Source organism: Antechinus flavipes, chromosome X (genome assembly GCF_016432865.1).
Source record: "Antechinus flavipes isolate AdamAnt ecotype Samford, QLD, Australia chromosome X, AdamAnt_v2, whole genome shotgun sequence".
NCBI classification, from domain to species: domain Eukaryota; kingdom Metazoa; phylum Chordata; class Mammalia; order Dasyuromorphia; family Dasyuridae; genus Antechinus; species Antechinus flavipes.
The window spans coordinates 54,245,411-54,317,499 of NC_067404.1; the positions used below are offsets into that span (position 1 = coordinate 54,245,411).

General features: G+C 39.8%; 2 protein-coding genes across 3 annotated transcripts; one reads left to right on the forward strand and one right to left on the reverse strand.

The window, feature by feature from the left end:
- Positions 1-951: 951 nt before the first annotated feature.
- Positions 952-10,558, reverse strand: UBE2A (ubiquitin conjugating enzyme E2 A). The gene is made up of 6 exons (XM_051969009.1): positions 10,163-10,558; positions 9,944-10,024; positions 9,518-9,543; positions 2,688-2,777; positions 1,658-1,746; positions 952-1,391 (listed from the first exon to the last, which is right to left on the reverse strand). The coding sequence occupies exons 1-6, from the start codon at positions 10,204-10,206 to the stop codon at positions 1,263-1,265; spliced, it is 459 nt and encodes a 152-aa protein (XP_051824969.1). The 5' UTR covers positions 10,207-10,558; the 3' UTR covers positions 952-1,262.
- A 13,486-nt stretch (positions 10,559-24,044) lies between these two features.
- STEEP1 (STING1 ER exit protein 1) lies at positions 24,045-40,073 on the forward strand. 2 transcript variants are annotated; one of them, XM_051969008.1, is made up of 8 exons: positions 24,150-24,233; positions 26,001-26,195; positions 32,992-33,109; positions 34,220-34,261; positions 34,854-34,992; positions 36,993-37,082; positions 38,456-38,548; positions 39,653-40,073. In XM_051969008.1, the coding sequence occupies exons 3-8, from the start codon at positions 33,015-33,017 to the stop codon at positions 39,713-39,715; spliced, it is 522 nt and encodes a 173-aa protein (XP_051824968.1). In that variant the 5' UTR covers positions 24,150-24,233; positions 26,001-26,195; positions 32,992-33,014; the 3' UTR covers positions 39,716-40,073. The 2 variants fall into 2 exon arrangements, with proteins under 2 accessions (XP_051824967.1, XP_051824968.1); XM_051969007.1 differs by lacking the exon at positions 26,001-26,195 and having other exon boundaries at positions 24,045-24,233.
- Positions 40,074-72,089: the final 32,016 nt, after the last annotated feature.

Below are 72,089 nucleotides of genomic sequence, written 5' to 3' on the forward strand. Positions count from 1 at the left end.
TTTGCTAACTTTCTCATCAGTAGTCCACTATTAAATCATATGAAGCTAAAAAAGTAGTAGTGGGAGAGCTTGCCTGTAAATTTAAGGTTCCTTTTTATTTACAATTTCTGGGAAAATGGACACTTTTTATATGGACTACTTGTATAACATTACTTGGAATAGACTGAGCTGCACATAAGATAAGAAAGGATGTAAACAGAACATTTATAAGCCGTGTCCCATACTGTCATAAAAAAGGTATCATTTATCAAAAAGTCCATACAGCCTTAACCTGGAGAGTATCTGGACTTTGGACCAAAAAGAGGGAGGCTCTCATGAATCTGAAGGGACTAAAGCATATGGACTGCTTGCTATGTGGCTCTGGGTTGGCAAAGTGTGAAGAAGCAAGATGCTTTTGGTCAAGAGGCACTTCCTTCCCTGGGGAATTTAAACTCAGAAGAATGAAAACTTAGGGACAGCTTCATTCCTCAAAACTCACCAATGGATCTCTCATTTCCACCAATGTAAATAAAAAATAGTGCATAGGTTCTTGACCTTCCTACCTTAAAACTGGTGGATTTTCCCTTCAGCATCATCCTTAGACCAGTGATCGCTCTCCTTAATACCCCTCCAAGTGTGAGTGGATGTGGTTTGTGTTTTTCTTTTTTTAAGCAGTGTTCCTACTTAATAACATTTTCCTTCATGTCATTAGCCTACCACCTCCCAGGAATAGCCCAGACTAACTTTATAAGTGGATTATTTGACATGAATCAAGTTTTTTCCATTCTAAGTGGGAAAATTCTGTAGGTAGAGTAAGTGCTCCAAATTCATAAGCTCCTAAAACCTGGACTCGTTTTCAATCAGTTTAATTGGTTTAGTTTTGTTTTAAATGTGTATGTGTGCATAGAAATATGTCATCAAGCTATACAAGTATGTACCCTTGTGTATAATAAACATCGTCATTTTAAAAGCTTAGTGGAAAGTACATTTAATGTACGATACCATCCTAAAATTGGAGATGAAGTACCACAGAAAAAGAATTCAGTATTAGTAATTCTTTTACAAGTAACCCGAGTACAATACATTTGACTTTGTAGTAGGTGTTCTCAAATGTCAGAAGGGGAGGGAGGAAAGAAAGCTTCAGCAAGGAAAGGTGGCAACAGCGTAATAGCTGTTTTGTTTTCAACAAAATATATGTAAAGATGCTAATGGGAAAAGAAGGTAGGGGACAGACAGAATTTTTTTTTCCTTATGACCAGACTGTTCGTTTGTATCGTCCTGGGTCAACAATCACGCCAGCTCTGTTCTACTATTGCCGAAACTCGTTTTTCATATTCTCGCTTGTTCTCCTGATATAGCTGAGCAGCCTGGCTGTTTGCTGGACTGTTGGGATTAGGCTCATCCAATAAAGACTAAAAAAAAAAATAATAAAGGTTCAACTTGCCAATATTAAAATTTTTTTTCAAAATAAAGCTAAATTATGAACCGGTGCAATTTTCTTAGTAACTGGACATGAAATGTGTCTAGTCTTTCTTAACAATTCTAGTAGCCTGCTCTTTTAATATAATTTACAAACATCAACACAATTCAGCAAGGAAAACTCAAATATAATTTCCCATTCCCTTCTAACATTACATTATTTCTACAAATAGACTTTAGTGAAACTAGGAAACTTCACCTGTATGGATGTCAAAATGGAGGAAACATCATAGGTTGGGCTCCAACGATTCTGAAGTATATCCAGGCATATACTACCATCTGCATAGACTAAAAGCATAACTGTATCATACATACTGTACCCGCTGCTATATGACTGACAGTGTGTACAAAGTGGAGGGTAGGTTTTTTTTTTTTTTTTTTTTTTTGGGGGGGGGTAGACCATGTTAACAGATATTGATGGTGTGACTATGGTCAACAAGTGCAACATTTTATCAGAGCTCGTCTATGCTGTGATTTTAGGAGGCCTCCTTCATGTGGGCTACTGGACTAAATTGTGTGATACTGGTCGGATAAAACATTTCACTTTTCTCTAGCTGAAAAGCAGACACTATCTACCTTATTCAAAAAAGGAAAAGGCCAGATGGTGCTAAAATATGCCAACTGATAATTATGATTAAAAAAAAAAGAATGGTCAGAACTAAGATCTTTTAAGATGTCCTTAAAAGATGACTAAAATATGAAAAAGATCTCTTAAAACCAAAAAGAAATGGCTACAGATCAAGCTGGCTGTGGGCTTCAGAGGTGCTCTGAAAAAGAAAGGTTGCTCTTAAGCCATTTCAGGCTTCTCCCTAGTTTAAATCCCCTCTCCCTATAACATGATCCCTCTGCTGTTGCCATAGCTACCGTCAAACTGCAGGGAACGTGACTCAGCTTATAGAAAATAAATATCGATCCCACCGTGCCTCAGAGGGAGCGTGCCCAACTACTAGGAAAGCCTCATCCAAGAGCCATTTAACTGCTCTTTGTGGACAACACCAAGAGGTGACTCAAATAGGCCCTTAAAGATTTTTTGGCTTGCAAACCTCAAGGCCTTTAAGAGAGAACTTAGGGTCTGAGACTGCTGGTTCAGGAAGTGATTTCATTCTCCCCCCCCCCATACACAAAATATTCAGCTTTTACCGAGATGGAAGCAAATCAAATTGGGATGTGTTGTACAGATAAGTGCCCTCCCACAAGAAAGACAGGTAAAAAACAATCAGCATACTTACCATTTGGGTGAAACATTTTAGAGACAAATCTTACTGTTGGTGGTTTGTTTGGATATTCTTCTGTGAATTCTATTGTAAGTTTAAAAGTGCCTGTAGATAGAAAAGTTTAAACCACCATATTTACAAGCATTTCAGCTTAATATTGATTCGCTTAATAATAACTTACATTTGTATTCGGCTTTAGGGGTTGCAAAGCTCTTTCCTCACAGCTGAATGCAGGTAGGGAGTAAAAAAGCCATTCTCATTTTACAGATGAGAAAATCAGAGAGGTGAAGAGAATTGCCCGTGATCACAGCTAATACAATTTGTATTAAACAAAATACATACATGTCGATGTATATTTGTGTGGCTGTGTATGTATATGCCCACACGGAGAAGGAAAAGACCAGGCAAGATGAGACCTCAAGAAACCACCCATTTAGTCATTCCCAAATGTCTAATTTTGCTACTTTGTGTGACAGTCCCCTTAATCCAGTTTTTGTTCTACTCCTCTAAATGCTGAAACTACTTAACCTGGTTTATGCAAACTTAAGAACAGTTTTTTATCCTGGGCACAGAATTGTTAACTTTGATATAACTAATAAAAGCAAACCTAAAATAAGACAAAACAATTCTCTGAAAGACTACTTACTATATAAAGGCCACTTTCCTCAGGCTGGCATTCAAGGCCCACCACAAAATGACTCTACCCTTCCTACTTCCTCCTCCTTCAACCCAGAGGAGTACTGTGTTCCAGCCATACCAGGTTTTCCATTCCTGTTCCTTCTCCCCCACATTGCCCATACTTTAGTTCCCCAGTTCTTATTCCCTATTCCTGTCATGCCTCCCCTCCCATCTCAACTTGCTGATCCAGCCACCCTCCTAGGCTGAGCTCAAATGTCCTTTGAATCGAAGCAATCTGATTCTATAGCATTTTATAATTCTCACGGATATTGTGTGTGTACGTGTACATAAACTATAATACACTAATAATGTAATACATATCTTCATTATTATCATCTTCAGGGCCAGGATGATATTTATATTTGCTTCTCTCTCCAATCCCTAGAATAGCATACTGTGCTCATTAAGTGATTACTGTTTCTCCTTTTTAAACCAAAAATAGGGAACAAAAACAATTGTGAAGTCCTTTAAAGCAGTGTGTCAAAATCAAATAGAAAATGGGGGGGGGGGGCAGGGGAGACTAAACTACATAAGGATCCCTGCAGGCTGATTTAGAAAATCCCATATTAATGTTATCTAGGTTTTCCTGTGTTAAAAATTTCCCAATTTCATTTTGATCTAGTGCTAGTTACACTTGGGAGTGTCATGGTCAACATGCTTTGATACCTTTGCTTTAAAGGAGACACAGCCAGACTTAGAGGTTCATTTCAAGTAATAATAGTTTTAAATTTTAGTTCTCCAATATGGAACATTAGTTAAACAGTGACTACTCGAAGTACAATTCCTGAAACACTTAAGATTCCAGAAAACAACATCCCATTTCCAGTCTGGGGGATGGTACACGTCCATGCATAAACACAGGAGGTCTAAATCACACACAAAAAAATTAACAGTCAGGCTGGAACAAAGAACTAACAAAAGACACAGACTACTCCTAGTACTTATGCTCTAAATTACATTTTTAAAAAATCCCAACTAATCAGAGAATTTTAACATAGCGCTAATTCCAACACAAGTACTTTTTGCAATTCTCTGTTCAAAACATGTAAACTGGAATGGCAGCATTATGTCCTAAAATTTTAGAGAAAAAAATATACTACCCAAGCAGTCAACATCAATTATTTAAATGGTATTCTCACACACTAATCATTTCTGTAAATAAAACCATTATAAATACCATTAATAGAAGATCTTAATTGAACATATCTGAAAACTACCTATTCCTTGTATGTTCCCTGCAAGTTTGTGTCACGTAGTACTTCGGGATATAAAATCCTCAGCATTCAAATCACTACTAAATAATTATCTTCATTATTCACACCAGTAAAGGGATAAGTGACAGAGGTCATCCAGAAAACATTCCTATTTGGTTTTGGAATGTCTGGGAAGACTCAAACAGATAGGTCTTCCTAATGACATTTTGTTTATATGAACTGGCATTTGGTGGGCATCTATGCACCATGGTAGGGGAGGCAAGTCTTAAATCGAGAGAAGTTTACCTGCCTTTGAAAAAATTGGGCATCAGTAATAGAATGACTGGGATCTATTTAGCAGGCAAAGATAAACCAGATATCACTCAAAAAGTTTGCGATTTATAAAAGTAGTTCTAATAACCATTCAAAAAATAAATTCACGAAGCTTATCTTGGACTGAAATTCCTCCTTTTTCCAAAGTTAGAGATTTTTAAGTTTCTCTGCCACCAACAAAAACCAATCCTTGGTTGTCCAACAGCTTTCAGTGGCTCCCAAATGCCTTGAATAAAATAAAAATTGTGCTGGCATTTAAAGCTTTATAGCCTGCCTCTAATCTACCTTCCAGACTCATTTTATATTATTCCTTCATTACTATTTTAATAATAGTCATCCAAATCCTCAACATGATCTTAGGCAATAGAGCGTTAAGTTCAAGCCCTGCACCAAACTGGATGGGCTTTGAGGATTCTATGATAGCCATGAATAGATGAATTTTTCTGCTGCAATCTCTTGATAGCCATTTCAATTACAGAAGAGTTCTAAACTGTCAAGTGAAAGAAAGAAGTGGAATACTCAAACTAATTACAGATATTTGAAGTATTTTTTGAGAAAAAAGAAATCACATGTCATGGAATAAACTAATATACTCTTCATTACCACCTGTTCACAAATCATCTTTTAGATCTTTCTACATCTAAAGGATGTAGACAAAAAGTTTAAGCTCAATTCTTTAGTAGCAGGGATGTCTTAAGTACATAGAACAGCATGAATGCTTGAAGCTTCAGAAAGTTCAGAGTTCCAATTTCAGAATCTAATAATTAGATTTCAATTTTCTAAGATCCTAAAGCAGGAATCTGACTATATCACATATGTATTGAAATACACATGAGTAACAATTCCAAAGGGCTTTGTGGATGAAATTTTGTCTTTTCCAGATCTACTGATTAGAAAAGGCTCTCAACACCAACTTCTGTAATGTTCTCATTTAAGAGGCTCCTTCTCTGGTGACACTAAAAATACAAACTTCTTTGCAAGGTGATGACTAGGTACTCACAAAATCATCTTGAACTGAGCTTCCTTCCCCAAACTCAGTACCACTAATTCAGCCAGCTGAGCAATGAACACCAGTGTGACAAACATCTTGTCACTGAAGCCAAGAGATTTCATAACGTCTTCAAAGACATGGGGCAAGGGCGTGTGGCAGAAAGCACACTCAACTTAGGAGTCAGGAGAGACCTGGGTTCAATTCTCATCTCTTAACACTTGCTAGCTGTGGAACCTTGGGCGGTCATTGTAACCTCTCTGAGGCTCAGTTTCCTGTAAAACCAGAACATCTTTAGTACCTAACAGCCAGAATTATTGCAACACCCAATTCAAGTCATATATGGAAAGCACTTTGCAAATGGAAAGTATTTGTTAACTTTTTTAATACCTCAAAAATTGAGTTTTTTAAATGTCAAGTAACTCTTTAAGAATTAAGTCTTAGTTTTATAGAATCTGAATTACACTTTCCAAGAAGGCCAAAATGTTAGAAAAGTCCCAAATAAGCCATCAGCAGAAAGGCTCTGCAACTTGTTTTAGAGAAACCTGGTGACTAAAAATTCACTTAGAAAAAGATCAATACTAAAAGTAATTCACTTCATAGAGATAGATTAAAAGTTCTATTAACTTGAGAACTCCCTCAGTACATTCAAAGTGGTTAAGTTTGGGAGGAAAAAAAGGTTTCTACATAGCTTCTTAGGAACACATCTCTAAAATAAGAAAGTATTTTCCCCTCCCTAGTGTCCATCAAGGCTGTGAGCTCTGCCAGGTCCTCCCTGAGCTGGAAAGAGAATGAATACAGGATGGCAGCCGGTCTGCATGCTGAAATGCAGCTCAGATTCTGAGAGGCTCACCACCAGTTTGATGGAAAAATGATTTCTTAAAACACTACAACTCTCAGCCAATCTCCTAAATCAGGGCTCAGTTACAATCTGCACAGGTGGAGGAAGCTCGAAGACATGGTATAATAAGAGGTCCTTCGTGTACTAAAGCTAATCCCTTAAAAGTGTAATGGAAAAGCTAATGGGTTAAGAGATAGAATGGTGTATTAGAATACTGAGGAACTTAGAGCCAGGAGTCCTAGGTTTGAATTATGCCTTAAGATGCTTAGCTGTGTGACCCTGGGCAAGTAACTTTACCTTTCAGCAGAGCCTCCGTTTCCCCATCTGTAAAATGGAGATAATATCCCTTATACTACGTCTTCTCACAGGATTATTGCGAGGAAAGCACTCTGTAACCTTAATGCACTATACAAATGTGAACTGTACTTATTGAGAGTTTCTTTAGATGATACTCCTATACAATCATTTAGAAATTCACGAGACTCCAGCTCTTAACACTGTTTGCTTTTGAATGTACCAGTTTTCAGCAGGTTAATGTATTGATGCAAGTGAGATTGGAGAGACTTCTCAGAAGCCTCTTGTATAAACCAATTGTGTGTGTGTGTGTGTGTGTGTGAGATCTAAGGTACTATCTAAACTCTGTATTCATTTCAATGAGACATCATCTTCCCCACAATTCCTACGTCAAAATAACTTCAACCATCTCTCTCTTTTGCTCAAAATACACTTCTCCTTTTGGAACTGGTCATTCCAGAACTTCCGAAGACTGATCAGTAAGACCCATAAACTTTAAGATTTGTCAGGGTAGATCCTCCATTAAGAACTGTTCCCGACCTTTTCTACTGCTTCTTATTTCCATAACACATTCGAAATGGCCAAAGGCAATAATGCAGTAGGCAGATCAGTCTTTTCTACTTAAGTCTTTTGTTGGATAAATGAGTATTCATAGACTGGTTTAAAAAAAAAAGGGGGTTACACAGAGAGATAGATAGCCACAGGTGGTTAGCATCCTAAATACCTGAGGACTACGATATCTGCATAAGGATACTGATTGTTAAGTAGAAAGAAATTAGAGATGTATTCAACATGGGCAGTGCCCTTCAGACTTAATAATGAGGTCAGTATGCATCTATCACCTAATCATAAACACTGCCATTATTAAGGGAAGGTCCAGGTAACTCAGAAATTCTTTTTTATTTCCCCCCCTCCCCGCCAAAAAAAAAAAAAAAATCAGACATGGTTGTGAAATAGCTAAATCGCCAACAACCACCCTGGTGCCTGCTGTACAATAAAGCTGTGCCCAGCAGAAAGCTTTCTGAGGAAAATGAGATGGGAAGCCAACCAAAACAAATGCTGTGAGAGCTCAGCTACTAAAACAAATACACACTGTTCATGTGCACATAGAGCTTAAGTTTAAAAACTAGATACAGATCTATTAGTGAAAAATTAAATCTAGGTACGGGTAAGAACTGTTGTTATTATACAAGAAATCATTCAACTGATTTTTCAGACCCGTAACTTTATGTATATAAAGGACTTTAGATGAAGAAAGTACTACTACCAATACTGATTTGCAACAGCCTGGGGTTAAGTGACTTGCCCAGGCTCACACAGCCTGGCCAGTCAGAGGCCAGAGTTGTACCCAGGTCATTCTGCCTCTGAAGCCATCTCTCTATTCACTTATCCTTGCCTCTGCAAACTACCTCCTTATGTTCTATCAGTTATTTTTATTTTAGTACTTTTATTTCACTTAACAACCAGCACCTGAAGAGGTAAGGGGGAAAGAAAGAAGAATCTCAAGATATTCAGGCAGCCATTGATATTGGCTCTAGACACTTTCATCACCAAAATGCAGGGATAAATGAAAACTAATTTAAGATCTGAAGAAGCCTCAAGATGGTGGATTCCACCAACTGGAAATTATTTTAAGGTTTAAGAAACAAAAGTTTTCATGATTAAATCTTTAATGGTTTAAAACTACCCTAGACTTTTGGGGTCACCTTGTATTTTACCTTAATTGGCCAGTTAAACTATGTTTAGTCTGGCAAAAAATGAAAAAAAAAATTCCCAGAATTTCAGAGTTGGAAGGCTCCTCAGATTTATCTAATCCAACCTATACCCTAACAAGAATCCCCGCCAGAGAGGCGGGAGGAAGCCTGCTAGTTCTAACTCCTGAGCCAGCCCATGACCCTGTAATTGTTAAGAAGTTTGCAACCTTTTCCACCTTGCAACCTTTCCCACCGATCCTAGCTCTTGTCTTCTGAGTTCAAACTGAACTAGTCTAGTCCTGTTTGTCCTGGACAATTCTTCAAATACTTGATAAAAGGTATCATCCCCCAGAATTACAATCTATGAGAAATGCTAATTATTCAAGTAAAGGGATAAAGAGAGGTAAAGAAGTTTTGTTTTTGTTTTTGTTTTCATTGGTTGAGAGCATAAATAGGGTCGATGACCTTTTGATCCCCAATATCTTTTAAGATTCTATGACTTCATTAACAACAGGTCGGGTGTGGAAATGAATTTGAAAGCCTAGGACAGGGGCCGGTTTCCTCAGAGCCAGTCATACAACACCCAAACTACAAAAATAAACAGTTGTGAACAGTGCTCTAGTGCCCCCTTCACAAGCCCCGATAAAAGGTACCAAACTGAGTCAGGTGGTCAGCAGCCTGAACAACCTGCCATACAAGGGCAGCTTACTCTCGCCTGCAGGAGGTAGAGAAGAAAGAGGGGGACGGGGCTGGCTGAATGGGGACCCACTCCTTCCCCAGCTCAACAGCCGGCTCTGAAAGGGAGGAAGGATAGCGCTTCTTACCATCTTCAAACGGGGTCCCCTCGGGCCTGTAAAAGAAGAGAAAGCAAAGCAAAGTCAGTGCTTGCTGTCTGCCTCCCGGGAGGGAGCCTGGCTGCCCTCACCTTGGGCCCCCGCCCGCCTGCCCCTTGGTCGGGAAGGCCCCCGTGGGCATCGCTGGGCGAGGGCCCTCCGCCCCAAGCAGCCGTCCTGCCTGCTTCCCAGCCCCACGAGCAGCGGCACTCCAGGTGGCAGCTACTCCAGGCCCCGGATCGGGACGGCCCTCAGGCCGGTCCCGGGCACCCAGGGCAGGCAGGTAGTCCCGTTCCGTCCCATCCCGTCCCGTCCCGCTCCAGTCAATTTCCCGGGCCCCCTCCTCCTCCCCCGCCTCCCGCTCGCCTGTGCGCGCGCGCCCGCCCTCCTGCCCCAGGGCTCCCCCGGCGGACTCACCCGAAAATGACCGCGTTCCACACCATAATGTTGTTCTCCGACGGGGCTCCACTGACCCCGGCAGGGGGGTCCTCTTGCAGCCTGCGGAGGCAACCCAAGGAGAGCTCAGCCCTGCCCAGCCCTGCCCGTCCACCCCGGCCCAGCCCGGCCCATGCCCCCCGACTGGGACCCCGCCCCGAGTCCCTCGCCCCTCGGCCAGCTCCAGCTGCCCTTCCTTACCTCTTGAAGTCCCGCATGAGGCGCCGCCGAGCCGGAGTGGACATGTCGCCGAGTACTGCGGGCTCAGGGGTGGGGCATAGACCAGCGGCCCGGCAGGAGGAGGTTGAGGCGGCGGCTGTAGAGGAGGAGGGGCAGGGGGAGAAAGAGCAGGAGGAAAAAGAGAAACAGAAGGACGAGGGGGAGGAGGCAGAAGAAGAAGAGGAGGAGGAGGAGGAGGAGGAATAGGTGGAGGTGGTAGTGGTAGTGGTAGTGGAGGAGGAGGAAAAGAAGGAGGATCAACTAGAGACGCAGCCGGCGCAGAGTCGGACTCCGACTAGAATGCTGGAACCCCTTGCCCGGAGAAGAGAGGGCCGATACCAACTTGAGTGGCCCCAGAGGGGAGACAGGGGAGGAAGAGGCTGCACCACTGCTGGGGCGCGGGGGAGGACGGGTGGAAGGCGGTGACAAGAGCTGCTCGAAGTCACCAGAAGGGGGGGGGGATGAGCAAGCTCACAAAAGCAATAATTAACCGTGTAACTCGAGAGAAAGGGAAGGAGGGGCAATACTGAGTTGCTTTTATGGGAGGACGTTTTTAGTCCTATACCAATTCCACCCACCCACCCACCATCTCTCCCCCCCTCCCCGCTGCCGCCAACCTCCTGCTCTAGGGCGCTCCCACAGAAACACTGGGGCTGTACCATTCAGGGAAAGTGTTCTCGGGGGGAACAAGCCACCCGGCCAGCCAAGCCTGGAGCGGGGCTGGGGAAGAGCAGAGCTCCAACTCTGCTTACACCCACGAGACCAGGCAGAGATATCCTGGAGGAGGCATGTACCATTGACATCAAAGGGGACTGAGGAAAAGGAGCGAACTCTGCGAGAGAGTTGTCAGTCTAGTGACCTCGTGGGGGAGCCCCGGGGGAGTGAAATATACCCTGCAGCCCTAAGTATCGGGAGTCTAGGTGGGCGACCCCCTGGGATGGAGCGGGAGGGGGGACGGAAACGGAGCCGGCGTCCACTCTGTCCCAGCCCTGGGACTCTGCGGCCACGTTTACAAACACCGGTAACCAGGAGAACCATCCTGGGTCCACGGACTCAGTAGTAGAGGAGACACTGTCTTGTCTAGGAACCAGAGGGGGTGCCTGGAGAGCAGCAGGCGGGGAGAGAATAGCAGTTCTGGGGAAAAATTGTTTACAAAATATCCCAAAGGAACTTCTTCCACCCCCTCCCCTTTAAAAATTATTGTTAAATATTAAATTATCAAAATAATTTTCAAATAACAATTTTTTTTTTACCCCATCAGGACATAAAAAGCTGGAAAAACAAATTTCTCAATAGATATCTACATAATCTAGCAAAAACAAATTCCCACATCGGCCATGTATGTTTCCCCTTCCTCTCCCCCCCCCAAAAAAAAAAAAATCTCTGCATTTCAAGTTCATCACCTCTCAGGAAATGAGTGCCTCATTTCAGCTTTCTATTTTTGGAGTCATGATTTATCATGACATTGATCAGAGTTCTAATGTCTTTCAAAGTTGTTTCTGTCTTTAATGCTATCCTTGTATAAATTAAACTATTCTAGTTCTTTTCTCAAACTGGCCATTTCTTAATTTCTCCTGACACGATAATATTCCATGACATACATATAGCACGATTTGTTTAGCCATTCTGCTGTAGTTTCCACTTTGGGGCTACCGCTTGAAGAGCTACTAAAAATACTTTTGTACATATAAACATCTTGCATTCTTGAATTTCTTGGGGATATAGGCCTAATAGCAGCATCTATGGGTCAAAGGGCGTGCACAATTTGGTAATTCTCTGGGCATACTTTCAAATTGTTTTCCAGAACGGCTATACCGATTTACAGTTTGACCCACTGTGTATTAGTGTAACCCGTTTTTCCCTCTGGCCTCTAGCATTTGTCATTTTCCTCTTTGGTCATCTTTGCACCGTGCAGCCTCAAAGTTGCCCTAATTTGTATATCTCTAATTATTACTGATTTGGAGCATTTTTTCATATGGCTTTTGATAGCTTAGATTTCTTCCTCTGAAAATTGCCACTTCAAATACTTTGACCATTTTTATCTATGGAGGAATGGCTCTTTATCGTAGAAATTTGAATCAACACCCCTAGGGAGATTTTAAGTGAAAGTAAAATTAGAGTTGAGTTGTCCTTTAAAAAAAGAAAGAAAAAGCAGAGTAGTAACTGTCAATTACACCAAGTAATTAACATTTCTAAGAAACTTTTTGGTTTGCAAAGGGCTTTACCCACATAATCCTTTTGATCGAGCTTCAAGCAATCAATAAACATTTATTAGATGCTAATTAGGCTTAGGTGATTCAAGGACAAAAAAAAAGGAAGTGATCTCTGCCCTCAAGGGGCTTACTTTCTAATCATCCTCAAAGACTTGGTGAGGTTAGTGCTATTATTATGGCCATTTTACAAATGGAAAAAAATTTGGAGGACTGAGAAAGGGCTTTAAATGATTTACTCACATAGCTCCCCAGAGAGTCATTTCTTCTTACAAAGAACTTAAAGAAAGAAGGTTAAGAAAAACAATTCAGCAAAACTAGCTTACACTGACTAAGAGATGACTATTTGACGGAGGTAAGGATAAAAGGTACTTGCCTCCCTTTATTGTAGGTGTGGGACATCTCATATACTATTAGCCTCAGTTCTGACAAGGCACTTTTTTTTTGTATTCTTTGTAACTAAGGATGGCCAGCTCTTGGGGCCGGGAGGGGATATGGATATATTTGAAAATGAAGATGATATAAGAATAAAAGCCATCAGCAAATATTAAAAAGAAAAAGTCCTCTTCACTCATTATTTCTTCAGCCTTATTTAATTAGGGCAGTGAGGTATAGTGGGGGAAAGGTAGGATTTGGAGTCCAAAAGTTTCCATTTGAATTGTGGTTCTGCCACTTAACTGACTTCCCCTCTCCCGGAGTCTCAATTTCTTCCTCTGCAGAATGAGGGGATTGGACAACATCAGGGCTTCTTAAAACTTTTTCTACTCACAATCCCTTTTTGTCCAGGAAATTTTTACTTGATCCTGGGTATATAAATATATAAATAAAATAGGTATACAAATCAAATATTTACTGGTAATAAATCATAATTTTGAGACATCCACATTCAGTTACCAGGCTCGACCCACAGTTTAAGAAGCTGATGATTAAATGATCTTTGAACACCCTTCCGGTTCTAGATCTAGGGCCTATGGTGAAAAGAGAGGTGGTGAATAGTATCAAATGCTGCAGAAGGATTAAGACAACGAAAACTGAGGAAAAACTATTGCTTTTGGCAACTCGTCAGTGAACTTGGAGACTCAATTACTTTTATTTTTAAAAATTCATTTTATTTACGCCTTTTCTTTTTAAATTATAGTCATTTCAGCATATACCCATTCGGCCCATCATCAAATTAGTGATTGTAGCTAAGAAAAATATTAAAACGCTTAAGGAAAACCAACTAACATGGGGACTGTGTTTGACAGCATATAACAACATCCCACGAAATGGTCCCCACTGCCCAGCCTCCCTCTCCATTCAGTGGAGAAAGGTGTTTCTTCACCATATTTCGAGGGCCAAGACTAGTCATCTCAGTTACAGTCTTCAGTGTTGTTGTTTTTTATTTTATTTTAATTTTTTCTAATTTTAATTATTTTATCTCTGCTTATATTCTATCAGTGCCCCTTATTTTCATTTGTATATATTCACACAAGTCTCACATTTGAAAGAAAGAGTACTTTCAGTAGAGAGGGTTTGGATAGGGGGAGAAAGAAGTCAGATTTCAGGAGGTTGGAAAAAAATTTTCTTGGACAAAAAGGGATTGTGAGTAGAAAAAGTTTAAGAAGCCCTGATGTTGTCCAATCCCCTCATTTTGCAGAGGAAGAAACTGAGACCCAGGGAGGGGAAGTCAGTTAAGTGGCAGAACTCCAATTCAAATGGAAACTTTTGGACTCCAAATCCTACCTTTCCCCCACTATACCTCACTGCCCTAATTAAATAAATATCAAGCATTTACTATGTACTAAGGAACACAGCTCATACAGGGGTATGGAGCTAAATCATATGGGAAGGCAGATTAGTCTGACTGGAGCAGCAGAACTTCCCTGGGGAGAAATGAGAGCTGGACTTGAAAAAGCTCCTGGGAGGGGGAGGGGGAAGAAATAGGGGGGATGGAGTAGGGGAGAGATAGGTTGGGGGAGGGGGATACTTGATAAGAGGTCTTAGAATGCTAGGCTGAGAATTTTTTTATTTGGTAGGGAGCCATTACATGTCCCTGGACAAGGGTGAGTGTCATGACAAAAATAGATTTTGGGGGGCAGCTAGATGGCGTAGTAGATAGAGCACCAAAGAACCTTGAGAGGGGTGAGTATACAGGAGAAGAGAGTGGGCATAAGGACTGAGAAAAGACCATCAGAGCTGGCAATGAAGAGATCATTGGTGGACACTAGGTTGTGCAGTAGATAGAGCACCAGCCCTGAAGTTAGGAAGACCTGAGTTCAAATCTGGCCTCAGACACTTAACACTTCCTAGCTGTGTGGCCCTAGGCAAGTCACTTAATTCCAATTGCCTCAGCAAAAAAAAAATAATAATAATTTTTAAAAATTGATTTTTGAGGATTGACTGGGGGAGGGGTGGCAAAAAAGACAGAGACCTAGAGCCTGATTAATAAGCCTAGTCCTAGTCCCAAATGATTATGAGATAGAGCAGAATGGTCTGCATGTTTTGTTTCAGATATTTCACTTTTTTTTTGTATTTCAAGCACCTGACATAGTAATAAATGCTGATTGATCGATTGATTGACGGGCTTGCCTGTCTTTCAAGTGGCATTTTTCCTTTCTCCCTTGGACTACCTGACCAACCCCACCCCCCGAAAACAAAAAACCTCAAATCTCAAAGACATCGGCTAAAGTTGTTCCCAGAGCCTCTGTGTGTGGCCTCCTTGTGTGTGGCCAGCAGAGCCGGATTTCAGAAAGGGACTGTGCCTCAGGAAGACTGAGCCCCCACGCTCCTCCCCAGAAGCAGGGTTGCCATAGTGAATGGGCCCAGGGCAGAACTCTCTCAGGCAGACAATCATCAGGCTGGTACAGCCTAACTATAGCTCTGTTGGCTTCGAAGCCCTTACCACCCCCATCCCACCTTGACATCTCTGCACCCATCCAAACAGAGTCTTTTGGGTGCCCCCTCTAAAGGAAGGGGGCCAAGGAATGACATCATTTTCCATTCTAAAAGCATCCTTGTCATTTCCTCTGTAGCTTCCAACAGGCCCCTGGCAGACACCCAGACTCGATCAGACTCCAAATCGCCTTTCAGTCCCCAACATTAAGCTTCTCTGAGGGCCCTTTCTCAGGTTTAGAGTGAATGCTCAGGCCAAGATGAGAGATTTAGTTTGGTCTTGAGCCTTCCACTCAAACCTGACATGAACACACGAGTGAGATTTCTGAAATATGGGAGTAGATAATTATGGGAAGCTGTGCAATCTTCGTCCACAAGAATCTTAAATTCAGGATAGAATGTAATCTTCACTGTGCTTGGTATATAGTAGGTGCTTAGTAAGTACTGGATCGACTCCTAACAATATTAAGTAAATGCCAGTGCTAGCAGCAGGGAAAACGGAATGACCTTGGAATATTATTCCTTAGTGCCTTCTAAATCTTTGATTTTGTGATTCTATAAGCTAGGAATTCACCAATCCCATTATTCAACTCCCCTTCAGTGAATTGGATGTGCAGGGAACTCACCAGCCATTCAGATCAGTAGAAGATGTATACAGAAAATGGAACGAAGGCAGGTAACAGATGAATCCAGGAGTGTCGTAGGTCTGTTAAAAGTATAAGTAACAAACAACTTTGAAAGACTTAAGAAATCTGATCAACATAACGATTAAGTACAATTCCAGAAGGCTTGTGATGAGACATTTTCTAGAGAAAGAGAGGGAGGGAGGGAGGGAGGGAGGGAGGGAGGGAGGGAGGGAGAGAGAGAGAGAGAGAGAGAGAGAGAGAGAGAGAGAGAGAGAGAGAAGAGAGAGAGAGAGAGAGGTAGTATTAATGGGTTTTGTTTTTCTTGCTTTCTCAATGCAGGGGGGGAAGGGGAAGTATGTATATAAGAGAGATATGCGTGTGGTGTGTGTGAAAGAGTAAGTTAAAATAAAATTAAAATAAAAATTATATGCCAAAAATACTGTCAGTTGGGCTAAAGTTTAGATAGAGAAGTGAAAAGGGCCGGCAAGAAATTTACCATTGTCCTTATTGGACAGTAAAAACGGTTCTTTTCAGATAAATTAGGGACAAGAAGAAGATCCATCTAAATATTTGGGATGGATGGATAAATTAGATATCAGATGACAGAGAAGAAAGACCCTGAAGACTTTATAGATATGGGACTTCATTGATGAGAGTAGTCCTTCCACTCGGGCTGACTGTAAGCCTTCTTTGACTCAGGAGATGATCTTTAAGAACTGCTGCTGTTTCATCATCTTATAATCAGCCTGATGGTGAGCTTCTCTATTTTAGCTGGTTGTGGTCTCTGGTTTCAAAGTGAAGATATCTTATTCAATTCTGGGCCAATACTCAGAAGAGGCAGACTGCCCAACTCTTCTGGTTTCTCTGTCAAGTAGAATGAATGACCTTTGGACAGGAAAGGACTATACAAAAAAAGCTAAAAGGAAACTGAAATGAAAGGACTATGGAGAGATTAGAAAAGGGCATTCAACTACCCTTGATGAATTCAAGTCACCAACCCCAGAGGAGTATCATATTAGAGTACTGAAAGAACTAGCAGATATGGTTGTTGAACCACTGTAAGTATACTAGAGAGGGGTAAACATTGCTCTGATTATTAGAGAAAACTCTTGTAAACTACAAGCTTGACTTCAATTCTTGGCAGAATTCTCTAATATATACTTAAAGAGATGGTGATCAAACATGGAGACTATATTGCAATAGAGTCACAGAGAGACTTTATGAAACAAAGTGCATCAGGGATTGACTGAGCAACTTGAGATAATGCTGCCACAACAAATTATGAATGAAGAATGCTGAGAAAAACAAGAAGACTGGCGTGAACTGATAGAGAGTCAAGCAAACAGAAGCAGGAAAGTATTATTTATGACTGGTACCAATAATAAGAATGAAAAAAAAAGCCACAAGGAGATAATGACTGCAATGGAGAAAAGATGAGGAAAAACCTTTCTTCTTTTAGTCAAGAGGTGGACATTGAAGACACCAAGGTCATCTGTTGCATCCTTGGCCATCATGGACTCCAATGACTGGAAGAGAAAGTGACATTGAAGACTTTGTGCAACGCTGCCTACTCTTAAATCCAATTCACATGAAAGTTAAGATATCACCTGTGATGTCCTCTTCAAAAAATAAAGGATGAAAAACAAGAAAAGTTGGAGGAGTAAATATATGTAAAGTCTATATACCATGAAACTGGTCAGTGAGTTCAAGGATTTGCCTGTTTTCATTGTGATAAAGCAGATCATTGGGTAGCAGAATATTAATGGGACTATAACTGTGACATAAAAAACAAAAAACATCAAAAAGTTATTTTGAAAACCCCAACAATCACTGGTCAATGTGTTCAGTGGGTTACCTGTTTTCAATGTGACATTGGAAAGCAGAATATTAATGTGAACATAACTAACATAAAAACAAAAGGCACCAAAAAGTTATTTTAAAAACCCCAACAGTCAGTGGTCAATGTGTTCAATGGGTTTGCCTGTTTTCATTGTGACATTGGATTAGCAGAATATTAATGTGAATATAACTGAAATATAAAAACAAGAGGCAGCAAAAAGTTATTTTAAAAACTTCAACAATCAGTGGTCAATGTGTTCAATGGGTTTACCTGTTTTGATTGTGATAAAGAAGATCACTGGGTAGCAGAATATTAATGTAAATTAACATAACAACGAAAAGCACCAAAAAGTTATTTTAAAAACCCCAACCGTCAGTGGTCAATGTGTTCAATGGGTTTACCTGTTTTCATTGTGACATAGAGGATCATTGGATAGCAGAATATTAATGTACATATAACTGTAACATAAAAACAAAAGGCACCAAAAGTTATTTTTAAAACCCCAACAGTCAGTGGTCAATGTGTTCAATGGGTTTACCTGTTTTCACTGTGACATTGGATAGCAGAAAATTAATGTGAATATAACTGTAATATAGAAACGAAAGGCACCAAAAAGTTATTTAAAAAACCCCAACAGTCAGTGGTCAATGTGTTCAATGTGTTTGCCTGTTTTCACTGTGACACTGAATAGCAGAATATTAATGTGAATATAACTGTAACATAAAAACAAGAGGTAGCAAAAAGTTATTTTAAAAACTTCAACAATCAGTGGTCAATGTGTTTGATGAGTTTACCTGTTTTGATTGTGATAAAGAAGATCACTGGGTAGCAGAATATTAATGTAAATTAACATAAAAACAAAAGGCACCAAAAAGTTATTTAAAAAACCCCAACCATCAGTGGTCAATGTGTTCAATGGGTTTACCTTTTTTCATTGTGACATACAGGATCATTGGATAGCAGAATATTAATGTGAATATAACTGTAACATAAAAACAAAAGGCACCAAAAAGTTATTTAAAAACCCCAATAGTCAGAGGTCAATGTGTTCAATGGGTTTACCTGTTTTCATTGTGATAAAGAAGATCATTGGATAGCAGAATATTAATGCAAATATAACTGTAATTTAAATACAAAAAGCACCAAAAAGTTATTTTAAAAACCCCAACAATCAGTGGTCAATGTGTTCAATGTATTTGCCTGTTTGCACTGTGACACTGGATAGCAGAAACTTAATGTGAATATAACTGCAACATAAAAACAAAAGGCACCAAAAAGTTATTTAAAAAACCCCAACAATCAGTGGGTAATGTGTTCAATGGGTTTACCTATTTTCACTGTGACATTGGATAGCAGAATATTAATGTGAATATAACTTTAATTTAAATTAAAAAGGCACCAAAGTTATTTTAAAAACTCCAACAGTCAATAGTCAATGTGTTCAATGGACTTACCAGTTTTCATTGTGATGAAGAAGATCATTGCATAGCAGAATAATTAGTGTGAATATAACTGTAACATAACAACGAAAGGCACCAAAAAGTTCTTTAAAAAACCACAACCATCAGTGGTCACTGTGTTCAATGGGTTTATCTGTTTTCATTGTGACAGTGAATAGCAGAAAATTAATGTGAATATAACTAACATAAAAACAAAAGGCAGCAAAAAGTTATTTTAAAAACCCCAACCGTCAATAGTCAATGTGTTCAATGGGTTTGCCTGTTTTTATTGTGATGAAGATCATTGGATAACAGAATATTAGTGTGAATATAACTGTAACACAACAACAAAAGGCACCAAAAAGTTCTTTAAAAAACCTCAACCATCAATGGTCAATGTTCAATGGGTTTACTTGTTTTCACTGTGACATTGGATAGCAGAATATTAATGTGACTATAACTGTAATTTAAATAAAAAAGGCACCAAAAAGTTATTTTAAAAACTCCAACAGTCAGTGGTCAATGTGTTCAATGGGTTTATCTGTTTTCATTGTGACACTGGATAGCAGAAAATTAATGTGAATATAACTAACATAAAAACAAAAGGCACCAAAAAGTTATTTAAAAAACCCCAACAATCAGTGGGCAATGTGTTCAATGGATTTGCCTGTTTTCATTGTGACATTGGATAGAATATTAATGTGAATATAACTGTAACATAAAAACAAAAGGCACCAAAAAGTTATTTAAAAAACCCCAACAATCAGTGGGCAAAGTGTTCAGTAGGTTTATCTGTTCTCATTGTGACATTGGATAGAAGAATATTGTGAATATAACTGGAACATAGAAACAAAAGGCACTGAAAAGCTATTTTTAAAATCCCAACAATCAGTTGGCAATGTGTTCAGTGGGTTTACCTGTTTTCATTGTGACACTGGATAGCAGAAAATTAATTTGAATATAACTGTAACATAGAAACAAAAGGCACCAAAAAGTTATTTTAAAAAACCCCAACAGTCAGTGGGCAATGTGTTCAATGTGTTTGCCTGTTTTCACTGTGATACTGGATAGCAAAATATTAATGTGAATATAATTGTAACTTAGAAACAAAAGGCACCAAAAAGTGATTTAAAAAACCCCAACAATCAGTGGGCAATGTGTTCAATGTGTTTGCCTGTTTTCACTGTGATACTGGATAGCAGAATATTAATGTGAATATAACTGTAATATAAAAACAAAAGGCACCAGTGATTTTAAAAACCCCAACAATCAGTGGGCAATGTGTTCAGTAGGTTTACCTGTTTTCATTGTGACATCTGATAGCAGAATATTGTGAATATAACTGGAACATAGAAACAAAAGGCACCAAAAAGTTATTTTAAAAACCCCAACAATCAGTGGGCAATGTGTTCAATGCGTTTGCCTGTTTTCACTGTGACACTGGATAGCAGAAACTTAATGTGACTATAACTTTAACTTAGAAACAAAAGGCACCAAAAAGTTATTTTAAAAACCCCAACAATCAGTGGGCAATGTGTTCAGTAGGTTTATCTGTTTTCATTGTGACACTGGATAGCAGAATATTGTGAATATAACTGGAACATAGAAACAAAAGGCACTGAAAAGCTATTTTTAAAATCCCAACAATCAGTCGGCAATGTGTTCAGTGGGAATTACCTGTTTTCATTGTGACACTGGATAGCAGAAAATTAATTTGAATATAACTGTAACATAGAAACAAAAGGCACCAAAAAGTTATTTTAAAAAACCCCAACAATCAGTGGGCAATGTGTTCAATGTGTTTACCTGTTTTCACTGTGACACTGGATAGCAGAAACTTAATGTGACTATAACTGTAACTTAGAACCAAAAGGCACCAAAAAGTGATTTTAAAAAGTAGGTTCATCTGTTTTCATTGTGACATCGGATAGCAGAATATTGTGAATATAACTGGAACACAGAAACAAAAGGCACTGAAAAGCTATTTTTAAAATCCCAACAATCAGTGGGCAATGTGTTCAATGTGTTTGCCTGTTTTTACTGTGACACTGGATAGCAGAAACTTAATGTGACCATAACTGTAACTTAGAAACAAAAGGCACCAAAAAGTGATTTAAAAAACCCCAACAATCAGTGGGCAATGTGTTCAGTAGGTTTACCTGTTTTCATTATGACATCTGATAGCAGAATATTGTGAATATAACTGGAACATGGAAACAAAGGGCACCACAAGTTATTTCAAAAACCCCAACAACCAGTGGGCAATGTGTTCAAGGTGTTTGCTTGTTTTCACCGTGACACTGGATAGCAGAAACTTAATGTGACTATAACTGTAACTTAGAAACAAAAGGCACCAAAAAGTGATTTTAAAAACCCCAACAATCAGTGGGCAATGTGTTCAGTAGGTTCATCTGTTTTCATTGTGACATTGGATAGCAGAATATTGTGAATATAACTGGAACACAGAAACAAAAGGCACTGAAAAGCTATTTTAAAAATCCCAACAATCAGTCGGCAATGTGTTCAATGTGTTTGCCTGTTTTCACTGTGACACTGGATAGCAGAAACTTAATGTGACTATAACTGTAACTTAGAAACAAAAGGCACCAAAAAGTGATTTAAAAAACCCCAACAATCAGTGGGCAATGTGTTCAGTAGGTTTACCTGTTTTCATTGTGACATCTGATAGCAGAATATTGTGAATATAACTGGAACATGGAAACAAAAGGCACCAAAAGTTATTTTAAAAACCCCAACAATCAGTGGGCAATGTGTTCGGTAAGTTTAACTGTTTTCATTGTGACATCTGATAGCAGAATATTGTGAATATAACTGGAACATGGAAACAAAAGGCACCAAAAGTTATTTTAAAAACCCCAACAATCAGTGGGCAATGTGTTCAATATGTTTGCCTGTTTTCATTGTGACACTGGATAGCAGAAACTTAATGTGACTATAACTGTAACTTAGAAACAAAAGGCACCAAAACGTTATTTTAAAAACCCCAACAATCAGTGGGCAATGTGTTCAATAGGTTTACCTGTTTTCACTGTGACATTGGATAGCAGAATATTAATGTGACTATAACTGCAACATAAAAACAAAGGCACCAAAAAGTTATTTTAAAAAACCAGACAATCAGTGGGCAATGTGTTCAATAGTTTTCCTGTTTTGATTGTGATAAAAAAAAGATTATTGGGTAGCAGAAAATTAATGTAAATATAACTGTAACATAACAATGAAAGGCACCAAAAAGTTATTTTAAAAATTACCCCAACAATCAGTATGGCTTTATCAAGAACAGGTCAAGGCAGTCAAATCTTTTTTTTTTTTTTTTGGTAGGTTTACTGGACTAGAAAGTCAAGGGTATGTTGTGGATGTAGTTTACTTTGATTTCAGCAAAATCTGAAACTGTCAAAACCTATTCTTTAGGATGGAGAGAATGTGGGTTAATTTGTAAGTAGATTTTGAATGGATTGGATAACTAGACCTACAAAATAGTCATTTAAACAGTCAACATTAACTTGGCCCTACAATATTAGCTGGATATTTCTAGTAGAGTATATCAGGGTTTGATCCTTAATTTTGTCCTGTTCAAAAATTTTTTTCATAGGTAGCATGCTTAATCAAACATCCTGATGGCACAAAGCTAGGCACAATAATTAACACAATAGCTGACAGGTTCAGGATACCAAAAGATCTGTCTAGACTCAATTTCACATCTCCAAAAGAAGGATTCCCTGACTAGACAGAGGTTCATCTGAAAAAGTGCTGTAGTGGAGGTGAAGTCCAAACGAGATATATGATAATCCTGGGATTGTTATGTTTCAATGGAATCTGATTCTGACTTTTGTGAGCCCATGTAAGGTTTTCTTGGCAAGGATACTGGAGTGGTTTGCCATTTCCTTCTTCTGCTCATTTTACAGAGGAGGAAACTGAGGCAAAGAGGGGGAAATTGCGGGCCCAAGGCCGTCTGAAGTCGGATTTGAATTCAGATCTTCCTGGCTCCAGGTTCAGAGCTCTACCTATTTGATTATAGGTGACAGAGCCTGAGAGGTTTAGTATCCCAGGCTGTATTCTGTGGTCAGGCCTGGGGAGTGCTTAGTTCTGTTGTACTCTTGACCTGATCTCACACCACATTTGGAATAATCTTATGTTCTGGATTCCACCTTTTAGGAAGGCCATGGATGAGCTACAAAGTGTCCAGAATAGGGTACCAGGATGATAAAAGACCAAGAGTTCCCCACATATGGGAATCAGTGGGGCACGTTTACCTTGAAGAAGACTTGTTTCCAAGTATTTGTAATATTTATCAGAAGGGGGAAGAAACTTGCCCTGCGAGGTCCCAGAGGGTTCACGAGGAGGAGACAAGGATAGAAGTTGAAGACTTGGTACTATAAAGTATGTCAGGAACACTGCCCCTCCCCCCTGGTCTCCCCCCAACTTCTCCACAAGAACTGTCCCAAAAGGAAATGAACTAACTGAGTGAGGAGGGCAGCAGGTTCCCTCTCATTGGATGTTTCACAGAGACAAGAGAGTGACAGAGGTCGGGACGATTTATCCCGAAGCCAGGAGACCCAAAGAGCTCCTGTAACCGGAACCCACCGACTGGCAGTTGGGCCGTACCAAACACCCTCACAGTTCTGATCCCCAGGCCTACGTAGTAACAGTTCGATCCCCTACCCTCTCTACCCCGTCCTTGCGTTGCCGTGGCAACTTGGTACTGTCCAGAGATCAGGGACGCGGCGACAGCGGGGGCCGGTAACGATTTACCGGCCTAACTCTGAGAAGAAATGGGGAAGACTAAGGGAAAGAGTGGGACTGGACAGAACAGCGGGCCCGTACGCGTGACGTCATTTCCCCCGACCTTCCGCCTCCCTCACCGGCCTTCCGGCACTCGGGTAGCGAGTGGAAGTTTGGGTAGCGGTATTAACAGAGTAATGCCGAAGGTGGTCTCGCGCTCAGTGGTGTGCTCGGATACCCGAGACCGAGAAGAGTATGACGACGGCGAGAAACCGCTTCATGTCTACTACTGTCTGTGTGGTCAGATGGTGCTGGTCCTAGGTGAGCAACGCCGGCTGGCCGTCGCGGAAAAGGGAAGACACGTGAGGGAGGGGGGAGGACGTCGGGGCGTGGGGGGGGACGTCGGGGAGGGGGCCCCGGCAGCCGGCGAGCGAGAGAGCGGGCACTTCTCTGAGAACCGCTCGCCCACGCGCCCCGCCTGCTCAGAGTAGACTCCTCCTCCACAGCTCCATAGCCCGCCTTCTCCCGTATTGTGACCCTCCGGCCCCCGTAACTCTCCCCTCTGCTCGGTGGCCCCCCGGAAACGCAGGGGTACACGGATATAGAACGAACGCACGAATGAATGAAGGAGCATTTGCTAAGATTTACCGTGTGCCGAGCTCCGTGCTAAGTGCTGGGGAAACAGAACAACCCAGAGGCTTCCTATTCTTTCTGAGAAGGAATCTCCGAAACTATCCAGTCCAAACCTCTGATTTGATTCCCTCCCGATTTACTGTCAGGGGTACCCCCGGTCCTCCCAGATCCCCCCAAACCCCAGAAGGTTTGCAATCTTCTGATTGCTCTTTCTGATCAACAGATCCCGATCTGGTTTTTGATCAAATCTTCTTCCACTCCTTACCGTCACTCCACATATCCAGTCTGTTGCCAAATCTTGCCACTTTTACCTTCACAGCTTGTCAGTCCATAAGCAAGTATTTATTGAGTGATTTACATTAAAAAATTAAACATCCGCTAAAACACTGAGTGATGGATTACAGGTCCAGAGAATTAAAAAGATCTCTGCCTTCAAAGAGCTTACATTCTAAGGTGAAATAGAAATCAAGTACTTACAAAAACACAGAAAGCAGTTAAGTACTGGGTAGTTTAGGAAAGTAGGCACTTAATTAATGCTGGGGGATTTTCAATGAGTATGTGTATGTAGAGTGAATCCCAAGAATGGGGGCTCTCCAATGCAAAAGCAGATTGTTTAAGGAACGGAGAGAAGGCTAGTTTAGCTGGATCACAGGATGCCACGGGGGAAATAAGGTCCAGAGGCTAGAAAGATTAAGTTGGGCTCTTATAGTTTGTCATTTGAGGCAATAAGGAAGCGATTTAGGGTTAGGCAATTTTAAGGCAATAGGTAGCCACAGGAGGTGATTGAGGGATTGGGGAACGACATGGTCGGATCTGAGTTTAAGGAAAATCATTTTGGCGGCAGTAGGATAGGTGGACCGAAGTGGTGAGAGAGGAAGGAAGGGAGCTCACCGTCATTCCTTCTGAATGGGGACTTTGTCCATGGCAGTTTTGCAGGTCAGCATAAGAAATTAAATGGGAATTTGTTGGGAGTTTTGTGGAAGCTGCAAGACAACAGTGAAAAAGTTTAGCGTTGTAGAATATAGCCAGTGACCAAATACCCCACATTTTCCACTGAGGTATTGTAAACATTTCATAAAAGAAAAAGAAAAACAGACTTCATCTCTGGCACAAAGACTATGGGGCACTGCCTCCCCTCCAACCCTCTTGATGTAAAAGGATGACTGTGATGAGACTTGCCTCCTAAAGGAGTCTGGGAGAGAGATGAAGTCTTAATCTTGATAGATATATGAGAGAGAGAAGCAATCAGATACAGTATGTGTTTTAGGTGGTAGAAACAACAAGATTTAGCAACTGATTGGATATATGGGGTTTGGTGTGGTGTGGTGTGTAATTCTAATGTTATAAACCTGACAGTCTAATAATGTCTTTGTTAAAAATAGAGCAATTTGGAAAAGAGAAGGGTTTGGGGATAATTGTTTAGTTTTAGGCATGTTGAGTTTGAGTTATCTCTAGGACATCCAGATTGAAATATCCAAAAGGCATTTGGTGATGTGTGACTGAAGCTGTGGGGACAGACTGCGCCTGGTACTTAAGTGAGTTGATGAATTTACCAAGATGGAAAATAGAAGAAGAGAAGAGGGCCTTGGACAGAATCTTAGAGAGCGCCCACAGTTAGAAGGCCAGCAAAAGAAACTAATAACCAGACAGGTAAGGGGTAGAGGGCAAGAAACGAGTGTTATCACAAAGGACTCTGAGAGGCGTGAATATATAGGAGAAGAGAATGGGCCTAAAGACTGAGAAAAGACCATCAGAGTTGGCAATTAAGAGATCTTTGGTGGGCAGCCTGGTGGTGAAGTGGACACAGCACCTGAAGTCCGGAAGACCTGAGTTCAAATCTGGCCTTAGACACTAAACACTTCCTAACTGTGTGACCCTGGCCAAATCGCTTAACCCCAGTTGCTTCAGCCAAAAAAAAAATCATTGGTGAGCATTTTCAGTTGAATGGTGAGGTTAGAGGTCAAACAAAACAAAGGGTGAAGAGAGAAAGAAGAGGGCAGAGAGGTATCGATGATAGACAGTTTTTTGTAGGAGTTTGCCTGAGAAAAGGAGGAGAGATATAGGAAGATAGCTTGAGGGGATAGTAGTGTATAATAAAGGGTTTTTTTAAAAAGGCTGGGGGAGATTTGGGCATTGAAGGTAGTAGGGAAGGAACCACTACATCGGGAGAGGGTGAAGATTTTGGGGGGCTCGGATATATGGGTATGCAAACACTTGGAAAAGACAAAGGATGGGCCTTGGCAAAGAAAAGGGCCACTTCAACATCAGAAACTGAAGGAAAGGAGGAAAGAGTAGGAAATGGTATCAAGCAGTTTTGATAGGGAGAGAGGGATTTCACATCAAATGACCTCAATTTTCTCTGCAAAGAGGCAAAATCCTTAGGTGAGAGAGGAGGGAAAAGCTTCTTCCCACTCAGGAAGTTCAGGCCCTTATAACTTCCTGCCTAGATTATTGCAGTAAGCCCCACACTGATCTTCCCATTGCAGTCCACCCCCTCACACACACTCAGCTGCCAAAGTGATCTTCCTAAAGCACCAGGTTGCTCCCTTCAGTAAACTCTAGTGCTTTTGCCTTTCAAAACCCTTCCCAATCTGGTCCCTTCCTACCTTTTCAGTCTTCTTAGGCTTTATTCCCTTCTACCTACTTTGTGATTTAATAGCAAAGGCTCTGTTTCTTCACTCACACTCTATCTCTCTGTTCTACCTTTTCACTGGGTGCCCCATATGGATGGAATGATCTCTCTTCTTACCTTGATCTCTTAGTTCTCTGGCTTCAATTAGGACTTGGCTCAAATGCTACCTTCTCTTGGAGACTTTTTCTGGTCTTAGAGCTGCTGGATCCTTCCCCTCTGAAGATTACTTTTTTTTTTTTTTTAAAGATATACCAAATCAACCTTTATTTGCAAACTACCTACAGTATGAGTATAAATAGAAAATCTTAAAGCAATCAAAATGCTGGTTTCTTGGTCAGTTTCTATTAACAACAGAAACATCATACTAATGTTTATACATAGACTCTTAGATCCGGCCTAAGATTAAGACTGTAAAAATTAAGTCTCAAATCATTCATATAAGCTTGGCAACCATCATTACAATAGTTCACTTAAAATTACTTTAAAAAAATTATTCATTTTAAACGAGTACCAAATGAGAAAAAGTAGGAAAGAACATTTCCATGAAACAGAACATACCAAGAGGATTCAATATAATATAATAAATGACCATTTCAGACTGTTTACTTTTTGTTGGAAAATTACAAATAGTAGCCTTTATTTTCAAAGCTGACCAGCTTTTCTGTGCCCCCTTCTAAATTTTCTTTTGTTTTCTGCTGTGTACTTTTTATTTTATTTTTCTTCCTCCCACTCTAAAGAAGGTTACAATTAAACAAGAATATATATTTACATTTATATCTATACACACACATATATAAGACCACACTATACATATTTTTATTTAATCAGTTCTTTCTTTAGAGATGGATAACATCTTCATAGGTTCAAGTCTTTCCATGGTTTTTTAAAATCAATCAACTCATCATTTCTTATATCACAGTAGTATTCAATCACAATCCAATATCACAACTTATTTAGTCATTCCCCAGTTTCAACACATCTGTCACTTTAACCAATCTGATAGATATAAGATTATTTCTCAGTCGGTTTAATTTGCATTTCTCTAATCAATAATGATTTAGAGCATCTTTTTTTCATATGATTACATGATTCATATGAATATATATATATTTTTCATATGATCCTTTGATCATTTGGCAATTAGAGAATGACTTGTATTCTTATGAATTTGACAAAGCTCTTTATAAATCTGAAAATGAGATGTTTAGCTGAGATTTTCTATTGAAGTTTCCTCCCTAGTTTCCTGTTTTCCTTCTAATCTTGGCTACTTTGGTCTTACTCGTATTCGATTATTTTGATTTACTTTGAATGTATCTTATACATGCCTATTTATTTATATGTTGTCTCCTCTATTATAGGATGCTGTAGTAGAGAGGAAACTGGCCTCAAAGCCAGGCCATGTGATCCTGAGCAACTCTCAGTGCCTTAGGTTACTTTCTAAGACGATACCTTGCAGAGAAGCTGCTGATCTGAATCAGGAATGGGAATTTCCTCACCTAGGTGTCCTGATGCCAATGAAATCTCAGATTTAGTACTTGTCCCCACCCCCACCCCCACCCCCACCCCCATTAGACTGTGAGCTCTTTGAGGACAGGAGCTGTCTTTTATCTTTGTATCCCAAGAGCCTGGCACAAAGTAGGTGCTTAATAAATGTTTGTTAACTGACCAAATGGAGAGGAAGTGTGAGGTGTTGATTTGACCACAGGCAGAATCCTAGATCTAGAGCTGGAAGTGATCTCAGAGGCCATCTAGTTCACTTCCTAAGAAGTGAACTGTGTGACTTGGCTAAGATCACCCAGGATTCTGGGATGTATCAAAGTCAGGCCCTCAAACTCCAAATCCAGCAGTACTTTTGCCCTTGAATCATTTGACCTTTTCTATTTGCTGATATATTACTTTGTAAATTCCTTAATTTCTTTCCATCATGAAATTATGTTCCCCATCAGGATTTCAGGCTCCTCCAAAATGAGGACCAAGTTATTTGCTTGCTTTTTTTTTTATTATTATAGCTTTTTATTTACAAGATATATGCATGGGTAATTTTTCAGCATTGACAATTGCAAAACCTTTTGTTCCAATTTTTCCCCTCCGACTCCCCCACCCCTTCCCCCAGATGGCAGGTTGACCAATACATGTTAAATATATTAAAGTATATGTTAAATACAATATATGTATACATGTCCATACAGTTATTTTGCTATTTGCTTGCTTTTTAAATCCCTCTTCTATACCACAACCCTTCAAATATTTGAATTTTAGATACTTCACTGTTAGTCAGAAACACAATTCTGTTCATTTTCCAGTGGTCAGATGATGCTCCAAGGTAGATGTACCCAGTTTCTTTAACCAGTCCTCATCTAGCTTCAAAGATAATGGCTTTAGAGCAGGAGAGGCATCCAGTCCCACCTCCTCATTTAACAGATTGGGAAACTGAGGCACAGGGTAACGAAGCGATTTGTCCATGGATATGTAGGCATGGTATAGTCTGCATCAGAGATAGATAAGTTGGAACAGCATGTGGGGAACATTTCACTTTGACAATTCCTGTCATTTCACTTCAGTCTAGACCCTTGTGGTCTGAGCTTCCAGCTGTGAAAAACAAAAAGGAATAAGATTCAAATCCTGACTCTGACATTTGCTGATTTCTGCTGAAGTTGGACAGGCCCCCTAACCTTAGCTGAAGTCACAGTGAATAGAGAACTGGGCCTGGAGTCAGGAACACCTTGAGTTCAAATCCTGCCTTTAACACTTACTAGCTGTGTGATCCTGGGCAAGCCATTTAACCTCTCTTTGCCTCAGTTTCCTTGTCTGTAAAATGAGGAGAACAACAGCATCTATTTTTCAGGGTTGTTGTGAAGATCAAATGAATTTAATATTTGTAAAAAGCACACAGCACAGTACCTGTCACATAGTTGGCAGCACAGAAATCCCTTCTCCTTTCCCTTCCCTGGACTTCAGTTTCCCTCTTTCTAAAGTGAAGAAGTTGGACTAGATGGCTTCTGAGATCCCTGCCAGCTCTAGAGCTATATAAGCCTCATTAGCCATCCACCTAATTATCTTATCCAGTCCACATCTCTCCATTGTGTCCACAAACAGCACATCAGAGACTTCTTTCAATGCTTTGATCAAATTTAGGTACACTGTCTACTTGTTTCCGTGATCCACCTGTTAGAAGGTTAGTCTGGCATGACTTAATGGTTCTGGTAATTACAGCGTTCTACATGCTCTTGAGCTATTTCTTTAGTACTATACAGTTTTGCCAGGAATTCAGATCACACTTAGCAACCTCTCTACTACTCCCCTGTTTGAAAAAATAATAATATTAGGACATTTCTCTCCAGTCCTTCTTTTTGTTTCCATGCTTTTTCAGAAATTGCCAACATTGGCTCAGTAATCATGCTTGCCAGCTCTGTGAGTACCCTGAGATGGAGATCGAGCTTGGCGGTTTCAACTTGGAGACGAGCTTTTGCCATCCATTCACTTGTCTTGAATTTTAACTCGATGTTACCGATTTTTATTTCTGTTTTTAGAAGTCCAAAGAGAAAAGTCTGGTAGAGAAAACAGAAACATAATAATAACTGAATAGCAATAATAACAGAAATAATTTTTATTTCTGTTAAAATGATCTTCTCTTACCTAAGTCATGATATTCTCCTTTCCTTGATCTTCTTCTTACCTCCGACATAGTTTCTCAGGTTTATTTTTGGATTTGTTTTTTTAAAACATTTCTTTAAAAAAATCTACACTTAAACACCAATAAACACAAATGTTTCTCTCTGCAAAGAACAGGAAAAAGGATTATATAGAAATAGTTTCTGTTTCTGGTTTTATAAAAAATGTGTATTAAATACAGCATGTTACTTACCCTACTATCTGCTTGAGTCTCTGCTTAGGAACTCTCTTTTTTATTTTGTTATTTTTTTACGTGTGTTATTTTTTGTTGTTATTATTTGTGTTATTTTTTAATGTTTCATCGATGCTCAAAATTTCCCCTCCTAATCGATAAATAAGCAAAATAATCAGTATATCTCTTCTGTGGATAAACTCAGGTCTTATTCTGTACCTGTAGTACAGTACTTTTCTTCCAAGAGGTTGGAAGCAGGTTTCTTCATCAGTCTTTTGGAGTCAGGAGCAATCAGAGTTGTGAAGTTTCTCAATGTTACTTACCTTTACACTACTACCATTCCTGTCATTGTGGAGACTGTCTCTCTAGGTTTTCCTGCTTCAGACATGCAAGATTTTTCAAGTCTCCCTGGCTCCATTATATTTCTAATTTCTCACTCTTCTGTTACATTCAAATAGCACGATTTATTCAAGCATTCCACAAGTATTGGGCATCCTCTTTGTTTCCAGTCCTTTACTACATTAAAGCATTTGGGTTGCTATTTTCATACACAGTCTTGGACTTCCTTAAGTTAGACACTCAGCAGAGCTTTTCAAATGCCCTCTTTGTTGTCATCAGTATTCATTGTCCACCACAGCCTATTCTGAGCAGTGCATCCCCTCCCAACATTTTTGCCGAATACTGTCGATTTTTGTATTCATCTACAGTAACTTTCTTTTGCTTTCATCCCCTGTAGGTCTCTGTTTATGTTTTAAGACTTTACTGATGTATTTATTTTGTTCACATCAAAGAATCTCCCAAAATACATTTCTCATGAACAGAGATGAGAGCGATTGCCGGTGATAATAAATCCCATTTTTGTAGTTTGCCATAATTGTTAACCCCTTTGAAGGGGTTTAATCTTAATTTTAACATTGTCCATTGTATTTGGTCCAAGTTTTGTTGCCTTTCTTTACATTCTCTAGTCACTGTGTATAATGTTCTTCCGGTTCTATTTTATTTGCTCTATGTCTCTTTGTGAGAATTCTCCCAAGTTTCTCTGGCTGTTTCCTTATGGTGCAGTAATATACATTTACTGCATATTACTAATACTACTATTATATTTCTTTTCCACCATTTTATTACATCCATTTGCCAATCTTTTTGGTTGCCAAACAGATTTGGTTTTCAACTTTTTTTTTATTATAGATAATATTTGGTATATATTTTTTCATAACAGTTTTCAAGCATCCAGGTCTTTTCATCCTTTTATTCACCTCCTTGGCATAGAAAGTCTAGTGATCTGTGGGTCAAGAGGGATGAACGGTTCGGTAAATTTTCTTTGTCTGATTCCAAGTTGTTTTTTAGAATAGTTGGTCCAAGTCGGAGCTCCTCTGGGAGTGAATCATAGTGAGCCTGTCTTCCAACACCCCCTCCCCAGCATCGAGTTCTCCGATCTTTTGCACTCGGCCAATTTAACGAGTGTATATTTTAAAGTCGAAGTTGGTTGGTGAGTTCTTTTGGCATTCCCACTTTGCTCTCTTTGGACAGCTTTCTTTTATTCCTCAGCGGAATTGTTTCTGCTTGTGTTTGTGTTGTTACAGTTACATTCTTGAGAACATCTCATCCGCCGACTTTCCTCTTAGAATTCTGTGCCGCCTACGTAGTTTGGGGCCTCCCTTCTGGCATAGCATTTGTCCCGCACTCACACAACACTGTATTAAGCATTGGTAGATAAAAGAATCCTATCAGCTAGTTCCTGTTGAAGTTGCAGGCCAAGAAAACTTCCCCCTGCCCATGTAAACATTTTAGCTAAATAAATATATCAGTGGTATCCTTTAAAAACTACATCGCCAAGTGCCAGTGAAAATTAAACATCTTAGATCTTATAACTGATGGAAAGGGGGTGGAAAACAGTGTTACAAGGACCTTCCTCAAGACTTTCCCTTGAGCCATGACCCTCAGTGACCCGTCTCCCTTTCTTTCTTCAGATTGCCAGTTAGAGAAATTACCCATGAGACCTCGGGACCGAGCCCGGGTAATTGATGCAGCCAAACATGCTCACAAGTTCTGTAACACAGAAGAAGAGGAGAGTGTCCATCTCCGGAGGTAAGACGCTGCTTCTCTCTATAGGAGAGCTCCTGTGGCGGGGAGGATTAGGGCAGAGAGCACCCCAACAAGCGTGGATGACTGCCGAGCTGATCCATAGCTTTCTTCTTGCTTTGTGGGCAGTCTCACATTATTTTTAGCCTCGGATGGATCCGAGTAGATGTGTCTCTTTTGATTTGTTATTCCCCAGGCGTGTCGCGACGGTGTTTGTTGCTAACAGTTCTCGGCTCGTTTGTTAGCTTTGGGGGCAGTTGGCTTTATCATTCGAATCCCAAAGAATTGAAAAAGTAGCCATTGCAAAAAACAGAGGACTGGGTCTGAGAGTAAGAGGAGGCAGTGTAGCATAGTGGGAACAGCACTGGTTCTGGGGGTAGAGGGCATCTGAGTTCAAATCCCTGCCCGTGTGCCCTTGAGTAAGCTCCTTGTCCTCCCTGGACCTCAGTTTCCTCATGTGTCAAATGACAGGGTTGGGCCAGATGGCCTCTGAGGGTCCTCCCCGCTTGGCTTCTGTCATAGTCACACCTTATTTGGGAGAATTCTAGTTCATATAATTTGAATTTCTTTGTTGTTTTTATTAGTGTATTCCTTCTTGCATTAATGAAAAGACCTAGAATAAACTACTAATACAATGCAGTGTGCGGGGAGGGTGAGAGAGAGACAGAGACAGAGGGAGGGAGGGGGAAAGAGAAAGAGACAGAGAGAGAGAAGGAGAGAGGGAGGGAGGGAGAGAGAGGGAAAGAGAGAGAGAGAGAGCGAGCACGCTCTGTGAGAGAGAATGAGAGCGAGACAGCTGGGGTCTAGCAGCTGCTCTCAGAGGGGCTCTGTCCAGTTGCTAAAGAGAAACTGTTTGTGTCAGGAGAGCAAGGTCCAAACTGGCATTCACAAGGGAAGGCCCATGGGAGGCAGCAGCAAAAATCAATTGTAACTCTCTGCAGGTGGCTCGGGAGGTTTAATGACCCAGAGTCACTTGGTCTGTAAAGTGAGCTGGTGTTGAGAGGCCCCCCTGCCACTGGAAGACAGCAGGTGATGTGACTGCAAATGATCAGGGGGGAGCAGGCTGCCACCGGTTGGTCTCTTTCTTCTCTGTGACCTCTTCCTTTGTCTTTGCAGGTCTGAAGGAATAGAACGGCAATTCCGGAAAAAGTGTGCAAAGTGAGTAGTGTCCTTGCATGGCCATCTCCTGCTCCATTCGGGCTCACATTGTTTGTCTGTTTTTGTTCCTTGTCACGTTCTTCTACTTAAAACTTTTACTGCCTCCAAATTCTGCTTATTCAAAATATTCATCCCTTTCCAGTCATGGAAAGGGTACCCGGGAGCAGCAATGTACCCGTAGAAGGACATTGCCTTTTTGGTAGGACCTATTTGTAATATCTATTAGAGTCTAAAAGACCTGTATTTAAATCTCACTTCAGATACTTGGTAGTCCTCTGAGTCTGAGCAAGGCCCTTCCCCTCCCTGGACATCAGAGTCATTCTCTGCCCTGAACTCTTCTCTGGACAAAGAAAGAGTCTCACCTCCAGAGATGGAAAGGGGGTTGGACTCAGTGGCTTCCAAGGTCTCTTCCTGCTCGAGATCGAGCATCTTAAGGTCCTAGCAAACAAAAGCAGGATTGATTCAAATCTGGGTCCTCTGACGCGAAACCCTCACCATCTCTCTACTCCACCATGGCTGCCTTTTTTTTTCTTTTGTCTCGCCACGCTTGGAGAATCAGTGGGGTTGGGATCTGAATCTTTGCTGTTTGCAGGTGTGGCTTGCTGCTCTTTTACCAGCACCAGCAGAAAAATGCTCCAGTGACCTTTATCGTGGATGGAGCAGTTGTCAAGTTTGGACAGGGCTTTGGGAAAACCAACATATACAGTCAAAAACAAGAACCTCCTAAGAAGGTAACTGCTGTCCTGCTGTCCTATAAAGAAAACTACTCTGTAATCGGCACTGAGACCTAAGGCCCAAATTACCTGACAAAGCAAGAAGAGGTGAAGCCCAACTCATTTTTACCTGTCTCTGCTCAGCTTCCCAATGGAACAGCAATGAATGTCCTTTATGGACGTGCTTTTTTTTTTCCCCCACGATGTCTACTTTTAAAGCTTCAAAATACTGATCCTTATAAATTTAGTATCAACAATAATCAAAGAAGCATTCAAAGGAAGAAAATCTTTGCTAAAACCCTTAGGACTTAACAAAGTATAGAATACTTTCTTCCTTTCTGTGTCTTGCCTAAGTTCTGCTATTTATAGCTTTCTTGCTTTTTTTTTTTTTGCCTTTAAATATATGTGTGTCTATATACATATATAATATATATGTTGAGATATATATATATATATTCACACATCTATATTACACACTTGACAGTAAACTATATATAAATATACAGATAAAACATTTATAATGTACAAAACATACATATGTATATATTTATATATACATAAATGGAGGAAGAAAAAAGAGAGAAAGGAAGGAGGGAAAGAAAGACAAAGAGAGAGTTTGGAGTCAAGTGTGCACAATTCTAGACCTGCTGATTTGATTCTGCATCTCTTCTTATAACTCTTCTCTATTTCTCTATCTGCTTTGCATTTATTGTCGTCATCAAAATTGTCGTTGTCTTGATTGTCATCGTGGTCATTGTTGGCAGCAGCTTATAGTTGCATTGCATTCATTTGGCTGAAGTGGAGATTGGATCGGTAATTGTGCTAGTATCTAAAATTCCCTGCATGCTTGCTACCTTTGCCGACATGTATTGGCAATTAGTGCAGCTTATAGTCTGAGATTATGATTTAGGTTCTTACAGTGGAGCTCCTGAGACAGTGGAGGTTAGATGACTTGGCTAGAATCACCGAGTCAGTATGTGAAAGTAGCAAGACTCAATCCTGGTTCTTCTTGACTCTGAGGCTGACCCTTCTCAATCACCGGAGCTTGCCTTACCGTGAGTGTGCCAGCCGTTTGCCAGACATTGGTAGACAGGTGGTTCGAACTTTTTGCTCTCACAGATCAAGTGGCCGTGAATATTTTTGTCCACATTGGACTTTTTCTCCTCTTTTAAAGGCCGTTCTTAGGATAAAGTTCTAGCCAAGAAATTACAGGGTTAAAAGGGTTTTCTTTTGCGGTTTGCTTTTGTCCTATTCCTCTGCAGAACGTTTGCAGCAGCCTGCAGTTACTCTAGCAGCATATTAAAATTCTCACAAGCCTGCAGCCCTGCCAATATTGAATTTTCTTTTCTGTTTCAATCCTATTTACTTTTAAAGTGATGATAAAATGAGATGTGTCTTAAGTCGCATCTTCTCAGTCCCTCCAACAGCTTTCTAAAACTATAACTTGTAGATCTGTATTGATAAAGGCGGTTTCCGTACTGAGAGTTCTCTGTCCCAATGAAATCGGTCTGTTGATTTTGTAAAGCCTCAAAATTTCACCAGAAACCTTTTCGTTTCCTTCCAAGGAGGTTTGAGCAGGTGTGAGTATCCACGTTATTTAGGGTTAAAAAAGCATACTCTATAAAGATCTTCAGGAGGATTCTTCATTATTCTCTGCCTCAATTTCCCCATCTGTAAAATGGAGATAATTCCTACCCTGTCTGTATTACAGGAAATGAGATGAAATGTGGCAAGCGCTTTGTGACTCTAAAACTCTATATAAATGTAAACTGTTGTTATTCTACATTCCTTTCAAAATGTCTTCGGTCTGAGCATTGAAAAACCAGATGATTCCACCTGGTTTGTTCATCAGTTTTTTAAATCCCTGGTGAAAAAATGATGAAAAGTCAAAGCTTGTGGCTTTTCAAACAACTGAGTAAGTATGGAGTAAGTATGACCTCTGTCACAAGGAAACACGGGCATCCTGGCCAGCCAGATTGAACTAGACATTGGATTACATCTTCTTCTTGTATTTCTAGGTAATGATGACTAAGCGTACCAAGGACATGGGCAAATTCAGTTCTGTCACTGTCTCGACCATTGATGAAGAAGAGGAGGAGATTGAGGCTGTGAGTGTTCCTTTTCCCAGAGGCATCGAAAAGGGTCCCTGTCTGGGTTCTTCCCGAACATTAGGCTCTAGTGGAACACTGCTCATCTCATTTTGGCTCCACAGCTCAGCAGCTGTCACTTTCCCCCCTCTCTGGAATTGAGGGTTTTTTTTTCACTACACAATTCCCTAAACATTCATTGCGTTCTTGTTAAGTGGGAGGCACTGGGCGAGGTGTTGGGGGTAGAAATGATGAAACCTTGGCTTCTCCCAGTCCTCCAAGAGTTCACTTATCCTGTACTGGGGATGGGGAGGGGGTGCAGAGATAGACTGTGCTCATAAATAAGTGTCATCCAGATTGAGTGTGATTGATTCAAAGAAGAAGGCCAGACCAGTATCCTAGGAAAAGGGAGGAGAGCAGCAAGGACCACTGGGAAAGGGGCCTGAGTTGAGCCTCCAAGGAAGAGAAGGTTCTCAATAGATGAGAAGGAAGAAACATGACCTGCAAGGAGCCCGAGCTCCTGCAAAGATCCGAGCAGGAAACAGCTAGCCATTTTGGCTGGATTGGAGAGTACGTGAAGGAAAGTCAGGTCGAATCACGTGAGCAAGGGAAGCTGGAATCAAAATGTAAAGGGTCTTTGTTGCCAGGCAGAAAACTTTGTATTTTATCCTCTAGGCAATAGGAAATTTCCTGAGCAGGAGCAGCTCAGAGCTGTCAATATGAACCTGAAGCTCAGGGAAGAGATTGGGGAATCATTTGCTGCTGAGGACCACGCTAAGTATGGAAACCCAGAGAGCCTGGAAAAAGATCAGAGGTGATTTCACCAATGGGACGGGGCGGTTCTGACCTTTTTTCAGGCTCTCTGGGTTTCCACACTTAGCGTGATCTTCAACAATTTGCATAGATCCGACAGAACCTATGGGGGGAGAATGGTATAGGAAGAGAAGAAAAGAAAGAAGAAAGAGATGAGACTTCAAAGCTTTCCAATTGAAAGCTCATCCCTGATAAAATTAGAGTTGGATCATGTCCTTCTTTCAAGGTCAAGTCTTTCCATTTTAGAAAGCTTTTTCTCTCCCAACTGGTCTGGCACTATTAGTAGCAACAGTTGTCTTTATGGTATTTTAACTTGAGCTGCTCACTGGAAAATGCGTTGGCTGTTATTTTGCCAATGGGTGAAGTTGAAACCTGAACTCTTGGGATTATTGGAAAGATGAGCTGGAGAAGAAGCTTGGGGTTTGGGTTGTTTTTTTTTTTTTTTATCTTTCCTGGGCGACGGCCAAACTCCTGCTGTTCGGCATGGTGATCTTATTGCACAGGTGACATTTGCAGTCCCTTCTGGTCTGGGTATCACTGTTGAAAGTCCAGTGATGGTTTGTTGAATTGTTTTCTGCCAGAGAGAAATCGCTGATTCATACGCACAGAACGCCAAAGTGATTGAAAAACAGCTGGAGCGGAAAGGCATGAGCAAGAGACGGCTTCAGGAGCTGGTGAGTGACGCTGCCCGTGGGCACACGACAGCTTCCCCGGCAGAGGAGAGAAAAATCTGTCATTGGGGGAAGGAACCCAGGAAGGCAGTCGGTTTCTCAACAATTGGTCAACAAGAGTTTAGTAAGCACATGCTCTGGATCAGACACTGTGCTAAGGGCTGGGGATACACATAAAAAAAAGGCAAAAGCAATGGCTGCCCTCAGAATGCTTACAATCTAAGTCACTCATCCAGTTTATCATCAGGCCTCACGACCGTCGGACTGTAAACTCTATAGCTGTGAACATAGGTCCTGCCTCCTGTGTGGGAACTCTTGGCAGAACTTATCTTCACCTGCTGAGTAGATTGAGGACACTACATTCTCTCTTCACACCTTGAAACAGTGCCTTTCTAGGTGTGGTGGGGTCTATTTCTTACACTGTGATTCACAACTCCATATGGGGTCTCGTAGCTGAATGTGGCTGTCGGGCGTGGAATTATGATTTCTTTTCAGTAAATGTTTGATTTGTATGGCTATTTTATATACCTGGGATCACAGAGAAATTTTTTGGCAAAAAGAGATCCCGAGTCGAAAAAGTTTAAGAAGCTCCAGACCAGGGCTTCTTGCCCATTTTTGTCCCTGTTGGGAGTCAATCTGACAAAACCTGAGTCCTCATTCTCAGAAGATGGTCTTTCTATGCATCCAATCAAATATATTAGGTTCCAAAGGAAACTGATTATATTGAAATATGGTTTTTTTTTTCAAAATATCCCCCCAAAAGCCAATTTCCCAGAAGCCAGGTTAAGAATGCCGACTATCTGGTCCAGACAGACTATAGACTGGCTTCTTGGAGTATCCATTTCTGTAATCTGATATTCTTCTGCTTTGGGTTTGGGACATAAATCATGGTACTAGAGAAAACCAAATGCCCTTTCAGGGTCTCATCCAAAGTTCAGTCAGCCTGTCAGTTACTGACTCTGGTGAGCCATTGGCCGTACCAGCAGAGCATGCTTGTGCCAGTGAGCTAGAACTTCAGGACAGCGTTTAGAGAGGCTAGAGAAAGAAGGGGATAAAAGAACTCCTTCTAAATCGCGTTTCACAACATGCACTCCTCATTCTCTCTAGGCTGAGCTAGAAGCAAAGAAAGCCAAGATGAAAGGGACCTTGATTGACAACCAATTCAAATGATGGCACACCTCGCTTGAGGCCAGTCACAAACATCCCGGATGTGGTCCCCACCATGACCCTCAAAAAAAAAAATGGATCCTGGTCTCCAAAATCTAGAGTTCTCTCTGCCTTTCTCTCTGTGCTCTCGTAGGTAGTCTAACAATACTAATCCTATCCTAGAGAAGAATTTCTAACATCTTGCTCTGCTTGTTTTTCTAGACCTTTTTTTTTTTTTTGTTCAGTGGGTGTTTTACTTACATTTCTCTTCTGGTATTATGGGAACAGAGAACAATGTCTGAATTTTTTTTTTCTTTGAACATAATAATTTTTCTTTTTTTCCTTTGAACTTAATTCAAAATAAAAGTCTTTGGAAAAACTCTTTGATGTGTCATGAGGTAAAGCCAGCTAAATCACAGTTAAAGTTGTAACCAGTTGTAACAAGTCTGTGGCCCCGATGCTTTCACTGTTTGTACATGGGAGACTTTGGTCCCTTTCTGAACAGGAACAAACAAAAACTAGACTCTAGAACTCAACAGCTCTTTCACCAGAGGTGTTAAAATCACAGGTGATCTATTCAACCACATGGTCTAGGAAACAGAAGCTGTCCAAGTGACGGATCCAAGAAGGGGAGCAATCCCCAGTGTTTCCCAATCTTTTCAAGTATGAGAACCCTTATATTTTTGTGGACCTTCCACCCTGCCCTTGGCTACACATGATAGCAGTTTGTACAAAATAATGCAATGACCATGATAAAAATTAAAAATTGTACAAAGAAGTACTTTGTTTGAACCCATGTCTCCAAGAGGTTCAGAAGATCTTAAACCTTTTCAACTTGCTGTGTTAGTACCTGCTGGTTGGGAAGCTAATGAGAAAAAACTACTAAGAATTCAATAATACTCTTTAATAAATTTGTTTCAGATTCGAAAGGTACACGGGAATGGCTTTTTCTACATAAAGCACAATTCAGAAGAATGCATTTATTAAGTATTTAACGAGTCTCAATGCACTGTGCTCAACACAGGAATAGATTTACAATATATATACCAGGAATACGGAGATGTGTCAGCTGGGACTTTGAGGTCGGCTCTCTAGTAATTACGTCATACTGCCTCTTTTGTATCTGTTGCTGTTCAATCATTTGCAGTCATGTCTGTGACTCCATTTGGGGTTTTGGGGTTTTCTTGGCAGAGATACTGGAGCAGTTGGCCATTTCCTTCTCCAGCTCATTTTACAGATGAGGAAACTGAGGCAAACAGGATGAAGCGACTTGTCCAGTCAAAGCTAGTAAGTGTCTGAGACCACACATGAACTCAGGAAGATGAATCTTCCCGATTCCAGTGCTGGCACTTTGTATTGTGTCACAGAATCAATGCTTTAAAATTGTGGCACTGGAGAAGATGTCTGAGAGTCCTTTGGACTGATTAAATCGGTCAATATTTAGAAAGTAATTCAGACGATTCATTGGGAGTTCACATACTGAAGCCGACACCTAAGTACTTTGACCATATAATGAAAAGATGGCACTCATTGGCAAAGACCCTGATATTGGGAGAGACTGAAAGCAAGGGGACAGCGGAGAGGGAGATAGATGGTGTCACAGGAGCAGCAAGCATGAGCTCGGACAAACTTCCAGAGAAGACCCGACGTTCCGTTGTCCATAACCCTCGTGCCGTGAGTCCCAGGGAGTTGGACCTGAATGAACAACAATGATAGTAACTATATCTGAGGTTCAGGGATGCTATGTACCTTATTTGTGGTAAATACCAGAGGCAGGGCCCAAGCCAGACTTTCCTGACTCCAAGTCCAGCTACCTACTATGGGCAATGCAGTGAGCAGAGAAGAGGGAGTTTCTTCTCCATCCACAATGTGATGGGTCTGAATATTAAAGTATTAAAGGCAGAGGGTACCTCACAGCACAATAGCTCTAGATCTGGCTTCAGATCCTCCATTTACACTTACTTGTTCCTTGTGGGCCCCACCCTGAACAGAGACACCTGCCCTCTGGTTCACAGCCATGATAGAATAGGCAACGGGCTAAGGTTGGATTGGAGTTTTCGCCTGCTTTCCCTTTCTTTGGCCACTGGCCATTAGGGAGGGGGGTCTAGCTCTTGCTGCACACAGAAGTTCTTTGTGACTTGAGGGAGGGAGGTGGAGGCTCAGCCCTTTGCTCTGCAGTTTCCTTTCCTCAACCCACCTCAGACACTGCCTAGAAACTCAGTGCAGCTGAAAAGCCTCAAGACATTATGATTCTAAGGAAGTTCAGTCAACCAATAAACATTTATAAGAGCCTACTACGTGCTGGGCCCTGGTTATACAAAGACAAAAAATGTTCTGTGCTCTAAAGGACCTTACATTCTAACAGGAGAGACAATATGAACATAAATATATAATAAATATAAAATAAATAAAAAACACATATATTTTATATATAATATATATAAATAATATAATAAATAAATTATAAATAATTTATAATAAATAAAAAATAAATAAATAATAAATATAATAATATAGATATATAAAAATTTGTTAAAAATATATAAGGATAGGGACTTAATCTATGATTTCATTTGTACAGGGATGTTCCAGGAGAGAAAAATCCCTTTACCAATGCAGATCAGCACCTTCTCTGTGATGGAGAGTCTCAGAGAGTTACCTACAGGTAAAACAATCTGTCTGGGGTCATACAGCCCCATACTTGAACCTAGAACTTTCTGACTTTTGAGTCTAGCTCTCTATCAACCCGATGCTTCATTGCCTCTGGAATATACTTGAAATAGATGCAAAATCAATAGACATCTCTCAAGTGTTTATTTTGTGCTGGGCACTATGGTCAGTACTAAGTTTGTAAAGAAAGGCAAAACCAAAGTAATTTAGGAGCAGAGGTCCCAGTGGCTGCAGAAAGAGGTGGTGATGTCAGGGTCGTTCTCCTAGGGCCGGCTGAGTTTTGCAGGAAACTGGGAACGCTAAAAGGCTAGGGAGGAGAGAAAGGGCATTTCAGGAATAAGAGTCAGCCAATGCAAAGACATCTAGAGGTAAACATGCTTCCATGGAAAGGTTCATCAAATCCCCTAGATGTTATGGGCCAGAACTTTGAACATGAAACAAAGGATTCTTACAAGGTGCTAAGTCAGTGGAATTGATAGAGACAATAGTTATCTCATTTAGTGTGGTTCAGTATGATTGATTTAATCCTATAAGGAGATGTTATGGGCCTGAACTTGAAACAAGGTACTAAGAAATTAGGGTGAGTACAAAATTAGACAAGGAAACCTTGTTAAGGGCTGAAAGTAGTATTTAAGCTAAAATGGGACAAATGTTTAGAAAAGAGATTTCTCTTCCAAAAGGAACATGTGTCGAAAGCTTGGTCAGACTGATAAAAAATCAAGGTTTGATTGGGAGCAGGTCATTGAACTTTTAGAAACAGTACAGTACACATCTTCTTAGTTCTCTAAGGAAAAAGAATTGAATCCAAATGAGTGGAAATTAGTAGGAGAGCAACTATGTCAATATTACAATGATTATGGACTAGACTCAATTTCCAAAGAAACACTTTATACATATAATTTAATACAACTGGCTTTAGGAAATTATTTAAGTTATAGAATAAGAAAAAAGAAGAAAGAGCAGAAGGGGGAGGATCCAGATAAAACTAGGGGAAAAGGATGAAGAATTAGACAAGAAAGGAGTTAAGTACAATTCTGAGTGTGGTACTTCCCAGCACTCCCCATCTCATGACCCTCCCCCCTCAATTAACCCTTCATGGGTGGAGGAAGAAGGAGAGGCAGTGATACAATCAGCACCACCTATGAGGCAGCCTATGACAAGATTACAAAAGGCACTGGTTGAGGCAAAAAATGAAGGACAGGATATATCTGATTTAAAAATAAATGCATACCCTGTGATTGAGAGCTTGACTCCTCAGGTCAACAAAGAAGAAGATAAACTCCTTTTGATCTGGAAAAAATTAAGGATTTAAAAAAGGGTTGCACTCTTTATGGGGCTACATTATCTTATGTTAAGATGGCTTATGAACTTTTAACCCCTAGTGACTGGAAATCCATAGCAAGGACATGTTTAGAACCTGGACAAAACTTGTGGCTTTCGGAGTATAGTGAATCATGCAGGATACAAGCCCAACGCAATAAACAAACTGGAGTTAGTATTCCAATCACCTTCGACCAACTACCAGGTGAAGGTCAGAATGAAGACAATTCAGCACAGACTAATTACCCCATAGCAGCGTATGAGCAAATTGCTGCTGCTGCAATCAAAGCTTGGGGTTCCCTCCCAGGAAAAGATCGAGAGGAAGCCTTCACAAAAATAGAGCAAGGTCCCAATGAACCTTTGTGGATTTTGTGGGACATTTGCAGACAGCTGTAATAAGAACCATTGGAGACAATGCAGCTAAAGAAACAATGATCAGACAACTGGCTAAGGAAAATGCCAATGAGGTTTACAGAAGAATTATATGGGGACTACACAGGGATGCTCCTTTAGAGGAGATCATAAGATGCTGTGACACAGTGGGCACAAGTGCTTATTATACCCAGACTATGATGATGAACATGGGAAGACAGGGTCCCTCTTTGCAAGGAACTTCTCGAGAGACTCGTCAGTGTTTTCAGTGTGAAAAAATAGGACATCTGAGAGCTCAGTGTAGGCAAAGAGAGTGAGAGGACAGGGTGAAAGAATAAGACCTAAAACTCTATGTCCAAAATGCAATTGAGCTTTCCATTGGGCCTCAGAATGTAGATTGACCCAGGGAAATGAGAGGCAGGTTCCAACTCCAAAACCTCAAACAAAAAACAGATGGAGCATGATGGCAGCTGAGGTTATACCCAGAGAGTCTTTAGAAGTTCGGGACTCTGATGCGATATATCAGCCAAAAAGCATTCATATAGCAGAAAGGGAATACATGATCAATCAGCAGAAAAGCAATCAGATAGGGAATACAATTGGAGAGGACATAGGCTTTTTTAACCCAACAGAAGGGCAGTGTCCAATGCAGCCAGCTCCTATGTAATTGCCAGATGATGAGGAGAAATCTAGAAAGTGGCAAATAGAAGGGACTAGGTAGGTTAACTGCTTGGGAGAAAGGGTTTGCTTGTATTGCTACAAATGGAAAAGAAATCAGATGGGTGCCAACGAGCACCTGGAGAAAGACAGAAAAAGAGAAAAACCTCCAAACAAAGAAGAAGACCTAAAAAATATCTGACACTGAAAGAGCGTGGCTGATAATGAGACTGTTAGAGAACTTTAAAACCAGCAGGAATCATTGGATTCCCTGAGTTGAAAACTTGTTGATAAAGACTGTTGCAGGACTTAAAAACCATCAGGAATCATTGGATTCCCTAACACATAAGACCATCGCAGAACTTCAAAACTTGCAGGAATTATTGGATTCCTTACACGTGAAGTAATGGACAATAGATTCCTTTTGGACTATTTCTATCCTTATGGACATGTATAATTCCTCATGTTGATTCATGTTATTTGTTATATCACTACTAGCCTGTGTTATTATGTGCTTATGTAATTTATGTCATTATGTGTAATACCTCCCATATTGATGGATTTATGTATACCTGTTTTAATAGGGAGCCCCTTCAGAAACCTGCTAATCTGATTTGATTTCCCATTTCCTTTGGTGTTTTCATCTCCCTTCCTGAGACATCAGGGAGGGCATGATCACCTCCTTTTATGGTATTTTCACCCCTTTTTTGAGCAGTCAGGGAAGGCGTGATCACCTCCTTTTTGGGGGTTCTCACATCCTTGAGAAGTCAGGGAGGTCATGACCACCTATATTCTAAAAAAAAAAAAGAAAGCGGGAGATGTTATGGGCCAGAACTTGAAACAAGGTTCTAAGTCAGTGGAATTGATAGAGACAATAGTTGTCTAATTTAGCATGGTTCAGTATGATTGATCTGATCCTACAAGGAGATGTTATGGCCAAAACTTGAAACAAGGTACTAAGTGGAATTGAGGAGACAAGAGGAGACAATGGTTAAATCTAGGTTAGCATTGCTTTAATCCTACAACAAATAATGGTTTCCTGGTGATATAATGATTGGTGTATAGTCAGTGTGGGGCATATAAGCGAGAAGCTCTTAGGGCCAGAAAAGACAAGCTCACTAGAAGCTCCTGGAGGCTGAGACAGATTCATTACATCGCCCACCTTTGTGGTGGCTGGAGGCTGAAGCACATGGAACCAAGGAGAGAGATAGGTCTCTAAGAAAGTTAACTGGACCCCAGGAAAAGAGACAAGACTTTGAAGGAGACAATAAAGGATTTGGACTTTAACCCCTGGCTATACTTGTGGAGATTACTGAACTGAAATGAAGCCTGCTCCCAGAGACCCCAAGAAAACCTCAACAGAGAACATTACATTTTAGAGAGAATATTACACCTAGACAGCTAGGTTCATCAAAGAATTTTGTTTTCATTAGACATTAGACATGACCTCATTAGACATCTAGGTGATAAATTGGGTTTTGGGGGGGGTTATGTTTTAGGGAGTGTCAGTTTTTTTTTTTTATTTTAAACTTAAATACAAAATGAGAAAAGAAAAAGAAAACCATTGTCATGTACACAGCAGACCCTAAGAGAGGATTCAATATAAACCAATAAATTTCCATTTCAAGAAAACCTAATCTTAAATACCATATATTGTTTTTAAAGCTGCTGAGCTTTTTGTAGCTTCCTTGTTGGTTTTCTTCTGTGCTATGCACTTTTTACTTTATATTTTCTCCTCCCTCTTCCTCATACTTTCTAAAGAAAGCTACAATTAAGTGTGGCGATATATATATACACATATACATATATATATATATAAACATACACATACATCCATACATATATGTGTAAGATCATACTATGCTTATTTCCACTGCCCTTTGTTTCCCTGAAGATAGATAGCATCTTCCTTCATAAGCCTAAGTCTTTCCATGTTTTCTAAGTCAACCGGCTCATCATTTCCTATATTAAGCAATATTCCAACCCAGTCACATTCTATCTACAAGATGGCCTGCGAAAGTTTCTTCCCCTCCAATTTTCTGCATTGCTTCTATTCTTGGCTACATAGGTTTTCTTTATACAAAAAAATTGAATTTAAACTAATCAAAATTATACTTTTTACATTAATTATGTATTATAATAATACATTAATATATAATGTAATATATAATTATAAATTATAATAGAATTTAAAGTATGATAGACTGCCAAATCTCCTTCCTTTACATCTTTTTTCCCCTGATTTCTTTGAAGTGCCTGACCTTTTGTGCTTCCAAATGAACTTTTTCTTTTTTCAAGCCCAGCAAATTTTTTTAGTAATTTAACTGAGGTGACATTGAACAAATAGATTAGTTATGTAAAAAATTGTCTTTTTTTTTTTTTAGATAAGATCTTTGATTTCATTAGCTTATGGATTCCCAGGTTATTTTAATAGTATTTTTCCAATTATGTGTAGACAGTTTTTAGCATTCATTTTTACAACATTTTGAGTTCCAAATTTTTCTTCCCCCTTCCCCCACTCCCCTCTTGGCAAAAATGATGAAGAATTTGATATAGGTTGTACAAGGGCAATTATCTAAAACATATGTCATTCTTTCTTAATGTTTTTAATAGTATTTTATTTTTCCAAATACATGTAAAGCTAGTTTTCAACGCTCATTTTTGCAAAACTTTGTTCCATTTTTTTTTCTCCTTCCCTCCCTTCCTCATCTCCCCCCTTCCCAAGGCAGCAAGAAATCGGATATATGTTAAAAAAATTCAAAAATTGTCATTTTAAAAATGATACTGACTTTACCTACCCATAAACAATCAACATCACTTCAATGATTTAGGTCTGATTTATGTGTATAAAAAGTGTCTTATTAACAACATAATATTCTCACTCTTTTTGATGTTATTCGCTTGTGTTTTGTTTTCTGACTCATTTTCTCTCCTTTTTGATCTGATTTTTTCTTGTGCAACAAGAGAATTGGATAAATATATTTACACATATTGGATTTAACATATATTTTGACATGTATAACATATATTGCCATCTAGGGAAAGGAGGGGAAAATCTGAAACACAAGACTATGCAAGGGTCAGTGTTGACAAATTCTCCATGCATGTTTTGTATATAAAAAGCTTTTTTAAAAAAGTGTATTATGCTTATGTTCATATACTTTCTGTGTCAGTTTGGGCAGGTATGTGCTCAGGCATTTTAAAGTAGCCAGTATAATGGCACAGGAGAATCCTGAGTAATATTGCTGACACATTGTGTAGTTTCTCTGTTTTTCACTTTTGAGTAAATCTTATTTTAATTTTCATTTTGTCTGAGATCATGATTACTAGCCCTGCTGTTTTTACGGACTAAATTCTGCTAGGTGGTCAGTTCTGGAAAGATTGGAAGTCCTTAAGAGAGCTCCTTTTGTGAGCCTGGCATTCCGGCTTCCCGAAATCCTCCCCTTCGAGGCAGTTTGACTGTTTTCCCTCTATTTCCCCTTTGTTCTGCCTCTTCCTCCTCTCCCAATTGAGCCCCACTGCTTGGAAATAGCCCTGGGAGGTCTCTGAAGGGGAGGGAGGGAGTGCTGGTCGGCCACGGCTGCCCTCCCCACGGCTCCCATATGCCCACTGTGTGCGTGCGTGAGTCAAGAAGAGGGTTGATGGGAGGGGGTGACCGTCTTGGAGCATGTGTGAGGTTCTGAGTGTGGGGGTGTTACGTGAGTGTGAGGACGTGTGGATGAGGGTGTGAGTGTGTGTGAGAGTCCTGCACGCGAGGGTGAATGTGTGTGAATTCGTTCTTTCCCAGCTGCCTTTGTAACGTGAGCCTCCCCAAGCTCGCCTCCCTCTCCCCTCCTCCCATTTGGGGGTTGCTCTGAACACTGTAACCCTTTAGCTTGCTTCTTTAGAATGGGAACCTCAGCCTATTTAGGACGGCAGCTACAGGAAGCCCTCCAGCCCGGGGGAGGGGTGGGTGGGTGGTGGATGGGTGGGGGGGACTTAGCCCTCTGCAGAGATGGAAAAATGGTGTTCATTCCTTCCGCTCGTTGCTGGTTCGGTCCCACCACCGGAATAATGGAGCCTGGAGCAGCTGGAGAGCTTGGGAAAGCCCTTCTGACCCCGCCCCCCCATTCCCAGCTGTGAGGGAAGGGGCTGGGGGCCCGGGAACCGAGGGGAGGGGGACCGGGAGGCCCTTCCCGAGCCTCCAGCTGCTCTCTGAGCACAATGACTTCATCCTTTTGGAATTGATCTAGGACAAAACTGGGGTTAAGCTGCTCCCCCCTCCCCTTCTCTTCCCCTTACCGCTTCAGAGCCTGCCAGGAGCGGAATTGTTCAATTCAATGAACAGGCGTTAATTAAGCACCAACTATGTGCCAGCCTCTGTGCTAGGCACTGGAGGTCCAGGGCGAAAAAGGAAGCGAGCCCAGCCCTAAATAAGATCACGCTGCCCTTTCTTATGGAGTGTGAGCATTGGGGAAATCTGTGTGGAAGAACTGCACATGTTTAACATACATTGGATCACTCACCGTCTGGGAGGAAGGGAGGGGAAAAAATTGGAACACAAGGTTTTGCAGGGGTCAGTGTTGAAAATGATCATGCATATGTTCTGAAAGGAAAAAACTTCACTGAACCCCAGTTGCCTCAGCAAAAAGAGAAAGAAAAGAAAAGAAAAAACCTTCAGTAAAAATAAATAATACTTTTTTAAAATCACATTTTGTGGGGAGAAGCAATATATCATACAGTTTTTCTTTTTTGTTGTTGTTTTTTGTTTTTTACCATGCAGACATATTTTTTTGCTTTCTCTTGAATCATAGATTTAGAATGGTAAGGGGCTTGAGAGGCCAGTTCCAATCTTTCATTTTACTCTTTCATTCCAAATGTGGAAACCGAGGCATTGAAGGGTCACTTGACTGGTCCAGGGTCACACAGCTAGAATATGTTGGACGCAGAATTTTGAAGCATTTTCCTGATATTTCTCTTACATTTTCCAGGATATCCATTTTCTCTTTCTACCTCCTCCCCCCCACCCCACTATCCCTTATAACAAAGAACAAAAAAGGGGAGAAAAAAGATAGCTGAGCAAAATTAACTAATGTATCAAAAAGCTTAACATTATATACACCGTTGTACTCATATCCCCTCTACAAAGAAAGGGGGATCATCCTCTAATATTTCTTCTTTGGGGTCGAGCTTGGTCATCATCCGTTCTCATTTTTCAGATGAGGGAAGCTAAGTCTCAGAGAAGTTAACACAGAGATGGTAGCAGTCTTAGGATTCAAAGTCAAGTTCCCTGACTCCACAGAAGTATGAGCGGGTGATTCTGCCATTAAACCATCACAGTGAGGGCTCCCGAATATATACTGTTTGCCTGCTCCTTAAAATCATGCATAAGCATTGTTGGTGGAGTTGTGAACTGATCTAACCATTCTGGAGAGCAGTTTGGAACTATGCCCAAAGGGCTATCAAACTGTGCCTGCCCTTTGACCCAGCAATACCACTATTAGGTCTGTATCCCAAAGAGATCAAAAAAAAAAGGAAGAAAGACCAGTCTCTACAAAAATATTTCTAGCAGATCTTTTTGTGGTGGCAAAGAACTGGAAATTGAGGTCATGCCCATCAGTTGGGAAATGGTTGAACAAGATGTGGTATAGGATTAATGGAACATTATTGTGCTATAAGAAATGACAAGCAGGATGCTTTCAGAAAAACCTGGGAAGATTCCCATAAACCGATGCAAAGTGAAGTGAGCAGAACCAGGAGAACGCTGTACACGTAACAGCAATATTATAATGATTAACTGTGAATGACTTATTCTCAGCAATACAATGATCCAAAATAATTCCAAAAAGCTCATGATGAAAAATGCTATCCACATCCAGAGAAAGAACTGATCTGAATGCAGAGCAAAACCTACTTATTTTAAACTTTCTTTTTTTTTTTTAGTCTGTTTTCTCTTGCAACATGGCTAATATGGAAATGTACAACGATTTTAATTTTTGTCTTTGTATCTCACCTCTTACATTTACGAGTTATGTGATCCTAATCAGGTGACTTCCTTTCGGAACTTCTGTCCCCTCATCATTCTCCAATCTTGCACCTCCTACTGCCTTTCAGACATCTCAAACTGGAAGTCCAGTAGACATCTTAACCTTAATATGTTCAAAACAGAACTCACCGTTTTCCCATCTCCCTCCCTCCTACCTTGCTTATTAGTGTAGAGGATAGCACTATCCTCCCAGTCCCACAGGCTCCCAACCTTATCTTTGACTATTCAGTAGCTCTCCTGCCCCATATCTTAGCTTTTTCCAAGGGCTTTGCAACATCTCTCAGATGTTTTCTCCTCTGACAGGATCGCCATCCTGGTGCAGACTCTCATCAGCTCATGCTAGAATTACTGCCAATAGTCTGCTTGTGGGTCTCCCATTCCAATCCATCCTTTACTCAGTCACTAAAGTGATTTTCCTAAATAACAGGTCTGACTATGTCATCCTCCTACTCAATAAATTCTGGTAGTTTTCTATTGCTTCCAGAAGCAAATACAAAATATTCTATTTGGCATTCAAAGCCCTTTATAAGGAGTGAAAGGGACCCACGTGTGCCAAAATGTTTGTGGCAGCCCTTTTTGTAGTGGCCAGAAACTGGAAATTGAATGGATGCCCCTCAGTTGGAGAATGGCTGAATAAATTGTGGTATATGAATATTATGGAATATTATTGTTGTATAAGAAATGATCAGCAGGATGTTTCAGAAAAGCCTGGAGAGACTTATAGGAACTGATGCTGAGTGAAATGAACAGAACCAGGAGATCATCATACACTTCAACAACAATACTATATAAGGATATATTCTGATGGACGTAGCTCTTCTCCCTGGACTGAAATAGCAGTGGTATTCTGCAGCCCCCTAGATGTTTCAGCAGCTAACCCTACATGTATACATTGTCAGAGCTAGCTCAGTGTTTGGGAGGCTCTGAAGAAAAGTGTGGGAGAGAAGACATCTTAAGTTGCCTACCAAACTGAAGGGCTACAGAGCTGTTGTGCTGATCTCATTGCTGGACACCTGCGAAACCTGGACAGGTTATCAGTGCCGTGTCAGAAAACTGAATTTGAATTTGTTTTGAATTTGAATTGTTTTAGGAAGATTCTGAAGATTATCTGGCAAGATAAGATACTGGACACTGAGGTCCTTTCTCTAGCTGAACTGCCAAGCATTAAAACTCTCCTGCAGAGAGTGAAACTCCAATGGGTTAGCCATGTTGTTTGAATGCCAAATATAAGTATACCTAAAAGACTTTTTACAGAGAACTTACACAAAGTAAGACTTCCCGAGGAGGACCTTGAGAGTGTCTTTGTCTCAGAAGTCATACAAAGATATTCTCAAGGTCTCTCTGAAGAACTCGAATCAATTGTGAGACTTGGGAGACACTGAAACAGGACCGCCCAGCATGGGCACCATCAAAGAAAATATGGTATATACTGTATGAGCAAAGCTGAATCGCAGTAGCTCAAAACAAATGTGTGTTGCGCAAATGTAGGGTTATCTCTATTCCAAACATTCATGTGGATTATTTGTGCCTGACCTATAGCTGAGCTTTGTGAAGTCATTTTGGTCTGATCAGTCACAGTCAGACACACCGTACCATGATCCCAACAGAACGATGGTCCTCTTCAAGTATGGACAATAACAATCAACATTTTGTTTGTATATTGTCTCCCCCATTAGAATGTAAGATCTTGGGATCCAGGGACTGTCTTTTTACTGTTTTGCACCCCAGTGCTTAGCATGCCTAGAATACAATCCTTCCTCTGCTCTCACTGATGGAGTACCTGGTTCTGGGAGAGCAGTTCAGAATGTGAAAACTTCATAAAAGGCATTATCATAGTCACAAGGAGCCCTTTATTGTCCTAAAAAAGGCCCAGAGGCTAAACAAAATGATTGAGCAGGTGCTATGAGTGAAGGGAACCATTTAAAGGTCATAGGTGAAGAATAAGAGTGGGGTCTACAGAGTGAGGGAGGAGTCAGAGAGGTCCTAATAAAGAACAAACTTGTATAGAACTCACACATTACGTTAGCATGTTAGCCACTGCATGATGGGACATCAGGTAATGTGGTATGCTGATACAGGATAATGTAGGTGCTTAGATCATAAATGTAAGGTGAAAATGTTTTCAGTACACCTGCTCAGGGGAGGAAAGGTCTTTTATCAGCAGGATCCTTTACTGATTTGGTGAGTTGGGCAAGCCTTAGTTATGCTGACAAGATAAAACCATCCCAGGAATTTGGTCTCCAAGTGTTTGTGTTTGTGTTTATGATAAGGTTGTCAAAGGAAAAGGGTGGACTTCTGAGTTCCCATCATTCCTGACAATGGTTGCCCCACATCCCCACAACTGATCTCTCTGCCTTTAAGTCTCAAATAAAATCCTACCTTCTATAGGAAGTCTTTCTAGCTCCTCTTAATTCTAGTGCCTTCCTTCTTTTAATTATTTCTTATTTATTATGTATATAGCTTGCATTGTATTTGTTTGCATGTGGTCTCCCTCATAGAGCTCCTTGAAAGTAGGAACTGTTTTTTTGTTTTATTTCGGTTTTTTGCTGAGGCAATTGGGTTAAGTGACTTGCCCAGGGCCACACAGCTAGGAAGAGTTAAGTGTCTTTAATACATTGTTGGTGGAACTGTGAAGGGTTCCAACCATTCTGGAGAGCCATTTGGAACAATGCTCAAAAAGTTATCAAACTGTGCATACCCTTTGACCCAGCAGTGTCATTACTGAGTTTATCCCAAAGAGGTCTTAAAGGAAGGAAAGGGACCTGTATGTGCCAAAATGTTTGTGGCAGCCCTCTTTGTGGTGGCCAGAAACTGGAAAATGAATGGATGCCCATCAATTGGAGAATGGCTGGGTAAATTGTGGTATATGAATGTTATGGAATATTATTGTTCTGTAAGAAATGACCAACAGGATGATCAGAGAGTCCTGGAGAGATTGACAGGAACTGATGCTGAGTGAAATGAACAGAACCAGGAGATCATTGTACAAGGCAACAACAAGACTATACGATGACCAATTCTGACGAATATGACTCTCTTCAACAATGAGATGATTCAGACAATTTCTAATTTTTCAGCGATGAAGAGAGCCATCTACACCCAGAGAGAGGACTGTGGGAACTGAGTGTGGTTCACAACATAGCATTTTCACTCTTTTTGTCGTTGTTTGCTTGCATTTTATTTTCCCTCTCTCTTTTATTTTACTGGTTTGATTTGATTTTTCTTGTGTGGCATGATAATTGTGTAAATGTGTCCGTATATATTGGATTTAACATATATTTCTACCATGTTTAACATATATTGGACTACTTGCCATCTAGGGGAGGGCGTGGGGGAAAGGTGGGGGGAAATTGGAACACAAGATTTTGCAAGGGCTAATGTTGAATTGTCCATGCATATGTTTTGAAAAATAAAAAGCTTTAATATAAATAAAAATTAAAAATTAAATTTAATTAATTTAAAAATTTTTTAAAGAGTTCATCTTTGACTAATAAATCAAATGTGTCTGAAGCCAGATTTGAAATCAGGTCCTCCTGACTTCAGAGCTGCTATTCTATCCACTGCACCAACTAGCTGCCCCTAAATGTTTGCTATTGATTGAACTGTAAAATGGGGATGACACTAGTCATTTTTTCCCTGCCTGGCTACTGTGCCAAAGTAGTCAAAGTGCTTCACAAGCCTTCATGTGGCAGAGGAATGGGAGCTGGTATCACTGTGATGCAATCACATGGCACTGTGGATGGAATGCTTGCCTGATGTTGAGAAGGACCTCAGTTCAAATGCTGCCAGAGATACTTACAAGCTGTGTGACAAAGCTCAAGTTACCTAGCCTCTGTAGCTCTCTCCAAGGACTAATGAGGGTATCCACTTCCCTGGGTTATCCCAGAGTAGCAACTGGAATAATAGGAGATAAAGCATTTTGCAAACCCTAAAGTTTCTCTGCATGGATTAGCTATTGTTATTACTAGTACTATCTCATTCCCTAGGCTGTGATGAGGGGCTGGTGAGATAAAAGCCCAAAGATTGCCAGATAAATGTATAAAGTCCTGTATAGTGTAAACTATTATGTGATAGCTAAGCTAAATTATCTTCACAACAATGATTTAATAGCTTCTGAGCAAAGAGAACCAACTCCGGTCAGATCCCACCTCTTTAAATCCCTTTACTTCTCTGGCTCTCAGTGTCTTCATCTGTAAAATGGGGCAAGTGGACTAGATGGACTTGGAGGTCCCTTTCAGCCCTAAATTGGTGATTCTATGAACATTCTTACAAGGTAGGTAGGCAAAATCTTACTATATTTATTTTTTAGACAAAGAAGTTGAGACCCAGAGAGGTGAAGTGAGGAAAATTCCTTAGGATGGTAGCATAAAGAGTTAATTTTTCCTGTTGACCACAAAGAATATGAATATAGCCTTCCACAGAAGTGTAACAGAGATATGAAGTCTCTCCTGTGTGTGGTTGATCACGTAGCCCAAAAGCCAACCAGGGAACATGTGCTCTTTTGCCCCTAGAAGTTTCTAGGCCCCACAGAAGAGCAAACAAGATCATGGGGAGGAGAAGGCAGAACTGGACTTATTTCAGCCAGCAACCCAAGGGCAGGTCTGTTTCCTGACTCCACGTTACCCTCTAGAAGGAAATCCTGCCACCGGAATTCCCTGGAAGACCTCCCACTACTAATGGTTGTTGTGGAGAGGTTGCATGGTAAAGACCAAACTCTCTCATGCAAAGGGAAGCAGCTCTATACATTTGGATGTCCCTCTCATAAAAGGGGATGGGAACTAACATTGATTAAGGACTTTCTATGTGTCAGGGACTTCATAAACTTTATTTTTATTTTGAGTTCCACATTTTCTCCCTCTCCCATTCACCGAGAAGGCAAGCAATACAATACCCATGATACGTAGAGCCAAGCAAAGCAAATTTCCACATCAATCATGTTGTGAAAGACAAACAAGAAAGAAAAATAAAGAAAGAAGTAAAATAGGCTTTAATCTGCACTCAGAGTTCACTAGTTTTCTCTTGGAAGATAGATAGCATTTTTCATCATGGATCCTTTGGGGGGAATAGAAACTAAACTTAATTCTGAGGACTTATTTCTTTCTTTGGTTCTATGGCCCAGAAAGATTACAGAGAAATCTGAATCAAAAGATGGCTTGAGTTTAGGTTTTTCCAAATGTGAGTAACAGGTTCCTTAACTCCTGCCTGGGCACGCTGTACAATATGGGTGTCAGCTATGGAACAGCTTTATTTGATAAGTAGTGAAATGAAGGCAGAATAGCACGGTGGCAGATTTGTCAGAAGATCTGTGTTCAAATCATGGCTTTCACACTTCCTGCTTTTGTGACTTTGGGCAAATCTTTTCATATCATTGGACCTCAGTTTCCTTCTCTGTAAAGCGGAAGGGCTGGTGATATGCTGATGACAGGTCTGTAATCTCTGCTGCTGGGGAGACTTTGCCAGATCAGGAGTTCCAGAGTTCTGAGTTCCAGTGAGTTAAGTCAATCAGACTCAGCACTAAATCCTATACCAATATGTGTAACGTCCAAGGATGGAGGAGCCAGATGACTCAGGTCTAAAATAAAGCCGATTTTAATCTTATGTTGAACAGTATGCAGTGGGATCAGGCCTGGGAGAGACTGATGCATTCCCTGCCTGGGAGAAACAGAGGAACCCACTCTCAAAAATAAATACCCCAAAATGGAGTTGGATTAGATACCTTCAGATATCCCTTTTAGCTCTAAACCTATGATCACTCAACAAAGAAAACACATAAGATAGAAAGAACTTACAAATACTCCAAATCAGAGAAAACTTTTGCATAACCCATCAGACTCAACCCACTTCTCCTGGAAAATAAAGACACACTGACTACTGAACAAATGTGTCCCATTCTTCTTGGAGCCATACCACCTGATGAACTGACAGCAATATGGTGGAGAATTGGGGAGGAATAGAACTTCTGGTCCTCAGGGGCATGACCTTGTTTCTTCAGTTACAGGGCAGTCCTCTGGGGACCACCCTCTTCTCTGAGAAGCATAATGCTAAGGATCTCTTCTCTCTTTAGGAGGCAGGTATTACCTCTCAAACTCAGGAAACTTCCTCCCCCTTTTAAAAACTTTATTGTTTAAAAATTTTTTCCCCCATTTAACAAAAATCGACCTCTTCTATTTCACTCCTCTTCCCACCCACACTCCCCCTTATAGGAAAGAAAAAAAAAAAAACCTTTACAGCAAATACGCAAAAGAAATTTCCTACATTACCATTTAAAAATGACTGAATTTGCACTCTGAATTCAGTCCATTGACTCTTTATCAGTAGATCACATTGTTTCATCATCATGAGTACATCATGAAACATTGTTTCATCATGAGTACTCTCAGGCACAACACAAGTTGTTGTTTTGATCAGATTTTTTTTTAATTTGCTTTTTATTTCTTAATACTATTTTATTTTTCCAAATATAAGTAAGGATAGTTTTCAACATTTTTACATGATAATTTTATTATATATTTCAAAGGAATAGCAAATTATTCAAAATAGATTTGCAGTACTTTTGTTTTTCTTCCCAGGTTGGTTTTTTAAATTTTTTTTTCATAATTATAATTTTTTATTGACAGAACCCATACCTGGCTAATTTTTTTTTACAACATTATCCCTTGCACTCACTTCTGTTCCAACTTTTCCTCTCCCTCCCTCCATCCCCCCCCAGATGGCAAGCAGTCCTATACATGTTAAATTTGTCACAGTATATCCTAGATACAATATATGTGTGCAGAACCGAACAGTTCTCTTGTTGCACATGAAGAATTGGATTCAGAAGGTATAAATAACCCAGGAAGAAAAACAAAAATGCAAGCAGTTTATATTAATTTCCCAGTGTTCTTTCTCTGGGTGTAGCTGCTTCTGTCCATCTTTGATCAGTTGAAACTGAGTTTGATCTTCTTTTTGTCGAAGATATCCACTTCTATCAGAATACATCCTCATACAGTATCATTGTTGAAGTGTATAATGATCTCCTGGTTCTGCTCATGTCACTTAGCATCAGTTCATGTAAGTCTCTCCAAGCTTCTCTGTATTCATCCTGCTGGTCATTCCTTACAGAACAATAATATTCCATAACATTCATATACCACAATTTACCCAGCCATTCTCCAATTGATGGGCATCTATTCATTTTCCAGTTTCTAGCCACTACAAACAGGGCTGCCACAAACATTTTGGCACCTACAGGTCCCTTTCCTTTCTTTAGTATCTCTTTGGGGTATAAGCCCAATAGAAACACTGCTGGATCAAAGGGTGTGCACATTTTGATAACTTTTTGGGCATAATTCCAGATTGCTCTCCAGAATGGTTGGATTCGTTCACAACTCCACCAACAATGCATCAGTGTCCCTGTTTTCCTACATCCCCTCCAACATTCTGCATTATTTTTCCCTGTCATTCTAGCCAATCTGACAGGTGTATAGTGGAATCTCAGAGTTGTCTTCATTTGCATTTCTCTGATCAATAGTGATTTGGAACACTCTTTCATGTGAGTGGTAATAGTTTCAATTTCATCATCTGAAAATTGTCTGTTCATATCCTTTGACCATTTATCAATTGGAGAATGGCTTGATTTCTTATAAATTAGAGTCAATTCTCTCTATAATTTGGAAATGAGGCCTTTATCAGAACCTTTAACTGTGAAGATGTTTTTCCCTTCTAATCTTGTTTGCATTAGTTTTGTTTGTACAAAGACTTTTTAATTTGATATAATCAAAATTTTCTATTTTGTGATCAGTAATAGTCGCTAATTCATCTTTGGTCACAAATTTCTTTCTCCTCCACAAGTCTGAGAGGTAAACTATCCTATGTTGCACAGGGAGAATAGAAATAGAAATAAATTCTAATTTTTTTTATAATCTCGTTCTTTATGCCTAAATCATGGACCCATTTTGATGTTATCTTGGTATACGGTGTTAAGTGTGGGTCCTTGCCTAATTTCTGCCATACTAATTTCCAGTTATCCCAGCAGTTTTTATCAAATAATGAATTCTTATCCGAAAAGTTAGGATCTTTGGGTTTGTCAAACACTAGATTGCTATAGTTGACTATTCTGTCTTGTGAACCTAACCTATTCTACTGATCAACTAATCTATTTCTTTGTGCTTCTAATCTTCATGAATTTTAGCAGTCAAGGGCTATTTTTGAGGCTGAATTTAATAGTTGGTTGTGAGGGGATGAGAGGAGCTTAGAAAGTCCTGTGTGCCTTCTCTGCCATCTTGGCTCCGCCTCTTCCCAGGTTATTTTTACCTTCTTTCTAAATCTGGTTTTTCTTGTTTAGCAAGATAACTGTATAAAAATGTATCCATATATTGTATTTAACATATACTTTAACATATTTAACATGTATTGGTCTACCTGCCATCTGGGGAGGGGGTAGGGAGAATGAGGGGAAAAGTTGGAACAGAAGTTTTTGCAAGAGTCAGTGTTGAAAAATTACCCATGCATACGTTTTGTCAATAAAAAGCTATAATAAAAAATAGATTTGTAGTTTCATATGCAATCATCTTTTTATTATACTATTTTGTGGATATACTTGTTTTATTGTATAAATTTAAAAAAGAGTAATTGTGCATAAAATAATGACAGTATATACGCTCCTCTTTATGGAGCACTAAACAACAACATTCATTTTTGTAAAACTTTGCGTTCCAAATTTTTCTACTTCTCTACCTTACCTCCTTCCTCCCCAAGACAGCAAGCAATCTGTTATAGATTAAATATATACAATTCTTTAAAAGATATTTCCATATTTGTCATGTTGTGCAAGAAAAATCAGATCAAAAAGGAAAAAACCACAACAAAGAAAAAACAAGCAAACAAACAGCAACAACAAAGGTGAAAATACTATGTTTCTATCCACATTCAGTCTCCATAGTTCTTTCTCTGGATGTGAAGGGCATTTTCCATCCCAAGTCTGTTGAAATTGCCTTGAATCACCACATTGTTGAGAAGAGCCAAGACCATCATATTTGTTGATCAGATTTTTAAAATCTTTTAAAGTAAACCAAGAACCTTTGGACTCAGGATAACCCCTAGAGTAGCAGTGTTTATTCTTTATGTTGGTAGTGTCTGACTAAGGTTCATAAAGGAAACAAAAAGGCAGAAGAAGATGGTAGATGGAAAAATAGGTCTAGAAACTGAGGGTTGTTGATGTTCTAACAGTAATATTTTTTAAGTCCAGGATTTTTCCTCCAGCTTTTGCTAGTTGTCCCTCCTTTGATTACCTTGTGAAGCAATCCCTCACCATCCTTAAAATGATACCATTTCCCACAAAGATCTCCTTCACTTGTACTTGGGCCAAATCCAGCTCTTTTTTTTCCTATCTTTTTTTTCTCTTCAGTGCCATTTCAACCAACTTCTCTTCCAATGACTCTATCTCTTTCTGTTCCATTTCTTCTCTCTTCTCTCTCTGTCTCTTTGTCTCAGTATGTCTCTGTCTGTCTCTCTTACTCTGCCTGTCTGTTTCTGTCCCTGTCTCTCTCTCTTTATACGTGTGTGTGTGTGTGCTTGTGTTTGTGTGTGTATGGTATGTGTATACACACATTGTCCTTAATGGTGTCCTTGTTATAAATATCTTTGTTGTCTTTGAAATTTTTCTTTTGTTTGTTTGACCTTCAAGGTTCATTTTCAAATGACCTTAGGATGCATTTGCTTTATCGAGTCTCTTGCCAAGCTGTGTGACTCTGAACAAGTCACTTCCTCTCTCTTTGCCTCAGTTTCCTCATGTATAAAATAGAGTTAATAATAATACCTATTTCCCAGTGTTGTATCAAGGGACAATGGGATATTTGTTTTGTTTTTAAATTTTTTCCCAATCACATATAAAAACAATTCAAAATTTGAATTATAAATTTTCTCCCTCTCTGCTCATCCCCCTCATTGAGAAGGCTAGCAATTTGACAGGTTATACATATGTTATACATATGTATACATATGTAGGCATGCAAAACCCATTTCCATGTAAGTCATGCTGTGAAGGAAAACACAGGCCAAAAATCTCCAAGAAAAATAAAGAAAAAGCATCTTCAATCTGTATTGAGGCTCCACCAGTAGTAAGGCAATATTTGTGAAGTGCTTTGCAAACCATAATGCTCTTTATAAAAGCTATTATTATTATGATTCAAAATAGTTTTACCTTCTACTGCTTCTCTCTATTGCATGAAGTGCTACTTGCATCATTTTTTTACATAAGATTTTACAAAAGAAGGGACAGCTGTATGGTGCAGTAGATAGTGTAATGGCTCTGAAATCAGGAGGATCTGAGTTCAAATTCAACCTCAGACACTTAATACTCACTAGCTGGGATCTTGGACAAGTCACTTCACTCCAATTGCCTCAGAGAAAAAGATATTGCAAATGAATTTATATTTACTTTGGTATTGCCCTTGGTCACCATATCTCTCTGCTTAGCAAAGTACTCAGTTGTTTTTTGACTGAAGTGGGTTTTGGATCTTTTGGTCTCCATTTTTGGGTGACTTAAAATTTCTTTTAAATTTTATTTTTCTCAATTACATATAAAAACAATGTTAACCTTTTTTTCTTTTTTTGAATTTTGAGTTCCAAATTCTCTTCTACCTTCCTTCCCCTCCTCCATCATCGAGAAGGCAGGCGATTTGATAAAGTTTATACATGTGCAGTCCTGAAAACATATTTCCATATTAGTTATGTTGTAAAAGAAAACTTTTTTTTGATTTTTTAACAGTGGTTATTCTTATTTTTTACTTTGGTAATTTTGAATTTTGTTCTAACACTTCAACGGATCTGTACGTATGTGGACAGATGACTTGGGAATCATAAGTAACAAATAGTTTTTCTTGTTAAAATATAGTCCATCTTTCCTTTTGTAATGTTATTTGATGCTCATCATGTCCGCTTCCTTCTCTTTTTTCAAATTATTTGATAGATAAATTTAAAGCTTCAGCTGTGTTAGTGGGGAAAAGGGAATGATGTGGAAATAGAAATGATAAGATTCTATCAAGTACGGGAGAATCATGGTCTAGATCTTGAAGAGACCTCAGAGACTATGTAGTTTAATTCCCTCATTTTACAGAGGAGGAAACAGAGGTCTAATGAAGAGAAGTGATTTGCTCGAAGTTATACAATCATACAGAGGCAGGATTTGAACCCAAGTCCTCTGACTCTGAGAGAATAAGGCATCACACAGGACATAGAAGTTTTAAATCTGGATGCCTAGAAAGATGGCGATATCCTCTGAGCAGCAATATGACAACTAGGTCTACATCTCAAAGAGCTTAAAAAAGAAAAGTACCTATGTGTACAAAGATATCTGTAGTAGCTTTTTGTGGTGGCAAGGAATTGGAAATTGAAGGGATGCTTATCAATTGGGAAACGGTTAAAATGTGCTGTATGAGGGTAATGGAATAGTAATGTGTTATAAGAAATAATGAGCAGTATCCAAAGGGCCAGAGTTCACTGGGTATATATCTCTGAAAGTGAATAAACTTTGTCACATGAACATCACCTTTTTAGTGCCTATAAGATTGGTCCCTCTTTCACAGTAGGGGTAACTTCTGGCTTTAAGAGATCATGGGTCTAAAGGTAGCAAGTTAGGAAGGGAAATTTTTTTTCTTTTTTTTAATAGCTTTTTACTGATAAAACATGCATAGGTAATTTTTCAACATTGACCCTTGCAAAAACTTCTGTTCCAACTTTTCCTCTCCTTTCTTCCACCCCCTCCCCTAGATGGCAGACAGTCCAGTGCATGTTAAACATGTTAAAGTATATGTTAAATCCAATATATGGATACATATTTATACAGTTGTCTTACTACACAAGAAAAATTGTATCTAGAAAGAAGGTAAGAAATAACCTGGGAGGAAAAACAAAAACGCAAGCGTACAATCACAGAAAGAGTGGAAATGCTATGTTGTGTTGTGTATCAATTGCATCATTAATGGTAATGTTAATAATGTATCTATTCTATTAACATTAAATTCCATAATTTTTTTCAGCCATTCCCCCACTTAGTCTGTTTACAATTTTTGTTGCACTGAAGGCTGTGACTTGCTGGCCTATGGCCACAACACATGTCAGAGGAGAGATTTGAACCCAGGCCTTTCTAACTCCAAGGTGATCTGTTATACCACACTGCCTCTCATTTACACTTCTACTCTCTGATTATCTGTCTGCCTATTTAGTGTTCTAATGGATCCTTACACTGATGTGACTCAATCAAAATCAGAGTAATTTTTTAAAAATCAATATTTTACCATCAAATAGTATTGATATCACTCCACTAATCCTGTTCAACTTTGAGTATCTAAGTCCTGGAGAGTCCAGAGCCTTGGAAGTTTGCACAAAACTCAACTAGGCAGAAATACTATGAAAGTATTGAGATATTCATGATTCTTAATAGTTGATGACCTTCTATCTGTCAATTTTGCCTCTTTCTATGTGCGTGAATGTAAAAGGCTGAAACTCTTGAGTTAATACGCTGAGGTCAGACAACCGAGCACTTAAGGCTAATTACCAATTGGACAATACTCTATGGGCATGTGCTTGGAAAATGGCCCTTCCCACTATTCTGTGCTGGCTCGATAATTGGTGTATACAGAGAATTGTAGGAGGAACTAGGAGGTGGAATAAGACAAGCCAGAGTCACTTTGGCGGTAGATGAGGAAGAAGGAGGTCGTGGAGATTCTGCATCCATCAAATTCACTTCTACCTATAAAGACCAAGGACTTTTGCTTATCCTGACTCTGGCTGATTCTAAGATATCCAGAGTGCTAAATTGGTCTTCACAGGTGAACTCATTGTCAAGGCATGTATGGATTTGCCCAATTGGAAAGCAGTTCCAAAACATTTGCCTTTCCCCCCCTCCCACTATTAGTAAACTCCCATGTCCTTCCTAAATTTAGGATGTAAACTCCTTGAGGGAAGGGGATGTTTTGTCCCTTTTTTTGTATCCCAAGTGCTTCACACCCGCAAATGCATAAAAAATACTTGTTGACTGATTGAGCTTGCTATATTTCAATGAGTCACGTGTTCCTTGTCATAATGGAATGTACCCTATGCAAAATAAATATAGATTTATTTAGCAATCTAACCCTAGGCACAGAACCACAAAGCAGTGACCAAGGAAACAATGCTTAATAAAGCATCTCGTCAGCGTCGTGAACCACTGTTCACTGTTCCTTTAGACTATGGAAGTCCCTTAAACAAGTGTTATTTGGTCCCAGGTATTCTAGAAAATATACATTTCGAGATTGTTTCACTATGACCAGCCCCTGGAATCAGATGAAGGAGAGTAAACAACAGTTTTCCCTTGGAGTTTGAATCACTCATCCAGCAGGGCCGGTTATTATACGAGGACATGGAAACTTGGGCTCAGGATCATGGCTCAGTCTGGGGTATGGAAATTGGGAGTGGGTACAAACTGGAACCCATGAAGATTCTTTGGTCATAGCTGCCTTGTCACAAGCATCTGACTTTTGGCTCCTAGTAACTAGTTCATCAAGGAACAAGGTGAGTGGACTCAGCAGCTGGCTGGTCTGGGTGGAAAGAATAACACAATTTTGAACAATTTGTCCTTTTTAGAGAGAAGGAGATTTGTCTACTTCTTTGAATTTTAGATAAAAAACAAATTTCTGTTCTCTCTTAGTGTAGATCAAACTAGGAAAGAGAGAGTAAACTTAATTATTCTTAATAAAAGCTTTTTATTTTCAAAATATATATAAAGACAGGTTTCAATATTTAACCTTGCAAAACCTTTTGTTCCAAATTTTTCTTCCTCCTTCCCTCCAACCTCCCCTAAAGAGCAAGTAATCCAATATATGTTAGACACATTCAGTTCTCCCGTATATATTTCTACATTTATCCTGCTGCACACACAAAAAAAATCAGATCAAAAAGGGATAAATGAGAAAAAAGCAAGCAAACAACACAAAACAAGGTGAAAATATTATGCTGTCATCCATATTCAGTCCCCCTCGTCCCCTCTCTGGATGCAAAAGACTCTCTTCATCACAAGTCTATTGCAAGTTACCTGAATCACATCATTGTTGAAAAGAGCCACGTCCATCGCAATTGATCATCGTATAATCTTGTTGCCTTGTATAATGATCTCCTGGTCCTGCTCATTTCACTCAGCATCAGTTCCTGTAAATCTCTTCAGGCCTCTCTGAAATCATCCTGCTGATCATTTCTTATGGAACAATAATATTCCATAGCATTCATACACCATAACTTATTCAGTCATTCTCCAACTATGGGCATCCACTCAGTTTCCAGTTCTTTGCCACTACAAAAAGGGCTGCCACAAACATTGCTGCACATTTGGGTCCTTTTCCCTTTTTTTATGATCTTTTTGGGATACAAGTCCAGTAGAGACACTGCTGGGTCAAAGGGTATGCACAGTTTGATAGCCCCTTGAACATAATTCCAAATTGCAGAGCACATTTCAAAATTTTTTTCAATCATATTTTGTTTTTCCAAATACATGTAAAGGCAGTCTTCAATATTCGTTTTTGTAAGATTGTGAGTTCCAAATTTTTTTCTCCTTCCTTCCCTTCCCTGTCCCCTCCTCAAAAAAGGAAATAATCCAAGATAGGCTCTACATGTATAATCATTTCAAATACATCTTCACATCAGTCACCTTGTGAAAGAAAAATCAGAACAAAAAGGGAAAAAACCATGAGGAAAATGCGCAAACAAAAGAAGATGAAAATAGTATGTTTTGATCCATATTTGTAGTTCACTTTCTGGATGCAGGTGACATTTCCTAAGTCTATTGGAATTGTTTTGGATCACTGTGTTGCTGAGAAGAGCTAAGTCTATCATAGTTGATCATCACACAATCTTGCAGTTACTATGTACAATAATTTCTTGGTTCTGCTCATTTCCCTCAGCATTAGTGCATGTAAATCTTTCCAGGCTTTTCTGAAATCAGCCTGCTTATCATTTTTATAGAACAATAATATCCCATTACATTCACGTACCAGAACTTATTCAATCATTTCTCAAATGAGGGGCATCCCGTCAATTTCTAATTCTTCAAAGCAAACTTTTTAAATAGTTAAAAGGAAACTCAGGAAATGATTTTAGAAATAAAAGTCATTGGGAAGATTTGTATAAATGGACTCAGAGCAAAGTAATCAGAATCATGAAAACACATATATGAAGACCACAATAATGTAAAGAAATACTTTGGAAGCTCTGATCAGCATGGTGATCCACGGAGATGTCAGATGGCTAGAGATGAAGTATACCTCACACTTCCTGCCAAGAGAGCTGGTGGACTATAGGTACAGAATGAGGCACATGTTGCTTCATGTGGCCAATGTGTGAATTCATCCTTCTTAGCTATATATCTTTGTTAGAAAGGAGAGTTCTCTTAACCCCACGGATCTATAAAATTGTGCATACCCTTTGATTCATCCATGTCCCTACTGAGTCTGTATCCCAAAGAGATCATAAAAGAAGGGAAAGGACCCACATGTGCAAAGATGTTTGTGGCAGCCCTTTTTGTAGTGGCCAGAAACTGGAAACTGAGTGGATGCCCATCACTTGGAGAATGGCTGAATAAATTGTGGTATATTAATGTTATGGAATGTTATTGTTCTGTAAAAATGATGAGCAGGCTGACTTCAGAAAGACTTACATCAACTGACACTGAGCGAAACAAGCAGAACCAGGAGAACATTGTATAAAATAACAGCAATATTGTGTGATGATCAACTATGATACTTAGTTCTCAGCAATTCAGTGATCTGAGGCAATTCCCATAAACTGTGAATGGAAAATTCCGTCTGCATCCAGAGAGAGAACTATGGAGACTGAATGTGGATGGAAGCAGACGGTTTTCACCTTTTATTTTCTCCTATTTTTTTCTTGTGGTTTTCCCATTTGTTCTGATTTTTTTCTCCCAATGTGAATCACATGGAAATATGTAAAAAATTAACGTGCATGTATAACCTAAATAAATGAACAACAAAAGAGGGTTCTATATCCAGAGCAAGGGCAGGAAATCGTTGGGAAATGATAATGATGTCCAAAAAGTCAATAAGACTTTTGTAAATTGATCTTTTCATATAGACTTAGACAACCTGATTTTACCCATATCACAATCACAAGCTATATTTTAACCGTTAGAAATGTTTGTAATTTTTCTTTTGGTTGATGCTGGACAAACTCTTATTTCTCCAAAATATCAGCCATAAAGCATTATTCTTTCAAGTCCACGGTGTAGGATGTGGAGAAGATAGTTTGTGGGAGAACTATAACTTAGTAACTATACCAATTGACGCGGGTTTTAATTTTTGGTTTTTGTGTGTGATATTTCTTATTTGCATTTGAGATAGACTGGAGGAAGATGACATGGGGTTTGAGGAGACTGAGGAAGTGAGAGGCTGTGGTGTTTGAAGGGTGCAAGGGATAGAATGGAGAAGACTATGAGCCATGTCCTAATCTTATTACTATCAATAGGCCACCACGACTTCATGAAACTAGGTTTATCAAAAGAGAAATGAGCATGTGTGTGAGACCCAAAGAGTTCACTATCCATACAGAAATTTGCATTTTTATGACAGCAGAACAAAGGAAGGAAGGGATACCAGAAATCTCCACCTAAAGGGATGTGGGATGTGGGAGGAAAGGTGAAGTAAAGATGGGAAAAAGGACCAAATCCTTCCTTAGAGGAAGGAGCAAGGTCACAGCAAAAGTCTCATTTTCCCCCTTAAGATCTGTTAGATTCTGAAGATAGCATGGTCTGCTTCTCCACATGGGTTCTTCCTATACAAACAATTTTCCAGTTAGTGCAGACTGACTGGGCGCCTCTCTTAACTCCCAAGGACATACAAGGAGTCCACTTTGGGATACAAACATCACGTTATGTCAATTTGGGGGGGAGATGCTTTTATTCCTGACTCATTTAGGGCCTCCTGCATGCTCTGGGTCCAGTATTTATAGAAAATAGCAACTCAAAAGGATAAATTTTGGGATCCCTTAACAATCCTTAACATTAGAAAGGAATAAGCGTGATCCAGAGGTCCATAAGTGATGGCAGCAAATAGCTAGATAGCACAGAAAGAGCTCTAAACATGGTTTCTGGATGATGTTGGCAGAGGGTAGGTCTTGAAAGCTGCACTGAGGAGAAAGGAGTATGTCAGCTTCTCCTGGTCTTGGGTGTCATGGGATATGAGAGGGAACAACCAACCTTGGAGGAGGTCATTCAATCCAACTCCTTCATTCTATAGATGAGAAACTCAGGCCTGGAGAGGTTCAATAATTTGTCCAAAGGGACACAGGTAGTAAGTGACAGAGCTGAAATTTGCACTCGGATCATAGGATCCAAGATTGAGAGAAGGAAGAGATTTCAGGCAGTTGCGTAGTGCAACCTTCTCACTTAGAAGCTTTAAATGACTTGTCCAGGTCACGCATAGGAAGGATCCTAGATTTCAAGAATCAGGGGGTTCCTACACCATTTGGCTCAACTACTGAGGCTGAGGGAAATGAAGGTCCTACAAAAATAAGCAGCAGTGCTAATATATCAATCTGCATTCTCTGAATTTGAAGAGGGTCCCTCAAATCCATTATATCATGCTTTCTGGGAAGTGAGCAAGGATGTATTTGGAAATACAGGTGATGTGAAAGTAAAAGATAACAATAAAAATAAAATTTTAAATAGGGCACAAATCTACTTTCTTTAAGTTTTATTTGATCACTTCCCCCCAATTCTGATCTTTCTCTGTTGTATCATAGTACATGTGCTGCCAAAACAAGCACTGTTTGTTGCATCTTGCTACCATTTTCTATATTCAGATTTTATTATAATTACTCCCATTTCTATGGCATTTTCACATCTATAAAGTACTTTCTTCTCGAGAACCCTGTGAAGGAGGTAGTGCAATTCTTGTTAAACCCATTTTCAAGATTAAGAAACTATGGCTCAGAAAGGTGTTCTGGGACTTTCCTATAGACCCAAACAAACTTCTTAAACCATGGGGCTAGACCCTATAGAGGGCTGTGCAACTGAATGTGGAGGTTGCAAAAAATTTGGCAACAGTAAAAAGTTTCTGAATTCAACGACTAAAAATTAATTCCAAATCAAACAAAATTAAGGTGTTTCTGGCAACACTTGCTCATGTTGCAACATGGGACTTCGCTGCAGCCTCGGTTCTGAACACGTCACATACATTCTTTGCACCGCGCGTGTATGGACATTGCCAGAAACACCTCGGCTCAGATTCAAGACGGGGTCACGTAAAAATTTCTCGGGCAAAAAGGAGTCACATGTGGAAAAAGTTTAAGAAGCCCTGCCGTAGACACATAGCTAGAAATGAATAGAAACAGGACTAGAATCTAGCTCTCCTGATTTCCAATTTGGCACATTTCCCACCACTCTCCATTGCTTGTCTATTAAAATGATCTTGTATCTTTTCATGTGTATTTGTTCTTTTTTTTGTCTCATTAGAATTGACAATCATCAAGAGAAAGTTCACAAATTTTGTTTCTTCTTGTCCTTAGTCTTAGCAATTAAAAGTTGTAGTTATATGGAAATGTCTGTTATTGTAATTCTCTGGCTGTGATACAGTGGAGAGGCAGTGTGATTCAATGGAAAGAGTGCTGAATTTGAGGATCTGGGATCTAGTTCAGGCTGTGCTTGGCCAAATCCCTTTTCCTCCTTGAGCTTCAATTTCTCCTTCTGTAAAACGAGGGAGTTGAACTAGATGTTCTCTGAAGTCCCTTCCAGCTCTAGCTCTAGCATCAATCCTATGTTTGACCATGGGCAAGTCCTCCCCTTCCCCCTTCCCGGACCTCAGTTTCTTTTTCCATAAAATGAAGGAACTAGCACAGTTGACTTCTGAGATCCTTTCCATCTCTAAAGCTATAGTTCTATAATTGGGAATAATAATTCTCAATCTGCAAAATCAGAAGGTCAGACTAACTGGGATTCTAGGATAACTATCCTAGGATAACTCTAGGTGTGAGTGCTTGATCTCTGTTAGCAAGTGAGCTCATACTGTATGAACTTGGCAAATCTCCTGATCTTAGGGCCAGTCCAACTAGAAATCAGAACTCTCTTCTCTCCCTTGGCCTAAAGTACTCCAAACATTGATCTGGCAAATAGTGGGAGAGCCTGCAGAAGCAACAACTGCAAGACATTTAGCTTGTTTCAGTCTTTTGATCATTGAGCTCACTAACTACCTCCAGGCTTGTCACACTTCCAGATTGGGCTCTGTTGAGTGAACATGGACAAAGTCAGTACTTGGCTCTTGCTCATTTCAGTAAGGATCCATTAATTGTTCTGTGGAGTGTTCATAATAAAAGGGGGACTGATTTGCTTTCTGCCCTCTTTCCATCTAACATAACTTTGCTCTGTGGTGGTCCTAGTAGGTACTAATCAATTATAGAGAATGCTTCTCTTTATTTTATACACATACAAGTATATGTGTATGTGTATATTCACATAAATGTATCTTAAATACATACATATATATGTATATATATATACACACATTAAAATGTCATAAAAGATAGAATTGGTCAATGTTGGAAGGGTAATGGAAAGACAGGTATACTAATTCACTTTTGATATGACTGTAAATTGGTTCAACTGTTCTGGAAAGCAATTTGGAACTCCATCAATAAATACTGTTATTAATAGCTATTATTGTTATTATTAATAATTTCAATTGTTATTTGAAATCATTAATAATAACAATAATAGTTGTTAATAATTAATTGTTATTAACAGCTATCATTTATATAATGACTACCATGTGCCAGGCACTGCACTAAATATTTTTCAACTCTTGAATCATTTGATCATCACAACCTTAGGAGGTAGGTGCTATTGTTGTCCCCATTTTACTGTTGAGGAGATTAACATTGAGAGAGATTAAGTGATTTGACCACAATTATATAGCTAGTAAATCTCTGAGGTGACATTTGAACTCAGGTTTTCGTAATTCCAGGCCTGGCGCTCTGTCTACCACAGAACTGCCTATCACATGAAGAAAAAAAGTAAAGAAAACGTCCATCCCCTTTAAACAAAAGGTCCCATTCTTAGGCATATATGCCAAAGGGGTCAAAGACAGAAAGAAAGGTTTCATATACGTGAAAGTAGTCATAAGAGCAATCTTTGCCGTAGTAAAAGAAATAGGAACAAAGTAGTTGCCCATGGAATCAGGAATGGCTAAGCAAGTGGTGGTATGTGAATGTAAGGAACACTGAACTGAAGAAATGACAAATCGGAAGAATAGAGAAGTCTGAGAAGATTTATATGAACTAATGCAAACTGAAGAGAGCAGAGTCGCAATGGTATGCACAGCAGTGTAAACAGAAGGCATACCAACAATAAGAAAATGAAAGTGGACTCTGTATTCATGATGACCAAAGTATGCCCCTAGGAAGAAATGATCATGTGAACCTCTATCCCTTCTTCCCTGCAGTGATGAGATGCTGGGCATGTGAGACATTGCAGATACTATCAACGTTGTTAGATATATGGGTCAGTTTTGCTGAACTATGGGATTTTTCCTTTTTTCTTTCTTTTTTTTTTTCAGAAGAGGACCTTTGGGATGGGAGAGGGGGAGAGAGATATTTGAAAAAAGAAATGTTGTGCAAGTACAAAATATAGCAATAAATATTAAAAAAGAAACAATGAGCATGAGGAATTCGGTGCACCGTGGAAGATTTTGGTGAAATGATAAAGACGGAATGTGAAATGATACGGTGGAAGCGGACAATGTCTCCATCAGTGCAAGTGAAAAGAATGGCAAAAATCCAAAACTGAATGCTGGATAATTATAATGACCAATTGACCTTAGAGAAAAGATGATAAAATACATAAAGACCCTCATGAGAATTCTCTGCAATATGAGGGACTTTGAAAAAATGGTCAGAAACAATTGATGTGTTGTTTGCTTTTGCTTTTACTTTTCATTCATTCATTCATTTATTAATTTATTTTAACAAAGGATGGCTTATAAGCTGGGAGAGGGAACAGGTCCCGGACTTGTGATTTCATTACCACAGGGAACTCCCAAATGAGGAAAACTTCGACCGCTACAGATGAGCAAATTCTCTCAAACTTATTGCCTGAGGTACCCAGAAGTTATATGACCCACCCAGGGTCACATAGCCACAATGTCTCAGGGGTAGAACCCAGGTCTTCTAGTTATACCATACTCAGATGATCTAAGAGGGAGAGTTCCTGAATGTCAGCATTCTATAGTAAGGAAAGGAGTTCATGGGCAATGAAAGCTTGGAATCTAGCCTTTTAATAAGGAGTGGGGAGAGATATATTTAGGTATGAAGGTGATGTAAAACCAAAAGATCAATAATTTC

Excerpts from the sequence above, each read along its gene's own strand:
- UBE2A (XM_051969009.1), bottom strand. The coding sequence starts at position 10,206 with ATGTCCACTCCGGCTCGGCGGCGCCTCATGCGGGACTTCAAGAG. Across the intron at positions 9,544-9,943 it reads TGGAACGCGGTCATTTTCGG|GCCCGAGGGGACCCCGTTTG; the intron begins GTGAGTCCGCCG and ends CTTCTTTTACAG. Across the intron at positions 1,392-1,657 it reads CCATTTTGACATCCATACAG|TCTTTATTGGATGAGCCTAA; the intron begins GTGAAGTTTCCT and ends TTTTTTTTTTAG.
- STEEP1 (XM_051969007.1), top strand. The coding sequence starts at position 24,110 with ATGCCGAAGGTGGTCTCGCGCTCAGTGGTGTGCTCGGATACCCGAGAC. Across the intron at positions 24,234-32,991 it reads TCAGATGGTGCTGGTCCTAG|ATTGCCAGTTAGAGAAATTA; the intron begins GTGAGCAACGCC and ends TTCTTTCTTCAG. Across the intron at positions 34,262-34,853 it reads TTCCGGAAAAAGTGTGCAAA|GTGTGGCTTGCTGCTCTTTT; the intron begins GTGAGTAGTGTC and ends TGCTGTTTGCAG.